At 44.1% G+C, this 71,801-nt stretch overlaps 1 protein-coding gene across 1 annotated transcript; it reads left to right on the forward strand.

Moving 5' to 3' along the window:
• The first annotated feature begins 14,509 nt into the window (after window positions 1-14,509).
• On the forward strand, window positions 14,510-50,091 carry PKDCC (protein kinase domain containing, cytoplasmic). The gene is made up of 7 exons (XM_063390765.1): window positions 14,510-15,450; window positions 29,212-29,334; window positions 32,373-32,644; window positions 36,458-36,537; window positions 37,382-37,489; window positions 47,089-47,262; window positions 48,832-50,091. The coding sequence occupies exons 1-7, from the start codon at window positions 14,797-14,799 to the stop codon at window positions 48,915-48,917; spliced, it is 1,497 nt and encodes a 498-aa protein (XP_063246835.1). The 5' UTR covers window positions 14,510-14,796; the 3' UTR covers window positions 48,918-50,091.
• Window positions 50,092-71,801: the final 21,710 nt, after the last annotated feature.

The following is a 71,801-nucleotide window of genomic DNA, read 5'->3' on the forward strand; positions in this document are numbered from 1 at the left end:
CTGTGTTAAAACAAAAACAGGAAAGTAAATATGACATTAGCTGCTCAACAGCATTTTTAAAAATCTTTTTCATGAGAAAACATCTTACAAAAGGGCTTTTTCCTTCTGGTTCCTAGACACCAGGCTGCCTTTCTCACATATGGTGATTAGATTCAGGTATATGTCCTTTGGTCCATTGTTGCAATATAACATAAAGATGTTTCTGTTCCCTGGCAGCACTGCAGAGCTCATATTCAGGGAGAAAAGAAGGGGAATGTTGGGTTACCTACACAACTAATTACACAACTAATTTTTTTCCCTGACAGGTACCTAATAGAAGAAACTAAAAAATACCTGTACTATTCTACCCACAGATCCCCAGCTGCTGAACTATGTGTAGGGTTAGCAACACCCACCAGGGCTTTTTCCCCTCAAAAGGGAAATGGTTACCATTGGACTGAGTTTGGCAATTAAGAGTCAGAAGGTCTTGCCACAAATGCCATAAAACTTTGTGAGGCTTTCAGTGTCCTTTAAATGGTCTTCCTTTAAAGTAATTGCATACGCTAAAGCTCCTTATGGGGCTTAAGGGCTTTACTTGCCAGGACAATTGCACACCTTGTGAAAAAAGCTGTAATCAAAATCCCAAGCTTGGTTCTGCCAACTTTCCAGATGTTGATAGTTAAACTTGCAAAAGCTGTTGGATGTTGATTACTAAGTATGTAGCCTGCATGTTCGCCTGTCAACATGGTAGACAGAAGATACTCAGGGAGAGCTCGTGTATTCCAGAGATATCTCCAAAGTTGGGAACACAACACACTTTGTGACTTTGGTCCTCTGTTAAAAGCACATGTACTGACTGCAACACTGAGCAAAGATTACTGCACTAGAAAGGGCTGCAACAGCCCCCACACAAAAACATTGCCCTCATCCCTTAGCTGCCCACCACGACCAGCTGTGGAGATAATACTGTGCCGGATTTTGAGTAGGACTTGTGAGAGCACACAGCATTCAGTGGAACCAGCCTTGGCTTCAGAGCTTATGAAGTCTCAGTGAAATCACAGTCCAAGGTTATCTATCCAGTCAACTCCTAGTTCAGAGACCATTTCCCATCTATTATCTGAGAACACCCTAATTCCTCTTCATTCATATTCCAGCCTTTGAGCAATTCAATGCCTTTCAAGCCAACTGATTGAAGAGTGAACCACTGATCAATCTTTGTCCAGGTAACAATATCAGCTTTTGGATCGCTTAAAATCCTTGAAGATCACTTCACAGAATGGCAAAGGGTTTCCTTCCAATACTTGTGGCATAGGGACTCTATCCTTCCTGGAGCCATGCAGCATCTAGCTGAATGGAACTGTAAGTGTGCAGGCACTGCAAGCTACGTGGCTGTTAATTTGTTCTGATTGCAAGTTCTTCATGTCCATTCACATCCAGCTAGCTCTGACTGCTGATTAATTATGTGCTTAAAGTTTTACTCTCATAATACAACAGTCACCCCTGGGAGAACGTTGCTGAACACGCCTGCTGAATGTGCAATCTCTTCTTTAAAAGAAGCCATCTATGAAGTTGCTCAGGTGTTCTTACAGAAGATTTCTGATAGGATTATAAGTGAACATACAGCAATGAAAAAAAATATTCATTAGAAGGGATTACATTTAAACCTTTCAAGATGACTGATGTATTTTCCCTTTTAACTCTGACTTGAGTGAGCTGTTGAATGGAGCTCAGAGATTATTTCTTGTCAGAATCTATCCAAAAACCCTGAGATCACTAAGGCATTTGAGCATGTTGAGCATGAAATTTTCATTGCCCTCTCTGGTGCATTTTAACTATGTCTAAAAACCAGTGTTCAGCGCTAAGGGTACTTAGTCATCTTTTAAGGAGAACTAATTTCATTTAAGCTCATGGTCAGTAACCAGTCTGGAAATGAAACCATTAATTTTAATGCAGTAAGTGCATGTATACATTAAATTTTATTGCTTTGTCTGAATTTAAAAGGGCAAAAGTAGGGCAGTTTCAGGTCAGTGTAAAGTTGCAGGTGCTTGTAATTTACTGCTCACTTCTTAAGAAAGGAGAGCTCAGCGTTTCAAGCTTTTAGTCCTACATATCAGTGAAATAAACCTCCATGCTGTATATTTCAGGAAGATTTGGATCCAGCTCTTGGACTATACCATTTGTGTGTGAGGACCCTCTCACTAAAGACACAACGTGTGTAAAGTACACAACAGACTCGGCCGCGTGCTGCCGTTTCAACCAGGACCAACACAGATTTCATGAGTCCTGAAACTTGCTACCCAAGCTTGATATATGTAAAGTTCTATTGAGCCAACTATAAATACATTAAAGAAAGCATAATAATAAGAGTGCAACCAAAGCCAAGAATATTTCCGTTTTTTCAAAGGCTTCCAAACATTTTATACGCCGCAAGATCATGTGTAGACTCAAAGCATCACATTTCAAGTTAAAGTCAGGCATTCATCTGTAACTTTGAATATATGGGCTGGAATCAAACACAATATTTTCACGTTACTTGAGTTTAGGCTTTCTTTGTGTTTTTATGTTCCTGTTCAAAAGAAAGGAAATCCCTGATACCAAGACAAGTAATCTATGTTCTGAGCCAATAAATCCTCAGGGAATTTGAAACAGGTAGATTGTAAGAGGCCCTTTTTGGAGTCTGAAAAGCAATGGGTGACATTAGACCGACCTTAATGAGAGTTGCAGGTGCTCAGCTTTTAGGGAGAGGTCATTTCCTGTGTGTTGGCACAAAGACAAAGATGGAAGATTGAATGCTTCTTCTGATTCACAACTCAAGTAATACAGATTTCTTAACTGGAAACGGCTGGAAAGATACCCTTGGAATGCTCTTGGTGCCCTAACACATCCTAAACACTTAAGGCACATCTCAACATCATTAAAGTAATAGATGCAAATAAGAACCTGCTAGCTGGTAATCAACAACAGCTCCTCTCCCAGTCCTTATTGTTTGGTTTCATGTTCAGTACAGATATTCTGTGGCTTTGTTGTCATCCTGACTGCAGAAAAAAAAGAAACAAACCCAAAAACCCCCTGACCACCGGCACCAATGTATGTTTTTGTATCTAATTTTTAACGACTGAGCAATTGATCAGGTGGAGACTGGAGAGCCTCAGATATTTCTCTTAGCCTATTGGGAAAGTGGAACTTTGACAAAATGTCCAGCCATGGGCTGGGCCTAAAGCACCATCTAAAATCACCTAAACCTTCCTTTTTGTCTCTTGACCTCTGTTTTCAGTCCCAGCCAAGTGATTCAATACAAATACCCTTGAATAAACATGCAAGTAAAACCACGTATTTACATTTGAAGTGGATCGTCATTAAGGTTTCAAGCTGTCAATAGGACCAGCACAGGAAAATGTTATTATTAGACCCAAAAGTCTTCAAGGGAATGTGTGAGAAGAAAGGCTAATATCAAGGGACCAGTAATCTGTTCCTAGCTGGCTTTTAATTCCACTTAGCAAACATGAATGATTTTGAGTGTTGAATGAAGAAGCAAGCTACAGAACCTGCACCAGGCATTTAAACTACAGCTGGCTGGAACACGATTTGCCTGAAGGCAACATTTTTAAGTTCAAAGGTAAACATTTGGCTTTTTATAGAGAAAATTAGTTGTACAACATTTTTGATTTAGTATGCTGCTACCCAGTCCAACTTTTAATTTAAATGTATTAAAAAAATAACCCTTCTTTCACTGACAGTATGCAGTGTGCTCTCTAGTCTTTCCTAGAGAGCTGCATACTTTCTAGTGAACATTGGTCCTCCGGGCCAGGTGTAGAAGACAGAGGTCAGAACTTCTATAACTTAATATTTTCCAAGGCACCCTAAAGGCTTCCTATTACCTTCCCATGTAAATTGTTTACAGCCAGCTCCAAAGAGGAGTTCTCCTGCAGGACTTTGACCATGCTTGCAAACTGATAAAAAACCTTCCCCAGGAAACTTCCCCTGGTGAACCTCATCATAATATTTTATTGTCTTCTATCTTAAGCACATGCACAGGGATCCTTGCTGGCAAAAACACAGGCAATAAATAATGTGAGCAAGGAGAGGTCTATAACTGAACCTTATTAAGCAGTGGTGGCATTAAGATGGTGGCATTTTGTAGCTCTTCTTGCTGTTGGACTAAATGGAGCTTTCTAAGGCTGCTCCAATGTCAGCACACACTTTGCTGCAAAGCTGTCACACAGCATTTGCATGCAATTTTGGACGTTTTGGTATGACCTGCTTAGGTTTTATTTCTCATAATTGTGGGGCTTTTTTTTGTTTAAGTAAACTTTTTAAAGTGAGGAAAGCCTATGCTGTACAATGAGGTATTGAAAACCATGTGTTCCATGGTACAGAAAGATATGTTATGATTCTTATCTTTGTGAGACTGTGAAAAAATAGTTCTTTGTCCTCAAACTCATTAAAAAGTTATTTAATAAAGAACTTGAAACCATTATCAATATTTACAAAAGAAATGCTTGAGAGCTGAGTTATGTGTTTTGAAATTCACAGAAGGCTCAGTGCATTGAAGCAACAAAATATGTGATAGGAAGTATAGCTGACATTTCCAAATATAAAAACCAGATGATGGAAGGTTTAATTTCTGTGAATTGGAGCAGTAGCTGAGAGCCTAATAATCTCTCAGGAATATTTTCAACCCATTGGGGCGCTTAACAAATATAAAATTCTCAGCATTTCTGTCAAAGCATCTGAGATCAGTGTGGCTTTGCTAAATTTAGAGGTGGCTCCAGAATTCACCTGGATTTGAGGATTGAAACAATTTAATTTTTGGGGGGAGGGAGGGGTGTTGTTTTATTTTTCTCCTGAATAACAGCCTATAACCTGAAGAATCCTCAGAAATCTCTTTAATCCTAGACCCAGGGGTGCCCAACCCTTGTTGGCACTTCAGTCTCCACCAGCCAAGGCTGCAGGGTGCTCCTGTCCCCATGGCCATGTGCTGAGCCATGCAAGTGTGAGCATCCTGACTCTGCACCCAGTTCAGGGCTTGGCTGGCCTGGCAGAAACCCACTGGGCATCTGTGAGTCACTGCATTACCTGTCCTAAAGTTGATACCAGCAAAATGGGCTTTAAATCCACCTTCTGGGTTATTAAACCTGCCCCAGCTTCTGGAAATGTGTGTGCTGTGTGTCTGTTTCTTTAATTCATATTTGAATCAGGGACTGACTGAATGCTTTTATCAGCAGCAGCTGATAAAAAGCATGGCAGTATAGAATAATTTCTGTAGTAGTTTGTAATACTCAGCCCATTATGAATATTCATGGTGCAGGGAAACGCATTATGTAGTCTCCTGGCAGATGAGGGACAACTCTGGGATAACTCTGGTCCCTCTGGGCTTCAGATATGTAGATCTCCTGGATTGCAGGACAATCCTAACCACCAAGATTGGAATCAGAACCAAAAATACTAAGCAGCAAGTTAGGCAGTAATAACTACACCCTCAGGCATCAGGTCTGCACAGGTGATCCCTTTTCCCCATATACTCACTATTACTGAAGGCATACTTGAGTCTGAGAAATTCCCACCCAGGGTCCGATCACACACACAAATATTCAATTAGTAAAAGCAGTTTTGTGGGATATTCATCCACATGATGTATGAAAATCCCAAACTGTGATGTTGTTTGACATGATGCAATTGGTTTTTCTCAATCATGCAGTGTTCATGTGAGTGTACTTCACTGCTCATGCTAACAGGGCTGTACGTTCCCTAAACTATGCCAACAGTTCATTTAAAAATATTCAGGCAAAAGACAAAAAAAAAATCCCATATAATTTATTTCTCATTTTTAAATACACACCAGGGACTTCATACTTTAGCAGGCTTGAAAATGATCTGATTGGAGTGGAGAGATGGCAAAAGGGTCATGAAGTAGATGCAGTGCCCAATGCCGTATCCAAAGGCAGGAGCCTCGCTGCTGAGTGAGGTGAGTTTCCCCAGAAGTTTGCAACTTGGTCAGTGTATCCTCTCAGGCTGAGCTTCAAGCAGTAGTTGGATGAAATCTAAACCATACATCTGGAAACAGCCTGTGTATCACAGCGAATACGTGCAGAGGGGGCTGCTCTTGTATTTGTGTCCCATGTGTTTGCTTTTATTTGATTTTGTATTTGGGTGGGAAAGGGAAAGAGGAAATTCTCTGACATTTTCACATGCCTTTTTTTTTAAGTGACTCTGAGAAACAATGCAAACATCTTGTCTATTCAAAAGAAAAGCTGTAAAGGGATCTGACATCTTTCCTTTTCTCTCATAGAAAGTACTGCATTCCCATCTCTAGAAACCACTGCTGCCATTATCCTGCCTGTCAGCATCTTTGGAGGTAGATACCAAAAGCACAGGAATAAATTACAAATCGAGGTCTTCCTCTTTGCTGTGTCTTTGTGAGCTGGTAAATAGCAAGAAATCATCTCCTGAGTACAAAATACCCTGCTTCTGCTCCTTTCCATTGTTCTGTGCTGCTGGAACAACTAAGATTCAGACAGCCTCCTTCTGTACCTCTCCAGTCTGACCCTTCTATTTCTGTGCTGATTTTAATGCAAAATTGTTTAAGCCCCTTAAAAAACTACTACTGCTGCAAAGACCTGGCAAAATATCTGCATCTGTATCTTCTACAGTCATGCATAAAAGCTCGCAGCTCCTAAATCTCTTCCATGCTATGTAAACAGATGAATTAAAATTAAAACATTGGTGGTGATTAATTATGCCTGGATTAACAAAATGCCAGCCTTTGCTTATTGTTCTGGGATAAGGGGGAGAGGAACCAGCACTGCCCTGCTAGAAGTGGCTCAGTCACTGCACGCAGTCATTGCAGTCTGCAAAGGGGCACAGGAGGAGGAGGAGGAGGCTGAGAAATTGCCATTTTCTCTGTTGGCAGGAGGAAGAATCAAAAGGGATGACTGGAGGGGCTTCATGAAGGAAAAAGGGAGTGTGCTGGGAGAAGCAGGCTCAGAGGTGAAGATGGGAAAGACAAGAAGACCTCAAGCAGAGCCTGAAGAGATGAGTGGTAAAGACACAGTGGAGGCAGCCATACCTCCCCCCATATCAGGTCAGCGAGGCAGGCAGAGGGCAGCTCACTTCCAAGGAATGCTAGGGCTCTGCCTCAGTGGTCTGAAATCACATACTCAGGTTTTAGTCTTTCTTGCTTTAATTCTGCAGCTGCCCAGGGCCACAGGTTGCCCTAGACTGTGGCCCATCCTAATTCCCAGAATAAGCTCCCAAAGCTTATCTTTGCATAGGGAAAAGTGATGGTGAATCACTTTTCATGAATCACTAATCGTGAAATGTGCCAATTTTAAGCCATAAATCCCCAGACATTCAGTGACCTTCATGTTTGCATGACTGCACACGGCTTATGTAGTATCATAAATACTGCAAATATTACCACTATGTTGTCTGAACACTTTGCCTCCCATAACAGATATGTGAGCCATGGCCACAGAGAATTGTGGCTCAGGAGGCTTAGGAGCACAGACAGCACCCATCCCTGGCCTGTAAAATTGCTCCTTTACAGTGTGATCCTCGGCAGAACCCCTGGTTCCACATGCTGAGTGGTTAGACCAGTGCTTCTGAAGGTGTTTCTTCACTTCTGAGCATGTCCTCATTTGATGTCAATTCATAAAGCTCCACAAATGAAGCCCATTCACACTGGAAGCCCACCCCTTGCATTAAAGTATTAGGTTATTGTTTATTAGGCTGACCAGATGTAATGTGCATATGTGTGTGGTTTTCCATTTCAGACTATGAAATGAAAGAAGTAAAGGTAAGAATCCCAAGAGTGCCTACAAGCCATGGAGAGCTTGGATTGAACTACAAACACGGGGATAAGGCAAAGGCAGTGTGATTCACTGAGAGGGAAAAGCCTTGGGCTGTCTCCTGGGTGCTGCAGCATTGGAGACAAGTCACTTCCCATGTACATGTGGATTTCCCACTTCCCACTGGGATGTGACACCTTCCAGTTCCCCTTAGATATAGAGCCCCACCTGCTCCTCTGGGGTTCCAGTGCCGGAGACACAGGGCATTTAGAATGTAATATAAATCATCAAACGAAAGAGGGGATTTAAAAACAATTTCTTTAGTTGGTGGTACTTCAAAATACTTTCTAAGCCATATCAAGAGGATTTAAAAAAAATCTGTCTTTATGAGTTGCTTTGTTTTCCAGAGTAGTATCCTTGGAAATGACCCACTGGGTGAAAACAAAGCAATACCAAATCCCTGTGAAAACCAGCCGTTTGGATTTCCATGGCTGTCATTAACCCCAAAGCCTGCGCTGTGTTTGGGTGGCTCTGTGGGGACACAGCAGTGGGGACAGAGGACTGGCAGCACTGGCATTGCAGCAGGTACCGTGGGTGGTGGCACAGAGCGCTGGTGAGCAGCTGTGTCTGTGCAGCAGGCTCACACACAGACCTGCAGTGTGAGCCAGGCCTGGGCCAGCTCAAGGCGCTCCAGTTCCCATCGGCACGGTTCGCTTAAGACGCAGCCACACCGCAGAAGTGAAATCAGTGGGAAGAAGAATCCAGAGTTAACAACTCCTCTAAACAACTCACCCATTTGCCCAGGTAGCAGCTTGTGCCTTTACCCCATATTTTATGCACTAGATAATGTGACCACTATGTTCACAGAGATATTTGCACCCCAGCTGTGCTGGCAGGTTTTGTTTTTCCAGGTGCCAGGCACCGCTCAGGAGTTTACATCCTCAGGCTGAGAGGACTTGAGGTTTGTTACCATGTCATGCTTGTCAGACCAAACACATAATTTTTAAAATATCTGTGAGAGGTGACCTCCAGAGTTGTTGGCATGTCCTTAGGGAATGATCAGCCATGGAAACTCACTATGGTTTTGTAAACAATTACTGGAGGAGCTCATGGAGGTACTACTCAGAGACTGGTGTAGGGGCCATGTGGGAGCTCATTCTTTCCTCCCAGCATAACTAACTAGAGGAGCTGAACAGCAACTGAGGAGAGTCCGAAAGTACTTGGGATGCTTGGAAATATCTGCCTGTCCTCTGACTACCTACCCCCAGCTTTGTTGAGACGCACCCATGTGCCAGAAGGAGCAAGGGAGCTGGTGTAGTTTTTCAAGGCTCTCCCCAAGCTGCCCTCATACTTCTACATATGGTCCTGTCATTTTATTAAATTCTTCTGGAGTTGCTCCTGACCTAAGCTAAGTACTTTTCTATTGGCATCAATTTTTGCCACTTCAGTATTCACCCCCAGGTTATTAATAAAGCATTAAACAATATTGGTCCGAGTCTCACTCTCTAGGGCACCTCATTATTAATCTCTTTCCCTACTAGAACTGGCCATTTATTCCACACCCATTTATAACCAGATTTGAATCCATGACAGGACTTTACCTCTCACTTTGTGGTTACCAAGTTTCCTTAACAGTTTCTTGTATGGGTGTTTATCAAAAGGCTTTTGAATGTCCAAATAAATTATTTTCTCTGGTTGTTCTTTACTCACTATTTTATTAACTCTTAAAAGTGTAAAAGGTCTGACTGGCAAGATTTATTCTTATAGCAGCTATGTTTCTTTTCCTCTTTTGCCTGAGACTTGATATTTCCCTGCAGATCGTAAAATATTTAAAAGAGTGACCCTCTGAATCTAGTGGCTTGAAGCAGCACCAGATGTGTTGTCAATGTTTAATTAAAAAAAAAGTGAAGGTTATATACTGCTGACTTTCTCAACTACTTCCTTGTAATGAAGTTAAGCTAATAATGTAAAATTTCCATAAGCTCGTCTGTCTGTGTAAATATTTACAGGGTCTTTATCGCTGCAGTACCAGATTTCCACATACATTAACGGAGTTATCCTTATAACACCTCTCTGATACAGGGAAGCTTTAATCCCAGCTGCCTGAAGAATCAGGACAAACTGACATCTGGCACATAAAACCCAAACTGCTGTGCTTTGAGAATAACAGGTTAGGAGATAAAACACTTTCTCCCACTTACAGATGGTGTATTCTTGAAAAATGCAAGAATCATCACAATTCACAAATGTAATGAAAAAGGATCAGTGCCCCAGTGTCTCTTCCCAAGCTCTCTAAACTCCAAAGTTCATTTTTCCCTTTGGAAAAATGCAGAGCACTGCAGGAAAAATCCAAGCTTTTCTTTTTTTTGCAGGCTGTCTGAGTTCATAGGTTTTTGCTGGCTTTGCTACTGACCATTTATTTTGAACTCATAGCACACATCCAGTGTTTCATTATGCATTTTTGCTCCAGCCAGAGCTAATACAATTGGCTGCATCTCAGCTTGCTTCAAATATACAGGCGTGTGGGTTTCCCCAGAGAAAAGAAAGGACATCAGAAAAAGAGATCCTGTTCAAAGAAAGTAAAAAAAAACTATAGAGGTTGTAAGAAAACTTTAAAAAGGCTACAAAATGTACATGTGCAAGGGTCCACTGCTGGCCCCACGTCCCTGAGGAAAGAGAGGCTTTCCACCCTGTCCCAAAAGTTGACAAGTTCTTGGCAAAGCAGGGAATGACAGAGAGGCTGGCCATGGAAGACCCCTCAGTGAAAAGGCACGCAGTCCGTAGACTCTGTTCTCAGGAGACTTCTGGCCTCACGTCTGAGGATGGACTTTCCAAGAAAGCCCTTCCTCCACATAAGCAGCCAGAACAGGTGGCCAGGAATGCAAAAGGTTATGATGTAATCTAAGATTTAAAATAAAATTAAATAAAATTAGTTCCTTAAGTGTCAAAAGGGAATCATGTGAGCAGAGGACAGTTCTGGAAGAATGAACTTCCTCAGCAGAAACTCTGAATTACTCCAGCTGCAAGCTTCCATTTATGGTTTTTTAAAGTGAGGTTTTGAAGCTACCTATGCTTGAAAATGTGGGACTTCTTTTTTTGGGGCCCGGAGGCAAAATCCCTTGAGACCAACAGTGGAACTTGCTTGAAGATGCCTGCTGGTGAGAGTAAAACAGGGATAACGGAGCTCAGCACAGCAAATTTCAACAACTCCATGGAGAAGCAATGCCCAGGTAGTTGGGCTGGGAGCAGAAGGGCACACAGGCATTTGAGGTGGCCTCTGGTTAGGCTTGGAGGCCAACTCCCAACTCCTTCCCATCACCCATCCCTGAAACACAAGCTTTGACTCCAGGATGGCCATGGCTCCTGCAGCAACAAAATTATTTCCCCAAGGAGCAGCCAACGTATTGCCACGATCTTAATCTTATTTAGCGTGGTAGCATGGTTTTAATTTTTCCGTGTTTGATCTCTCAGCTTTAGGAATATTGATAGAAATAGGGGCTGTGAGGATTAAATAAAGAGCAGCTTGTTGCATATGAAAAAATACCCCTCAGCCCTCACTTTCTCGGCGGTGATTTAGCTTTTCCAACAGCGCTGCCGAGATAAAAGGCTCGCATGTGAGCAGAAGTGTTAGCAAGGGCTGTAATGCTTTCAGCGCAGCCTCTCGCAGAAGGGCCTTGGCTGCGGGAACAGATCCCGCCTGCTCCCAAACCTCCTCCCGCGGCCGGGAGGCGCTGGGGATGCAGCAAAGGCTGCTGTGCCCTTCTCACGCCAGCACGGGCTGATGGCCTCGGCTCGCTGCTGGCTTTAGGGGAGCTCTGATGCCCTCGTGTCGCTGTCCCCGGCCGGCGGATCGGCCCTCCCGCGCAGCCGGGCCGTGCCGGGCCGTGCCGGGCCGCCCGCCTCGGCAGCACCCGGCACCGCCGCCCTAATCAGTGGCAGGCCCCGGGCGCGGGGTAATTAGAAACATCGGAGGGGCTTTCTATCTTTTGAAATCTGCCTCTCAACATCAAAGTCCTCCGCACAAGTCGTCCTCCAGAGGCCGGCTCCCATATCTAAATGAGTGATGTATTTCATGGTATCTGTAGGGATGGATATAATGAAGAAAACCGGCTTGGAGATGATGCATGATGTGAAAAACAGGTGGCCCGCTGTTGCGGAGCATCTGTTTTGCAGTCCGGGTAAACTGCGCACACACGGTGGGTGCGCAGCCTCCGGGGATGCTCACGGGAGAAGCCCCGTGTCGCCGCGGCCCCTGTGCCCCCTCCCCAGGGGCTGCGGGTACCGAGCCAGGTAGATGGCACAGCAAGAGCTCTCCTCCCTCCGCGCTGGCCCTGCCGAGGCCTTCAGGCTCCCCCACGGGGCTGCAGCATTCCCAGGGCCCCACTCCGCTCTGGTAGCGGTCACGGCCCCTCGGAGAAGCCGGCTCCCCGCTCCGTGAGCCCGCTGGCCTCGGGTCACCCCCGGTCTGGCCTGTAACAATATTCCATATTCCGCTGGTCCGGCCCCTCTGCGGGCTTGCTCAGCCGCTCCGACTGAGCGCAGCTATATTCTGACTCTTATCTGTGCAATAATAAAAAGTGTTGGCTCGTATCAACCAAGCCGTAAATCCAGCCGAGCGTGCACGTTTCAAAGGCACGGACAAATCGCCGTGATTTCCCCGGAGGACGCGCAGGACGGCGGGCGGCGGGAAGAGCGCATGCCGGCCCCTCCGCGCTGGCTGGGCCTGCAGCGCCGGGTCTGGGATGACCGGCTGGGCAATGATGCTCCGTGTCCCTCTCTCCAAGAGCCCTCTGCCCGCCAGGGGCCGGCGGAGGCAGGGCTCGGCAGCGGGGGAGGTCCGGGGCGTTCAGCTCTCCCGCACCTACCGCGGGAAGGCAACCCGAGCATCCCGCCGCCTGGGGGGGCTGAGGGGATCCCGCTCTAAACGGGGAAGGCTGCAGGTGTCACAACATCTTTGGAAATGCATTTCCTACCGTTATGAACACCTTCACTTCGCGGAAAAAAGTAATAATAAAAAAGTAAAACCTGCCCGTCCTCTACACCCGTGAAAATCTCACTTATCGCGGCGGGAACGGGCTGCCTCTGGAGGGTAAAACGCTGTTCCCGATAGGTAAAAACAGAAACGATGAAGGAAAGGAAAAAGGCCCAACCCCCAAAAAGAAACAAAAGAAGACCCGACCCCCAACCAAAAAACCCCCACCGCATCCACAAGGGCTTCCCCTCGAGCCGTGGTCCCCGCACCTTCGGGGAGGGCAGGTGGCACCGCCCCGGCGGGCGGAGCGAGTACCGCGGAGCGACGCTCAGCGGAGGCTGGGCTGCGCGCCCGGGAGCCTGCTGTCCCCTCGGGGGCAGACAGCCCCCCCCCGTTCCTACAGCTGTTCTTTTTATTTTAATTGGTGATTACGCTCCCTCCCGTCACTTTTCTGCGGTGGTCGGTGCCAGGCTCGGGAGTCCCGCGGGGATGGGGCGCCTGGTCCTGCAGCAGTCCGAGCCTCTGCCTGCCCCATGTGCGGGGCCGCGGGTGGGCCCTGCTCCCGGTGCCTGTGGAGGGCTCTCGGGAAGCGGCGACAGAAAGGCTCCGAGGCTGCTGCGAGAGACGGTCGGTCTCCACATCCCCTGCCGAGGCTGCCTCCTCCCGCCTCCTCCCGGTCTCGCCGCTGCCTCCGGTCCCCGGGCGCTTCCCCGCGGGTCTGGGCTCCGGCAGCGGACGGGCGGGGGTCTGAGGGCTGAGTTTCCCCGAGCTCCGTTTTTTGTCAGTGCTGTAGGAAACGCTGACGATAACTGATCGCGAGTTCCCGGGAACCGCGGCTGATTTTTTTTTTTTTTTTTTTTTTTTTTTTTTTTTTTTTTGGGTGTTGTTTTTTTCCCCTACGGTCTGTCCGATGTGTATTACCGAAATGTCTCGTCTCTTTCCCTTATTGGAAATGATTTCCCACTTCTATTGTGGTGAACTTTGCCTCGCCTGACTCTTTACGGCTTTTCTCTTGTTGATGGTCTCTCCTTTGTGGAAGTTTCGCGGGCCGATTGTATTTGTTAATTAGTTGCTAACAGCATCGTAATGTGGGCTTGATGGATAACCATGTCATTAGCGCTCACCCCTGCAATTCACATTTCCAACAGGGCAGGGGCTACCCCCTGCCGAGCCCGTGATTTGTAGCTGTTCTTTCCCGTGGGTGACGCGCAGCCCCATCCCCTCTGCGCTCCCCTCCGCGCCCGCGCTGTGCCGCGGCTGGAGGGGGCGCGACCGCTGCAGTTTTCACTCCGAATGACGAACCCACAGCTCCGGGCTGCAGCCGCCTCCTTTCGCTTTATTTTGGTGTGGAAAAGACATCGAACCCCCCGGCTTTGTGTGGCTCTGTGGTGGTACGTGGGTGCTCGTACAACACGTCCCCCCTTGGCTGCCGGGGAGGGGAATAAGGGCAGCCCGCCCAGACCGCTGCCGGCGCGACTTTCCCCGGGCTGCGCGGCCACGCGTGGGAAGAACCACAGGCACACGGCTCCTCCCGCCCGCGGCGGCCCCGGCCCGCCCTGCCCGGTAGCGCCCGTCGGGGGGGCCGCCCGCCCGTCCCGCCCCTCTCCGCGCCTTCCCCGCCGGGGGGCTCGGCCGAGCCTGGGAGATGTAGTCCCGTCTCCCGGGCTCGCCGGCGGCCGGCGGGGCTGTGCGGGGGACTACGTTTCCCAGGCCCCCCTGCTGCTCGGCCGGGCCGCGGGCAGGGCCGGGCTGTCAATCAGCGCGCGTCGGCGGGGGCAGCGGGACGGGGATCCCCCCGCCCGCCCGCGTCCCGCTAATAATAAGTGCTTCAGAGCCTCCAAGCAGGGAGGCAAGTGTCATGCGGGCGCGTCGTAAGGGGCTGAGCTCCGGCTGAGCGCCCGGGGCCGCTTTGCCGCCGGCATAGCCGGGAGGGGAAAAAGAAACCGGGGCAGCAAAAAAAAAAAAAAGGAGATTTAAAAAAAGCCTCGGAGCTGGTTCCCGGGGAAGGGGCGAAAGGAGAGAAGCCGAAAGGCTGGACAAGCCGTCAGCGAAGTGGCGATGAGGCGCAGGAAGACGGCGGTGGCGGCCGGCTGCTGCCTCGCCTTCCTCCTGGGCACCCTGATTAACCTCCTCTTCATCCCCGGCTCCGAGCACCCGCCGCCGCCCCGGGAGGAGCTGCCCCCGTCCCCGCCCGGCGCCCCCCTCTACCCGCCGGAGGAGGAGATCGGCGGCGGCCAGGCCGCCCTGGCGCGGCAGATCCGAGAGCGCTACGAGGAGGTGCTGCGCTATCGGCAGCACCGGGCGGCGGCGGCGGGGCGGCGGCCGCTGCGGCCGCGGGAGCGGCGCCTGATGGACCTGGCGCCGCCGCGCACCTCGGCCGAGCAGCCGGGGCCGCGGGGCCGAGCGGCGGCGGGGCCGTGGGCCGGCGCCTCGGCAGAACTCTCGCTGGAGCCGCCGCTGCTGGGCTGCCGCGACATCCGCGATGTCAGCGGCGTGCAGTACCTGGGCTCGGGCTACACCAAGGCGGTCTACAAGGCGGTCCTCAACCGCACGCTGGCCGTGGCCCTGAAGGCGGTGGACTTCGGCGGGCACGACATCGCCCACTGCGTGCGGCAGTTCTCCGCCCTGGGGGATTGCTACCGCCTGGCCGCCTACAAGATCGTCAAGGAGATGATCCTGCTGCAGCGGCTGCGCCACGCCAACGTCCTGCAGGTACGCGGGTCCGGCCGAGCCCCGGTGGGTCGCGCTGCCTCGTCCTCGGCTTTGTCAGTCCCGCCGCGGGCAACCTGTCGGAGCCACCGCCGCCAGTCCCGGCGTGCGCGGGGAGCGGGGCCCCCGAGAGTTCGCACAGACACCCGCGTCCCCTGTTCCGTGGCAGCCGCACCCCTCTCGGCAGGCCCGGTGGGGGTCGCGGCCGCCGGGGCGGATGTCCCTGTCCCTGGCACGGCTGTTCGGACCTCCCGTCCCCATCGCGCGTCCGCGGGAAGGCGCGTCCAGGGCGCTTTCCGCTGGCGGAGGGGTGCGCATCCCCCGGCGACAAGTGACTCGCCCCGGCGGGGCGCGCCGAGCCCGGGGCAAGGCCGGGAGTCGTGCGGGATGCGGCGCGTTCCCCCCTTGCCCGGCATCCCCCCGCGGCGGCCGGCCCTGCGGCTTGCGCTATGATGCCGCTTTCTCGTAAGCAAAACGAATGCTGAGGTGAGGAAGGGGGCGAGGGGGAGGCTGAGGAAGGACTCGTAAATCCAAAACCACTCCCCGAATGCGGGAAATAAGGTCCGGCTTGAATGCGAGTGCCGTTGGCTCCGGTACCCCCGGAGGGAAGGCAGCGGTGGGGTCACTCCGGGCAGGCTCTGCTGGGACTCCCGGCGGGCGCAGCTGGATCCGCGCAGCCCCGGCACACGGGTCAGCCCAGGGGACTCACCCGGGACAGGCCGGGTGCGAGTCCTGCTGGCCGGTGCGCCGGCAGCGCGGCACTTGCCAGAAGGGGCTGCATTGTAGGGCTGTTACACATCAGCATGAATCTCAGCGGGTCCATTTGGATGTAAATGCTGGTATGGAAATTCCTATTGCGTTTCGCATAGCATGAGCGTTGCAGTAGAATAAAAAATGAACGTTAGACCAGACGGTCTCACAGTAGGTGCTTTTTGAACTGAACCGGGTAAAGGAGTTTTGTGTTTCTTCTTCAGCAGCTGCAGGAGGAGTACCAGCTCCCCCACGAGAACTTCAGATCCCAGCGATCAAAGCTCTCGAGTTTCATATACTGTTCAAAGAAAAGCTAGTCATGATTTATCCACAACAAGAAAATAGATATTAACCTTCCTTCCCTCTTTCCCTTTTCCATACTCTTTCCTATGCGGGGCCAGGTCTAACTGTAATGCATAGGGAGAGCAACGTCTTGCAAACCACAGAAACCTGCTCCTGGGAAGGATATTAGTTGCTCCTCTTATGCTGTGATGAATTCCGCTTGGAAAAGCCATGCTTGGGTGCAGCCATCGTTACTGGTTGCTCTGAGAGGAGTTTGTTTCTCTCCCAAGATTGGTTTTGTTTTGGTTTGGTTTTTTGTTCTCAGTATGAGTTGGCCAGTGTGTGTTTTTAAAGTTGAGTCATTTTGGTAGGCACTAGCAATTCTTTCCCATGTTACTCGCGTGTAGTTTTCTTCTCTGGGAGGATTAATTTGGCATTCATTCGGAGCCGTCCCTCTCACAAACAGGAAGGGGCTGTGCTGTCTGTCCCCGCAGGTGCGGGCGGGGGATCCTCTGGCAGCGCGGCCGAAGTTGCCCGGCGTCCCGCGTCCCCGCTCAGCAAACTTGGAGGAGCCGCAGGAATTCACTCCTCCGGCTCGGGATGATGTGGAGGAACCGCAGTAACTCACATCTCCGGTCCGGGGTGTCAGGCGGACTCTGAAGGGGGAAGGCAGGCGAGATGCGGGGTGTCGCACGGGGAGGGGGCCGGGGCAGGAGCAGCCGCAGGATGAGCAGGCACTTCCACCAGCGCCAGGAGAAACACGCCCAGCCTCCGTGCTGGGATAGCGCTCTCATGGGCAAAAGTCCCGCCTGTTAGTTAGGGCTTCGTGTATACAGGCCACCCCGTTTAAAAATAGATTACACTTAAATCAGAAACATGTTTTCAGACTCGTTCCGATGTTGTCGTTGTGTTTCCTTTTGCCTGCCCTCTGCTGCAGCAGACCCGCGGAGCTGCCCGGCCGGGGGAGAGCCCCGCGCCCCGGGCGTGCCCCGCGTTGGGGTTTGATGCCCCGCACGGGGCCAGGCGCTGCGGCCTGAGCTGTGATAAGGCATTGCCTTGAAAGGAGACGGTATCGACCTGACAGGCGCTCTCTGGACACTGTCGGGACAGTGCTGCGGCCAGGAGCAAGTCTCCGGTGTCATGCAGGAGTCGTGGAACCGATGTGGAAAATGGGCACCAGGGAACAACACGAAGTACATTGGTTATGTCTCTGTTAAATTCTCATACAGGACAGGATCGACTTCATGATTTTTTACTTGTCTCCAGCAAAAGGCGGCCCCGGGGTTAGAGTTCACTGTCCAGGGTTTGCTGCTGAGGCAGAGGAATCAAGAAGGGTCTCCTTCCTCTGGCTTTTGACTGGCGCTTCAGCTCCCATTAGAGCAGGAGGGCCGTAGCGGCTGCAGACCCCAAAGGCACGATGCCACATCTGCTGAGCCAGCGCGGGCCGGGAGCTTTCCTGCCTTTGCTTCTTACCTCGGTTTTGCTCCTTTCCCCCCCTCCCCGGCGGCTCCCGGCATATCCAAATACGAGCTGGCTGCTATAAATAGCAGGAAGGACGTGCCACCCTCCTGTCACCCTGCCGTGGCGGGGAGAGGAGGGCAGGGTTGGCGGGCAGCCCCGGCTGGTCCAGGCGGGACACCGGGAGGGGTTGGCAGGGCGGCGGCGCTCCCCGGGTCGCTGCTCGGCGGGCACCCGGGGCTGGAGGCGAAGCGGAGCTGCTGGAGGCGAGCGGGAGGGAGCTCTTCCTCCGCCTGCCCACGCCGCGGGCCGGGGAGGGAGCGAGCCCCGGGGACCCGTCCCTGCAGGCGGCCGGCAGCTCCGGGCCTCGGCTGGAGCCCTCCCGGGCATCCCCGGCCCCGCGCAGGGATGGTGGCGGTGAGCGCGTTCGCGAGCTTCTTCTGCTGAGAATAAAGTTTCGTGTCGGTTCAGTCCTTGGAAAGGGGGTTTTCCTGTAAATCTCTGGCAGCTGACAGCCTGAAGTGTAGTTTGTAAGATAACAGGCTTGTTCTTTACTGTCTCAGCAGTTCTCATTCTGGCCTGTCTCTTGTCAAAATCAGCTTTTTTTTTTTTTTTTTTTTTTTTTTTTTTTTTTTTTTTTAGCCATCCTTTTGAAAAGACTTTATTGTTGTACAATATATGATCGAGCGGAAAAGAGCTCTTTGCAGAAAGTACCAGTGCCTTCAGACAACATGCTGACATATCCACCGTGCCCTCCGCCCGGGGAGGGAGCCAGATGTGTCAGCTCTGGCAGATGTGGTGAATCAAGTCTAGCAAAAGAAACACGGAAAACCAGCAAGAGGGAGAGTGGTTTCACATTAGGCAGTGCTGAGGCGAAGGCAGCTTGCCTTCCTGTTTTTATTTCCATGCTCTGCCCGTCACTTGCACGAAGGGCCGGCGCTGGGCCGTCGCCCCCCCGGCCCCGCCGTCTGGGGCTGCCCGGGCTCCCTGGGGCGGGAGCCGCTGGAAGGGCAGGTGCAGGCTGCCGTGGAAATACACTGGCTTTGGAGCGGCGAGGAGAGGGCTAGTTCATTAAAGCTGGTTTTATAATGAAGGGCACCGGGGAAGAAGGGGGAACTGGGTCACTGATTTATTGTAACAGAGGATTTAGCCGCCCGCTAATTGCTTTGCAGTCGCTCTGTGTCGAACGCGGTGCCCGATCTCTTCCTTTCACTCCGTGCTGCGATTTCTTTTCTTGCAGAGTTCAAATGCTGCTGTCTGAATCCTGGCTTTCTGTGCATTTTAAGATGATTTAGTGTGCTTTAATTCCTCCCTGCCCCTATTTGAGGAAGAAAAGAAAATCAAACCATTTGCAGTTAATTTCAAACAATGAGCACAATTGTAGTGACACAAAGGCAATGTTTGATTTACTGTAATAATGTAATTATAGCCCTGGAGTATCAGAATTAAGGTTGGTGTCATTCTTTCTTCGTTTGCATTGCTGAAGAGAAGGGAGGGAAGTTCTGAAACTGCAGATGTTTGTAGAAGTGCGAGCTTATTTCTGTGACAGCTATTTATCAGCACTTTCAGTGTGAGTTCACAATGATTCATTTGAGAAGGAGCTACCACTCTCTTTTTAAAAACACACACAAAAGCTCTGAGAAAAGGCTTGGCTTTGTCTGATGCTGATGGAAGACACTCGCTGCTAACAGCACCAGTGGCTTGCTGGCTGCCCAGACAAGGCCGGTTCATTTGGCTTGTTTAGCTTGAGTGTAAAGTTAAAATGCGTAGAAATCCTGAGAGGGCATCCGAACTAGAAAAGTCACCATCCAAATACCAAAGCAGCTTCTGTATAAATTGGATCAGTTAGCTCTATTGTATTTGTAACTGTTTTTTTTAAAGATTGTCATGATTACAGGGAGAATATTTGTCTCTTGCAAAATTAATTGATTAAAATAGACTGCAAATAATACATCACTTACTGCTGACAAGTAGACTTGAGTTGTGCTAGTTGGTCACAATATTTTTAAATACCCGTTTTTAAACAGGATTTTATTTTCTTTACATGTGGTAATGAAGAGATTTTTTTACCCTGATGGTTTCTCTATTCACATGCATAGCCAACAGGATACAACAGTTTTTATTTTAATGTGAGAATTAAAATAATAAAGCTTTGTATACGTTTTTGCTTATTCCAGGTGGAAGTAGACGATCTTTCCAAGTCTGAACGAAGTCAATATACAATTAATTTCCAGTGCAAACTTATTTGCATAGGGATTGTGAGAACTCTTGAAGGTCTGGTCCTTCACCATCTTTTTTACAGTAATCCACTGTTTTCACAGAAGGCAGGGGGGAAGGGGAGATTGTGCTGTAGTGGAAACAGCTACTCAGGGACCTCTTCCCTGTTGCCAGCAGGTGGGCATTGAATGCCTTTTGTGGTAGCAGTGGTGGAGGATTCCCAGCAACAAGTCTTACCCGTGTCTGGCTGGAGTTTGGCCATCAGAACTCAGGGAACTACTGACCTGAGAAAGGTGCTGCAATTGCTGATAGCAGCTGCTGGAAGTCTATATGGAGAATTTGTCATTCCTAATTTTTGGATGGGGCAGCAGAGGTTCCCAGCTCTTGGAGATGGAACCTTTCAAAGCCAAGTGCCTAAGGAGAATTAACCTTTGAGGCTGGGGCTGGATGGACTCTCACTATGCACCTCACATACAGGATTACTGCCTTTAGGAAGGTCGTGTTAGACTGGGAATGTTTTCTAAAGTTTTTCTAAATTATATCAGTTGAGCTGCTCTTGGGACAGGTTTGCTAAAGATGAATGAGGCCGCCACGTGGTGCAAGACCAGGCTGATAGTGGCTGTTTAACTGGTGTTGGGATCAGGGGAACCCCAGCTCCCAGACAGACGAGTCTGCCCTATCTTGGCAGTGGCAGGGGAGGTTGGCACCTCTTGCTGGCTGCCTCCTTTCGCTGGAAATTTCTGCCACCACCACTGCCTGGTGAGCCGGGATGGAGCTGCTTCTTTGTCCCAGGCAATCCATTGCTTGACATTACCCTAGGTGCACCTTGAAGGAGGTGAGGCTTTTGCATCTCTTGGGCACCCTTGGAGATGGTTAGCGGTGGTCGACGGAAGGTGCTGGGGATGGACATTCGTGGGGTGAGAGAAAAGAGCAGGCAGTGCCACCTACTGATGGCTCGGCAGAGACAGCCCGCTGCTGCTAACAGATGTCCCCACAGCCCCAAGGAGCTCGGGCTGGAGTGGAGAAGGGCAGGGAGAGCAGACAGATGCGGTTTGGCGAGGAAAGAAGAATTACACAAAGTGCTTCTTCATTGTGAGACTGCTTCCCAAAAGGCCCAGATGTTATCCTGCACTTTTAAGGGTGAAGAAAGGATCTGTTAACAAGAACTTCAGAGCTGCTGGAAGCATAGAGCTGATACAATTGCAAACCCACTCTTAACTGTTCCTGTCCCTGGAAGGCAAGCTGCACATCTTGATGCTGAAGGCATCAAATAGGATTTTTTCCCATTGAATTCCATGGGATGGCAGAGGGTGTCCAACTTGCAAAGCTGCTGGCAGGAATGACTTTCCATAAGGCACATGTCATCACATAACTTAGAAGGGCTACATTGTCCCTCCTTTTAAAAGTAGCATTTGTAAAACTAATCCCAGTCATTTGTTGAATGATTTCTATGGTTGTTTCTCAGTTTTATGTGCCACGTAAATCATTCCAGAAGACTGGTTTGAATTTCTGCCTCCTTTATTGGAGTTGATGACTTGCAACCTCATCCAGTTTCTTTGAGGAGAGCCCAGCACTGCTTCTTCTTCTCAGTGGCTTGGAGAGATCAGTGGTCACCACAGGATGCTGTGGGTATGATCGAGTTCTCCCTTGCTGCTTGCCGTTTTTCATGGGAGCAACAATGAATGAGCAAGGCCATTCCGGGCCATCAATGTCCTGGCCTGGAATTAGTTATGACCAGGACAGAATTGCAGGGGGAAGCACATGGTTTTTATAACTTATCCTTTCATTACCCCTGCCCTCCAGTGCAGGATAGCTGGGTAAATCTCTTCTCCCTGGTGCCCAGTGATAAGGCACGTGGGAATTGTTCAAAGCTGCACTGGGGAAGGTTGAGACCTGACATTAAGAAGGGTGATCAAACGCTGCAACAGGCTCCCTCAAGACTTGGTCAATGCCGCAAACCCATCAGTGTTAAGGAAGCATTTGAACAGTGCCTCACTAACTTCTTTGGCTTTTGGTCAGCCCTGAAATGGTCTGGAAGTTGGACTACGTGATCAATTCCTGTCCCTTCCAACTGACCAATATCCTATCCAGTCCTATCCTGAAATGGGTGATTGTGGGCCTTTTGCACGAGCTCTGCCTTCTAGTTCGGCTGTGTTTGGGAAGGGCAGGCAAGGATGTGGTGGTTGGCCAGGAGGGAGGAGAGGACCCCTGGAGGGGGACACCAGGGCTGGCATAGTTCTGATCCTCTGTGTTTCTGCTCTGTGCATGGGCAGAGTGTTGGATTCAGGCATCAGCTCAGGCCATGCTTGGAAGTGTTGCAGGCCTGGTTTGTCAAGTGTCTGTGTCAAATATGCAAGCTGGGCTTTTTAAAAGGTGTTTTTTGTGGATTTTTGTGTCAGCACAGTCATCGGATGGTTCAGGTAGATGCCCCATGACATCTAACTTCTGTTGTCATTTTTCATTTGAGTGATGGCCGTGAAAAACTTGCCAAGAACTAGTTCTCACAGGCACTGTGCTAATACTAATATTGACTCTAGACTAATTTTAAAGGACTTGTTATTTTTCATCACACTCAGCTGAATTGCTCAGTTTAGGTAACAGACACCAAACATGGGTATCTTATATTGTTTCAGGCCAAATTTGGAACAACTTTAGTTTGGATAGACTTGCCTTTTTCTTGGATTATGTAGCTGCAGATAGACTCCAAGCTTATTTTAAAGCTTGCCATGATAGAGTTCAAAATTATATGACTCATACCTAAGAAAGGAGAATATACAGATGGATTTATTATAATGAATGCAAGATGAACATTTCTGAACATGTGATGCATAGAGGTTATTGGACAGTTTTGTAATGCAAAATCATGTCATGACAAAGGGTTAAACTTGTGCTGCAATGTAACTGAATGCCCTGGCTGTGGATGGAGGTCAGGGGAGCTTCTGATCTGGCTATTTACAAGATAATGAACTGTGCCTCCAGTGATATCAGCCTGTTTCCATTGAAATCATGGTTGTATGAGTGATCCATTTGTCTTCACTGGAAGGCTTTACAAGAGTAGGCTGCTTGAGTGACTAAATATTTGCAGGGTTGGGCCTTGAGCTTGTGCAGTGCAACGCAAATTCAAAGTGCTGTAAATGTTTTTAGTAGAAGAATTTTCCACTTCAGAGTGTAAGGAAAGCAAGGAGAGTAAAAGGGAGATAACGTTACTAAATCACATGATTATGGCCAACATAATATGTATCAGAGCAGCAAGTATGTATGGATATATATACACACATATACCTCTAAAATATATGGAGATTCCCGTGGACCTTTATGGATATAGCAAAAGATATGGGTAAATACACACAGTGTCTGTTTCTGAGTACTACATTCCAATTTTTCTATTAATGAAAATGTTTAGTGACAGTGCCAGGAGTGAAATTCTTGTACCTTTTAGTTCTCCTGGAGTTTAGTGCTAATCATAATAATACATTTATAAATAAAGGAAAGCAGGACTGTGAATTTAGAGTTTAATATTTGAATTGCCCATTACTTGTTCTCGGTTCCAAAATCCAGCAGCAGACAAAATCCCACCTCACAGCTGTCAGTACACAGTTTGGATCCCACTCTCAAAAGGTTCTGCATGGTGCTGGGGATGTTCTGTGTGAGTTTTTTTCCAGTGAAACTCAGCACTTTGCAGGGCTTGATTGCTAGATTTCAATGGGAGAAAATCAATTTGCTTCTTGTGCACTATCTTGATATATTCTACATCAGGAAAATCAGCACTTGATCAATCTTTAGTAAATTTAGGCATTGAGTTCCCTGCATTTTCCAGGTTCCACTGCATGTTACAGGTTTGCATGTGCTTTTGGACTGACTGGAAAAATATAAAAATATTTTAATGTGCACTTTAAAAATATATAAAACATTTTAAGATACACATGCAAATATTGTGTGTATACGTTAGATATCAGAACAAGCATATACATTTATGTCATATATGCAAAAAATATATGAGAATATATGTGCTTGTGTGCATTTGTATGTATATTTATATATGTACGTACCATCAGCAATGAAGGGAAATTCTTAAAGCATGAGTGATTAATAAATCTTAAAGTGACAGAAATGTCTCAAACCATGTACTGGTAAAGTGTAGCTGTTACCAGGCTGTGCTGGGGATTTCTGCTCTTGCAGGGATGGACTGTCTGAGTGCTTCAAGGATAAAATGTGAATTCAAGGACTGGACCTTAAAAATATTACATTAACTTAGCAATAAAGTAGCAAGAGCTTCTAAAACACGCTGTTCTGGTTTTGAAACACAGCAGCTCAAGCAAATGGCTCATCAAAAGGCCAGTAGGAGCTTTTTGTTTCCCCCGGGCTCCGAAACGCTAGAAAATACAATCTCAACACAACCAGTTTTGATTAAGCAACTCTGTGTCCATGTATTTCTGAAAAGAAAGGCTGTGTCAAGTGTCGAGTACTGTCACTCTTCGTACATGTGAGATTGTATTTCATTGCACTTTTCTATTGTATCTGTAGAAGCTGGGTCCTACTGTAGTCAAAATTAAAAGAGAATAGCAGTCCAAATTGAAAGAGAGGCGAGTTAGGTTTCTGGGATTTACTTCTGGTGTAGTGCAGTTGAGCCTGTCACTTATATTACAGCTGGTAACAGTGTGCTTGACGTTCATGTTCTGGGACTCAACAGAAATCTCATGTTCATTAAAGAAATAAGGGGTAAATTCCAGTTTTTGTGGTTGTAGAGAAAGAAGAATATTCACAATGTGTTGTAATTTTTAGGGAAATGGTATGATCTGTGCAGGGGCATTTTGCCTCGGCAGCAGAGCCCCAGCTGGGGAAAGTGGCTGGAGACCTGTTTGGAAAAGGTGGGATCCTACTGTGTGTGACTGAGCAACCTCCATAAAGGAAATGTAACACTTTGGCAATGGTTCTGGTTTGACATTTGTTTTTCTGTGAGTCCAGCCGGGGTGTCTGCACCAATGCAGGAGGGCTCATCGTTCGCACAGACTGACCCTGCTGATGACAGCTTAATAAGCTTCTTTATTTCGTGTTTTTATTCAGTAAGCTTGTTGGCTTTTGTGTAGAGGCTGACCTCTGCTTTTGCCCTTCCCTGCTGCCCTGGCTCCTCTGAAAGGGGCACCTCTGTCCCCATAATTTGTAGTAAAAGGGAATTATAAAGGGAGGTGAACTGGCTGGCTGTAGGGACACAGGCTCCTACAATGCAGTATAGCTTTCACAGGGGCTGACCCTGTATGCCCAGCGTGCCTAAGAACTGTTGGGAGTCGGTGGGAATTTTGGGTGCAGAAAGACTAAAGCAGGACTGAGCCTTTACGATGGAGAAAATCCAAATGGCAAGGGAATCATTTGGTAAACGGAGCTGCTGGAAAGAAATGAATTACGACACATGATGTGAGAACAGGTCAACATCTCATATCTGGCATACATTTTTCTAAACAGACAGAGAGGCATCCCAGTATCATGACTGTTTGCTATTAGATTCTACACAAAAATATATTGGGGTGGCATTTAAATGCAGTGACTTGAGATAGCAAAAAGATGTGGGATTGTATTTCTTTCCATTCGTTTAATTGGAACCATACTGAAAAAGCGTATGAAAACCATCACTCTTCAATATGTCTGAAGTGTAGCTTTGTGATGTTGAGAATGATGTCCAAGCTAATAGAATTTCAGATAGAGGAGATGTTTTGGCTCATCTTTTGCTTCCAGCTATATTCAGTTTCCCCGTGTGGTTATTTTTCTTGTTATTGTATGCACCAGCTATCTATTTCTTACTTCACTGTCTGGGAATACAAACCATTCTGTCTCATTTCTGACCTTAAAATGGATTGGACAGAAACAAAAGGAAGTTTAAAAAAAAGTTTTGGGGTAGCACCCTTGTACTTGTTTCTCGTGTTGTGTAAGTCAGCTTTTTAAACCAAAGGCCTCAGTACTACTGCCTGGGAATATTTTTTGCATCTATATATATTCTGTATTTTGTAACATCTGTGTGCTGGGTGGTGGTTCATCAAGAGGGGATGAATGTAACCATTTCAGATGCTTAACTGGCTGTTGGGACTTGCCCAGTTTGTAATCATGGTAATTGCACATACGAATATGGCCATGTAATTACATGTGCATTTTTGCATTTAGTTTCAGGAGCTCATTTAGAAAAGTATAAATATGGCCCAATAAATCCTTTATATCTCAGACTTCTGTGCTTTTATAACTCTATATAATTATGTAGTAACACTGTATCTGGAGAGGTTTTACTTAAGTAAAATCAATAAAGAACTCAGGTTAGTTTATAGATATAGTCAGATACTGGGGCAGTAAAGACTTTTGCTAAGGTATAAACTGGACAATAAATGAAAGAATTATGGGCAAAATTCCAGCTGAGAGCCAACCTAACTTGTTATTATTACTATTGACATGCATAGATTCAGATACAATAGACATAAATAGGTACTCCAATTAATTTCTACTCCTGTGATCATATGCACATAAATAGATAGTGAGACTAATTTTTTCTGTGTTTCTATCCCCAGAGTTTTTTTACAAATGTTGACAATGTCTGATGGAGGCTGATACCTTTTTTGTATTCAGTGTTACTGTGAACCAAGGGTTACTGCAATACTGTCATTTCCCAGTCTGGATTGCTTGCTAATTTCCCTTATGGCTTTTTTCCCAGTGGATAGTATTACTGTGCTAAAGACAAGAGCTGAATTCTGCGGATGATACAGAAACAGATGCTAGATTTTGACCCTCAGAAGTGAGGGTTTTCAAACCTGCCAAGCTTCATCCCATCTCCTTAGTGTGCCCACGCACACAAGGGGTGGGAAGTAGCTGGGAAGGACTGCAGAATCCAACCTTCCCAGAGCAAATAATCTATATTGTGGTAAATATTTTCATTTAATTCAACTTTTGATTAGCACAGATAGCTTAAACAGTTGTGCTGATGTGATCTTCTAGGATTTAACTCCTGCCATTAAAATGCACAAAGTGGTGTCACAGATGATAAGGAACAAACCCAAGTCTGGTCTGGATGGCTCTAGATAGAGAAATTACTGCTGTTAGTGTCTTTGTCATGGTTGTGGCAGTAAAGACAAACGTCCATTTTCCTACTTCAAGTGTTCGTATCGGCATCTATCACAAATCCTCTTTTTGGCATGTTTTAAAATAAAATCTTCTAGCTCTTTTTTTTTGTTTAGGTTAATGTCCATGTTTAAGCAGCTGTTTTGAAATACAGTGCCATTTTTACACCAAAAAGAAAAATTGTTTACTTCTTTTACATTTTTTGGCACCCTTTTTCCCTTTAAATGTAGACAGCTACAGTCAAAACTAGCAGCATGGCTCATAACAAATCCCCTATTTGCTGACTTCAGGCTGGTCTTTGCTTTTCTGCCTGGGGAGGTCCCAGGCTGTAAGAATGTGCTGGCTGCTGGGATCTGCTCGCCGGGGCTGTGTGCAGCCTCAGCCGCTCCCTGCGGCCGTGGCTCTCTGCTTTCCTCTTGATTTGGGATCGCTCCCTGCTCTGCCTGCCTGAGCCTGGCCTCCTCTGCAGGGCCGTACCCGAGTGCCCTCAGCACCCAGGAACCTCCTCTGTCGTCTTCCCTGAGCTTTTTAAAACTAAAAGAGGTTTGAAAAATCAAATTGCTCGGGGTGAGGCAGTAGAGGAGTAGCAACAGGGCATTCTTTTTAATGCTGCATTTTCACACCAACCCTTTTACTGTATGTTTTATTTGACTGGGGGCAGAGATTACATTTTATTTTATTTCATGAGCATGCTGTTCTGGCTGGAAAGCTCTGATCAGATCCTTATCTGGCTCATTTAACATCATCTCTGCCAGGGCTTGGCAGGGAGTTCATAGAAGCCTGTCGTCCAGCCTGTCAGACATTGTCCCACTCCATATAAAGCAAGACAGTTTCTCCTCCAGTCTTTAAATATTCTTCTAGTGCAATTATTTGTGCAAGTGGAAATCATTCAAATGTCCTTGGAAAGCAAATAAAAGAAGAAGCTGGAGTACGGCTGAAATTGCCATTTAAATGGTTTTAAATTGTAGAAGCTACTGGCAAATAGTATTTTGGAGTATTTGCCCTGCTTTAATGATACCGTACACACAGAAATTCATCAGATATAGTGAGAGGCAATTTCTGGCTGGGAAAAGATAAATGTTGACTTTTCAATTGCTTTTCAAGGTGCTGTGTCATTGAAATACACATTGCCACTCAAGGCACAAACTGTAATCCTATGGAAAATGTCATTAAAACTATTATAAAATATTTTTAAAGCATAAAATCAGTATTATTTAGTCAGGTATTGCATCAGGTAAATAATCTTTCTTCAGATAGTTTTCTGTTTCTGCATTCTTAGATATGTTAAATTATTATTATTGTTATTTTTTGTCTTGTATATTTGTCATGGTTTGGCCCTATCTGGATGCAAGGTACCCAGGAAAGCTACTCCCCTCCTCAGATGGAGAAGGGAGAGAAAATTAAAAATTAAAAAAGACTTGTGGATTGAGTTAAGAAGAGGGGTAAATCACTCAGCAATTCCTGTCATGGGCAAAATACTCGACTTGGGGAAAAATGAATTTAATTTATCAAATCATAGGAGGGTAATGAAAGATAAACCCAAATCTTAAAAACACCTTTGACCCACTCCTCCCTTCTTCCTGGGCTTTACTCCCCGATTTTCCTGCCTCTCTTCCTGAGCAGTGCAGGGGAGTGGGAATGAGGGTTGTGATCAGTTAATCATGTGTTGTTTCTGTGGCTCTTTGCTCCTCAGGAGAGGACTCCAGATAATCTTTCCCTGCTCCAGTGTGGGGTCCCTCCCATGGGAAACAATCCTCCAAGAGCACCTCTAGTGCTGAGTCCTTCCCATGGGTTACAGTTCTTCATAAACTGGTCCAGAGTGGATTGCTTCCACTGCATGTGGTCCTTCAGCATGGGTTCCCTGCAGGGTCACAACTACTGCCAGAGCACTGCTCACAGCCTCCTTTGGGAATCCACGTGCCGAGGTGCACTGCCCTGATGTTGCTGGTCGTGTTGTTTCAGCTCTACGGCTACTGCTACCAAGACAGCAATGACATCCCAGACACACTGACGACCATCACTGAGCTGGGCTCGCCTTTAGAGATGATCCAGCTGTTACAGACTTCCTGGGAAGACAGATTTCGGGTGAGTAACAACTGTCTTATAAGGACTTCTAGGAGAGCGAGAAATAAATAATATTATGAAGCAGGGGTTGTGTACTCTTCAGCGCAATTCACATTTATTAAATGTTTGTTTTGCATATGATTACATCTTGGTTTAGAAGCAGTATTTAGCACTCCGCTTCTGTAGTGTTTAAGATGCTGTGTTGTCTGTCAGTGTTATCTAATTGTAACTAGTTATATGGTTTTTACAGGATATCTTGAAACATTTCTTGTTAAAGCTTGAGGCCCAGGAGTTTTGGCATTGTGCTCTGCAACTGGGATTTAAACAATAGAAGGATGTTACATTTCTCTCCTGATCCTTATCATAGGTTTGGTTTATAATTGTTTTCTACTGCTTCTTGCTCTGTTCATTTTTTCCTGGTGAAAGAGTGGAATAAACGTACACAAATCTCAAACCCAGTTTGTCCACCGCACTGGCAATTTACCAGGAGCACCGAGGTCACACTTAATTTGTCCAAAATGAAGCCAGACTGCAGCAATGCTTTGATCAAGACAGCGCTGTCTGGCTTGGTGTATATGGGGATGTGTCCTTGTCTGAGGTTGACTCCCTAGGACATTGAAAGGCAGCAGCAGTCTCCATCTGAAACACTTTGGATTGCTCGGCTACGTCTGTGCCAGAAAATGAAAAGTGCGCCCGAGTGAGCTGCGGGTGGAAAGAACAAGGTGCAGCCCACGGCTGTGCTGATGCATTCCTGCACTCCCTGAAGGCTCAGAGCAGGACTGGAACCTGCTGGAAACGGCCCCACACTGCCTTTGGACCCTGCCTGAGGACAGTGCAGGAGAACAGCCTCGGTGCTGGTCAGACCCGGCCAGAAACCATGCTAGCCAGTGTGCATGTGGGATTAAGCTTCTGTGCCCAGGAATGTTCCCTGCCAGAGTTTATTTTACTCATACAGGTGTAGCAAGTGTGTTCTCTGCACTCAGCTTCAACTCCCTTTTCCTGAAAGGAGCACGGTCTTGATGAGCAGCAGAGGTACTCAGCAGGGTTCCCAAAACACAGGACCACCTGTCTTTAGCTCATCTTGTCCAGGGAATGCAAATAATGGACTGTGGCAGCAGTTATGTACAAAATAAATGACCAAGAGATATGTGAGATTTTGGGTAATAAACAGAGAAGTTTCTTTCCAGTGTGGATATTTCTGAGTGAGCAGTTGCAAAAGAAGATAAAGGAGAAATAGATGAAGACCTTCACAGAGGTGGAATTATGGGTGAAACTTTCCTGTGACCACTGTAATGAAGTCCTAAATAATGTCATGCTCATTCGTTTGTCTAGGATGCAAGTAACATAGAAAGGAAGGAAATAAAATTGTCTTCTTGGTATGTGAGACTTATTTGTGGTCCAGCCTGAAAATGACTGCATAAATCCATGAGGTTATTCCTACAGTTGATAATTTCCTTGTGTGGTCAGACTCAGCAGTAAGCTGAGTAAACCAGAGGTGTGTGACACAGAGCAAAGCCTTCAGGTGTGTGCTTAAAGCTTTTTGTAAGGGGGCATTTGCAGTCCCAGCCTGCAGCAAGTCTGCGCAGCAGAGCCTGTTGGGGTTGGGCACAGAGGCTGCTGGTGCAGGAGCAGGGGGCTTTTTGGCATTTGAGAAAGGGAAATAATTCTGGATGGCAACCCGTGGGTTTGTTCAAGCTAAATTCTGGGTTTGTTGGCATTTGAAGATACCTACATAGTAGGTTAGCTTGGGCTGGATGGGCTTTTTCTCTACAGTCTGTTGCAGGATAACACAGACATGAGAGCTGTGTCCTTCCACAATGAGGTAGGGGTGGTCAAGTTTAGCATCCCATAACCAGGCTTGGTATACACCTACAAACATCTCCATATGAACTATGGTATGCTGTAAATAGGAGAAAAATGTTCTTGTCTGGTCAACCAGGAGAAGAGGGATTATGTAGAAGCATGAGATGGTTCTAATGTCCCACAGGTGAAGGGTCTGTGAGGGATGACTTCAGCTCTGCTCAGCTTTCTTGTCAAGGATGCATTGAGGTGCACCCTTAAATGTATTGTTTAAACCCCTAGACTGAATTTGGTCTACTTCAATGCCCATGCCCTGAACATTGTATTTTAATAGAAAACAAAGATTACATATAAACAGTAAAAAGCCTGCTGAATAAGACCTGTGATTTATTTAATACATAAAATAAAAATTCCAGTATTTAACTGTGTTCGTATTACTGCTACATTTGGATTAATAGATTACATAGTGGACTCTAAAGGAATGCATGAATTGAAAACAGGACTTTGGTAAGGGGGCTGAATTCAATGTTCATCAGGGCTGCTGTCTAACAAGAGTTACTCAGTTTCTTCGGTGGAAAAGTGAAACATCAGCACAGAGTGAAACATCAGCACAGAGCTCCCACCTCAGGCTCAAAGTGGTGCATGAGGGTCCTCTGAGGCAGACCCATCAAGGCAGACAGATGTATGCACTTACCCTGAGGCATGGAGAAGAGTTACATTGAACCTATGGAGCTCCTCTTCCTGGGAGGAGGAAAGGAAAAGGAAAAAATCAGAGGAAACAGTGGAAAAAAATTATATAAACTGTCAAGAGGTGGGATCAGTACAGAGGCAATGAGACACTGTCTACAGTTGGAGCTCTAGGCGTGGGTGCAGGGTGATCCAGCCAAAATTTCCAGACCTGGAGTTTGTAAAAGAGCAGGATCAGACTGTGTGGTCAACGCCTGTGCATAATGTGTTATTAAAAGTTAATGCTTTTATTTCTGTTAAAAGCTAAGAATAGCAACAATGAGCCCTGCTTCAAGAATAGTGTGGGAAAGCACTTGTAAAGAAGCTTATTTTTGTTTCAAGTCTCTCAGGGTTTTACAGTCAGCTATGCTAATCCTGTGAAAAATACCTTGGTTGCAGCATTTAGCTTTGAGGGTGAGTTATAATGCTTCTATTAAGTCATAAACTTATGAACATATTGTCAGCTAAAATGGTTTTGTTGTATACTTTGCACTGAGAAAATAATGCGAGGTCCCCACATTTTCGTGTTTCAGATATGTCTCAGCTTAGTTCGGCTTCTGCATTACTTGGCTCACTCTCCCCTTGGCTCGGTGACATTACTGGATTTTCGCCCTCGGCAGTTTGTGATCGTGGACGGGGAGCTGAAGGTGACAGATCTGGATGATGCCAGCGTTGAGGAGAGCTCTTGCACCAGTAACAGTGACTGCTTCATGGAATTCCCTGCAAGAAACTTCACCCTGCCCTGCTCGGTTGAGGGGCGGTGTCAGAGCATGAACGAAAAGAGGAATCTCTACAATGCCTACAGGTCTGTGGTAGATAAAATTGTGTAGAGTTAAGAGTGGGCCTAGAGCCTCCAGCATCCTTTATAGTTATTCACATCAATGAACACAAACTGTCTCAGAACTGATGTCCATGAGTAAGTGAAGCCATGAATAATTGTTTCATTATTGAAAATACATGGCATTGTTAACGTTTGAAATATTTTGCATGCTCTGAGTGTGATTCACCACTCAATCTAATTCTGTGTTGGTTGAAGCCCACTGAATTCTTCACTCAAGCAGAGATTTTCATAGGAGTGAAGCATAGGCACTTTTGGAGCTGGGGGCCCACAAGCTCTGCGGTGAGACCATTCCAGCAGCTCTTTGGTGTGAGTTAAGAGGGGTCTTCACATGTTTTGCACCAGCAGCTGAGCAAAGGGCTGGCTTCAGAGGGAGACTTCACAGAGCTCAGTTCACATCCTGCCCTTTGGCTCAGTGCTCCCTGCCTTGCTGGAGCCTGCTGTGGGAGGATGATCCCAGCCCTGGTGTGTCCCTGGAGCTGCTGGGACCACCCTCAGTTGCTGACAATCTGGGGTCTAAGCACAAACCTTCTAAAGCAAGGGTGATCTCTTCTCCCTTCCCTCCCAGTCCCGGGTCTGTGTGAGCAGGTGCTGGGGGCCTCAATCCCAGTGCTGTGCCCACAGTGGGGGATGGGCTGTGCTGGACCAGTTGGCTACACTGAAGGAGGCGTTCAGCTATTGCAGCCATCCTCCAAATTTGATTTTAAAGGTGTGTCCAGATTTACAGCTGGGTCCTTTTGGGCGATGACTTTGTGTTTGTGGTCTTGGCTCTCCCCCATCAGCCATCACACGCCTGGAGGGCTGTGTGGGATGCTGGGAGAGCCATGTCACTGCTTTCCAAGGGGCCAGTAGTGGATGCTCATCCTGCTGTTGCTGCTCCGTCTGACGGGCGCTGCTGGGACAGGCACCCGCCTTGGCTCATCCAGATAGCAGGATGGAGGTCTCAGAGCAGTGCCATGGTGGTGCACTCATTTCTTAGACTTCCCTTTCAAGTACCATGCTATTCACTCCCTTCCAGACCACAGCGAGGAGAGACTGCTCAAAGAGAGCCTTCTGCTCTGGTTGCAGGGCGCTCACCAGCACGTGTGTCGCATTAGCTGACCACACTGAAATGGGCTGCACCACATGACAGCCATCTGCAGTTGTGCAGTGCAGTATTTAGTGTGCTCTGCAAGATTTTCCGTTTCCATTTGCTCGGCTTAAAGATCTTGCTTAGCTTGCTAGCTTTTGGTTAAGACTGTTTTACTGTTTCTGGGTAAGAAGCCTTTAATAGGCACCCATCCATCTCGGTCCTAAGTGGGGACATGGCTGTGGTGTGGTGGGCTTGTGGCAGGTTGCTGGTCACGCTGAAGGAAGTGGTCTTTTTCTAATACAGTTCTAAGTATTGCCTTTGAACTGCTCTCTAGTGTGTATTTCATGCACAGTGCCCCAGTGTTCTCTGCCCCTGCTTTGCCTTAATTCCACAGAGACAGTGGAGTTTTGTTGAATGGCGGGTTCACGGTGTGGGAGGCTGCGACCACCCATGCTAAGGGAGTACAACAAACCCTCTGCGCTTGTCTCAGAAGGTGAAATCCTCACTTCATTAGGGATAGGCTGCTAAATTTGTTATTTTCATAGGTGCACTCTGCTGCTGTAGGCTTAGAGGTTGCCCTCTGATGCTGTTAGATAGAAGTCAAAAGCAGCAATATGTCAAACAATGCATAAACCCCTTGTAATTTTAAAATATAGCACACCCTAACCTTGAAAGCATACTTAAGTCTATCTCGCTGGTTTCTTTATGAGGTAAATAATTAAAGGAGAGAAAACATTTGGGAGAAACCTGTACAAGAACTGGCCCATCTTTACTCTCAGATGGTCACCTCCTGTCAGAAATGTGTCTTACTGTGTTTTCCTCCAGATGTTTGGGGGAACAGTTTTCAAGGTACTAGACAGTTTTGAAAGTAAACATAATTAATATTTTGAACTATTAACCAATGGCTGAGATGAATTCTCCATCATTGAGAATTCTTAAATTAGGATCAGATAGTTCTCAAAAAGAAGCAATTTGTAGGAACGAATGTGAAGAGATCTGACAGTCTGTGTTATGCAGATCACACGGGATACCACTGGCCCTGGAATCGATGAATAACAAATGTTCCTGCAATTAAATTGTGCAGACTCCAGTGTCTGTGCATGTCAGGATTTCACATGTGGGTGTTTGCAGAAGAACAGTCGCATGTTTCTGTAGCCCTGTAGCTACAGAAAAACAATAACCTCCATGACTTGCTTCCAGCCAGCATTGAGCAGACTTAGTGACAGCTACTGAATTTTTCCAAAGAACTACTCACAATCAGTTGGACTCTGCTTTAGGGATAATCTCTAAGCAAAAATAATACGCTAAAATTTACCAGACAAATTACTTGTTACGGATGTTGCGCTGTTCTTAAGATTTCTATATGTATTTGCATTGGCTATTTCATACACATCGTCAGGAAAACCTACCAGTGGATTATCCCACTTGGGAAAACCATAAACATTATTTTTGTTTGGGATGAAAAAATGAGTTACATTTTCAAAGAAATATTCATTGTGTAAATAGAATGTCAGCTCAGTAATACCTGCCTCTGTGATCAATTTTTGGTATCAGTAACTGAATTTTCTAATTTGTGCTTATGTGAAGCATCTGCTGGTCTCCCTCCTGAGCAGGAGTCCCTGGGCATTTCCATTTGGCAATGTGGTCTCTGTGTATGAAAAATTGTTTACTTTGCTTTGCAAGTTAGATGTGAAGCAGGGCAATTTCCCAATTGTGTTCCTGTTCTTTTCATTAGCTAATATTTATGTCCAGTAGTTCTGTTTATGTTGTCAGATCCCTACCTTTCCATCTCCATCTTAGTTTTCTGTGACACTGAGTTAGTTGCAAGAGGTAGAGTAGGTATTGGCAATACCAGTAGGTATTGGCAGAGTAGTAGAACTCTAAAGAAGGAGGATGAAAATCAAATGTACTTCAAGGGATGGTAATGGCACACTGTTTTTTCTTTTGTAATAAAAAACACTAAAATGGAGTTGTGGAATCTCCTTCTCTGTAGATATTTAAAAGCCACGAGGACACAATCCTAAGTAACTTGTTCTAGGGAGCCCTGCTTGAGCAGCAAGGCTGGACTTATCTGACCTCCAGTGGTGCTTTCCAACCTCCCCCATTCTGTGATTCTGTGATTCTCTGTGATTCTACCTTCATCAGTGAATACCTACGTGAATGCATCTTGGTTATAGATAAATAATAGGAACAGAGAGGACATTCTCTATTTCAGCAGTGTTAAAACAGTAGAAAGCAGCTCTCTCCTGGCAATTAATTTGAAAACCTAAGAAAACTGTAGTAAAGAAAATAGTAATTGCATTATTAGAAATGAATGGAAATCTAATTTATGCACTTTCAAGGTTTGAATAAAAAACAACCCCAAGATTTACTGGGTTGATGGCATCCTTTTAGTTTGTTAAAGTACAGACAGCTTTGCAAGTAGTCACAATCCGTGGGGCTTCACAGCAAATCACTGTATTACTGGAACTTTTACATGTAGGTACAAGGCAGCCTTGTATGTAGCAGTGTGGTCTAGGTATGCCAGACAGCTGTGTGTGAATAGTCTCAGCTACGTATTTATTTGAGTATAGAATACCGTTATATTTCCTGAATAGGTCAGTGGCACATAAGCAATAGGAATTTATTCCTTATGATATTCAGGAGTTATCAGATGTTTGTGAACTCTTGTAAAAAAAAAGTCAATATTGGTTACTTTTCTGTTGCAGGTTTTTTTTTACCTATCTCCTTCCACACAGTGCTCCATCGTCACTGAGACCATTACTGGATAAGATAGTCAATGCAACAGGTAATCACAATAAACGTGGTAATGCCAAGTAGTTGCTTTTTTAGTGTAACTATTATGTTTGGGAGGGGAGGGCGCTGTTTTTGTGCTTACTGCAATAGAACTAGATTGGTTTTCTATCCAGGATAAAATTGCTCCCACACCAAGAAGGCAAGAGTGGGCCCATACACCAGAGAAATCCCATTTTTAGATTTTATTTAGGCTTCACAGAGATATTTGTTTCATCCTGACACCTCAGCACTGGGGTGAACTGCATCAGGATGCAATTCCTTGTGGGGTCTGGAAGAACTTCTGTCCTTGGAAAGGGAAATTTTAATGATAAAACCCAGGATACTTTCTCATTGTCAGTGATACCAGTGGTGTGTTTTATACCTCAGAAGCCAGATGCACAAATGACATTTCCATAGCTTGGTACTGATTATGAAGGTAGTGGCTTTGAGACAAGAGTAGTTGCCTGTAAGACTGATTTGAGGGTTTTTCAGTGCCTTGCTCCAGTGTGCATCTGAAGGGAAAATAAATGATGATGGGCTATAGCTAATGAGCAAGCCAAGCTTTGGAGTTCCCTGTATTGGCTGATGTTGATCTCTTGTGGGGAGTTCTCCTCAATGTTTTGTGTCTGCAGGCCTGGGGCTACCAGCTGGACAAACCAGCCTCTGAAATGCCTGAGTCATGTCAGATGTGAAACCTGACTTGTAGGAGCCCAGAGATTTCCTGCCCATGTCACAGCCCTGCCATGGAGCAGGGCACCACGGGGCTCCCATGCTTAGGGCGTCATTCAAATGAAACCTTGTTTTGTCCTGTGTAGGATGCTCCTCATCTAAGTCATTCTTTTCCTCTGCTTTTGAAGGAGAACTTCACTGGGGAATAGATGAGACAGCTGCCCAGCTGGAGAGAGTTTTGAATCTGTATAAGAGTGGGGAGTACCTGCAGAACACAACCCGGGTGCCGAAATCTGGTAAAGTCATCTTTCTTGATACTTAAAATCTAAGACTTTGTCATTGTTGTGAGGTTTGCAAGGGCTAATGTGTGGAAAACAAAGCTCAGTCGTCCTTGAAGTCATGCATGTGATAGCATTTTATCTGCTTTTTGCTTCCTGGGAGCCTCCTGTAACTCTTCTCACTGTGTGATGTAGCTGGAAATCCATAAGTGTGAGCAGGCTGTAATGGGAATAAGAAAATTGAAAGGGAGTTTTCCATGACAGATTTATGGAAAATGTGTTTCATCACATCCACACACTGCTGTTGTAGTATCAGAACCTGCGTGAGCAGATACTGGGCAGGATCCAATCATGAGTCTCTAACCCCCCCATGGGTTTCCTGGGACTTACAAGGAATGTCTTGTAACATAAACATTTGTAGATTGGAAGAATAAAATTTTTACTTCCTTTGCAAGGGAAAGATGGTGTGTCCCTCAGCTTCTATTAGCAATAGAATAAAAAAATAGAAAAAAAGAAGAGGATGAAAACAAGGCTGAATAACAGTATCTTTTTCATAACATGTCTGTATGCTGTTCAAGCTGTGGTAGGAAGTGGTGCATGTTCTTCCTAGAAGGATAGCTGTGGAATCGTACATGTCAAAGAATATTATGTGTGCTGGAAATGACTGTTAAGCCCAACAATTGTAAAAGCTGTTTTGCAAATCATTTTTGTGTACGTACAATGTTCATGTCAAATTGTCAACATAATTGACTGCAAGTTGATAGGAAAATTATGGCTTTGCTGCAAAAGCTCAGTAGAGAGGGAAGGATGGGTTATAAATGAAGATGAATGTTGGCACAGGGGGTTTGAAAAGTTCAGTGATGCATTTGCTTAGTGAAAGAGGCACAGGAGCCAAATTCATTCTGGTTGTAGCTCTGTTAACCTCAAAGGACCATGATACCAGGGATGAATTTGACCCACTTATCAGAATAATTCAATATTTATTTTGTTGTAAAATTGGCAGGAAAATCATTGCAGGTGTTCATTTAACTTTCTAATTCTCAGCTTTTCATCACAATCTGTGCTGAGTGATACCTGTCAACACAGCAAAATTATTTTCAGCAGTACAATCAATAGTACAAACATGTCCATTGTTGAAGAAGTGCCAGGAGAGCTGAAGTTGGTGTATGATGCTGGCTGATTCCAGATTTCATTGCTGTATCAGGATGAGGTGAAGTTTTTGAATTCTAGAGGCCTGCCATGTTTATAAAGACTCCCAAGGAGAGAAGCTTTGGGCAGCAGTAGTCAATGTATCAGTGCAGGTTTCCTCTGATACGAAGCAGAGCTCCGTGTATATTTAGCTACTGTAATAATTACACGTTTTTGTGTGAGTTTAATTCTGCAGAGTCCTGGATTATGTAACACAGGACCCACTACACCCACGTTCGTGGTTTGTAATGCCCTGCTCTGCAAAGAGCCTGTTTTATTTGCAGGACACTGCTAATGGACTTAGGCACTTCACAGTGTGACCAAAGATGCTGAAAATCTGTAGATGCTTTGTGTAATGTATTGGATAATGTACATTAAACACCATGAGACTAATATTGAATTCCTTGATAGGAAGATGTTCTCAGTCTCAGGGACGAGCCTGAGGAATTAGGTATCTTACTAGAAATTACACTTAGATTAGATGTGTTCTCAGACTTAGCTGCCATGCCTTTAAGATGTGCAGGCCTGTCTGTAGTTTGTTCTAAAGCCACTTAAACCAAACAGAAAAGGCGCAATTTATTTTTATTTTAAGACTCCCTTTCCTTGCTAGGCAAATGAGAAGAAGACATATCATGAGGGTTAAAATGTGCCTACATACTCACTTTTATCATTTTAATTCCAACTATAATCTTTCCTCAACTGATATTTGACTGATATTTGATACTAATACCAGATTGGAATTAATTTTTAAAATTATGGAATTAGAAATTGTTAAGTAGAATTTATTTGGAAATAACGGAATGAGGAATTCTCCTGTGGTACAGTGGAGTTGCAGGAGAGGGTGACAGATGTCCTGGAAGAGAGTGATGCCCACAGAATCAACCTCTTCTACTAGCAGGATGTTCCCTGCTGATATTGCATCCTCACCACTGAAATCAAGGCTGAACAGCTGAGCAGATGGAATATTTTGTATAGATCTTGGTAAAGGGGTACACAGGGATGAAAAGGAACAACTGGGATATTTTCTCAAGCTGTAGGTTGAGGTCTTGCTTTGGCCCTGTTTTGACAAAAAAATATTTTAAAGATTGCATGATTTTATGAAATGTTTTCTATGTTGTTCTGCAGCACAGAGAAAGTTCAAGAAGGGTGTTTTTCAGCCCAGTGCTAAGTTAAGATAAAATTAAAGATGATCATTTGATTCTCAGGCCAGATCAGAGTTAATCAGCTTTGCATTCATACCCCAATGGGGGTGCCAAGATGGGGGAGGGACAAGTTTGCATCCATTTTGCTCCAGATAATTGAAATCTCACAAGGTGATTCACTCCCGGGACTTCTGCTCTCACAAATAGTAGAAATGACAAGAATTTGTGACGCCATTCCCCTGGCATGTAAAAGTTTGTGACGGAATAAGGCCTTTCTGGTGATGATGATCTATTTTGAAATCCTGAAAGAATGGGAGGAGAATTCAGATCCAAGAATTGTAAGGTTTTGGTTTGGTTAGATTTTGAAGGTTCAGGTAATGGTGCTTCAGAATTTGTCTTAGGTCTTAAATGCTTGGAATTAGGCATTATCTTGGATAGAGCATTGTAAATTCATACTAGGAAAGACAAGGTCATGATCTTGGGCAAGTCATGTAAGGCTGTAACTAAAACATTAATGTTGAGGGAACAGTCTGTTACCTATGTGAACTTATGTTTTTGGAAGGAAGACCTCCTATGAACACCACAAAGTGAGAAAGGTGATATTGATAAGCAGTAGGGAAGCGACATGAAGAAAGTTCTTGTCAGCCCTAGTGTTCCCATAAATAAAGTTTAACAAGATGACATAGTCATATTACAGAAGGTCTTGGATATTAAGCTTTCACTGTGCTTCAGTTGTAAAGATTTTATAGTGCTGTAAATTATATTATGCTCTGGACTTTGGTTTAGTATCTTAGAGTAGAGGCGTGGGAGACATTTGATAGCTGTGTATGTGTTCTGCAATCATAAATCACCCTGCTGTTCATGTTGATATGGGAACATTGCAGCGTTTAAAACAACACCAGGAACAAATGCTTTTATATTCTATTGGCTCTTGGCCTCTCTTGCTGGAATCCAGAAGAATGTGAATTAAAACAGGAACCATGTATTTCTTCTGACATATGTTATCTAAAAATGATTAAGTCATTCCATTAATTATCCAGATTAAGGAGACTATAAAAAACTTTACTGATGTTCATCAGTAAAGTCATGCCCCAGTATCAACGTTTTTATTACTTCAATCAAGTGACTGTGATTTGTACCAACTGAGTATCTAGCCCTTGAGCTAAGCCCCAGCCCTTCAGCTAACTCAGAATTTACTCAGAAATGCGTGAAATCAGCTAACACTCGTAAATCTGATAGCTTTGTTATTCATTAAAGCTAATAAATGACCCATTATTAGGTCTGGGGGTGTGCAAGCCCACAGAAAGCTGTAATTAGCTGCTGTTGTTAGCTGAAAGCACATTCTCAAAGCTAAAGAAGCTGGAAGGCTGGACATAAAGCAAAGACACATTGTGTTTTCCTTTGTCTCAAGTCAGTTTGGCAGGATTATGCTGTATGTAAATATTTACAGTACAACACTGTTTTGAAAAAAATATTCTTTGGGGTCACTATAGCAACCTGCTTAGGAAATTGTAAATCCACCCAAGAATTATTGAAATCGGGAACAAACTGCAGCCCAGATTCCTGCTCTATCGTAATATATTATAATAAATCTCATCAGTATAAATTGTTTTTATACATGTGCCTTTGGTGTCCCTTTCCCAGAGCCCTCAGGGCTAAGGGGGCAGAAAGTCTCCCTTTCCTTGCCTTGCTTGGAGGGCTCTCACATCAGGAGCCAGGCAATGCCAGCACACAGGAATAGAGGAGAAGGTTCCTTTGCACCCCTGTGGGTCTGTGCAGCTGCGCAGTGACCACAACCAGTTGCTTGTTGCTCGCTTGTACCTCCACCACTGTGCAAACCATCTACCCTCTTCCCTGAGCAATGTGTTCTGCTGTTGCTAAACTTCTCCCTGTCCAACTTTGCACTGCACAGCAAATATTTTCTTCTGTGGTCCTCAGTTCCCTTCTAGAATGCTAAAGAAGTCACCAAGTGTCTTTTATAAATCCTCTCTTCAAGCTTAAATGCCCCAACATGTGGCCCTAGGCAACTTCTGGCTTGTCCATCATCAGTATCATTGTTTTTACGATCGAGTGGACCGCAGGCGATGTTTAAGCATCTGTATGACATTTTGGGCTCGTCGCCTTTGGTGAATTGGTGTGTACCACAGAGGTGGCTCTGGGTACGGAACAGCTCCCTGGGATGTGGGGCACGAGGCAGGAAAAATGCTCCAGCTGTGTCATTTTAACAGGAATAAATTGTGAGGGAACATGTCGTTCCCCTGGTTATTTATTCGCGTTTCGGTGACAGCCTGCACACCCATTTGAGTGTGGCTCTGCTGCCAGCACAATGGAAGCGCCTAGAAAGCGCCAGGGCTCGCCTCGCTCCCAGCCCGCGCCCAGGAAACTCTGGAGGACGGAAATGCTCCCCAGAGGAGCAGGGCTGTCTCCTGGTCTGACGGCAAAGCCGTGCCCTGCCAGGCCAGCCTGTCTTTCCAAGCAGTTGGGATGCGTCAGGACTGATTGAAAGCAGAGGCAGGGATGGGCCTGCCCTCCTGTTCCCTCAGACATTCCAAAAAGCCGCTCGCTCTCTGCAGCAAACTGTGCAGGGCGCTTTGCGGGGCCTGTTGTCAGAAGCGTGTTTAGATGTGAGGGATTGGAGCAAGAGGAAAGTGCAGTAAAATGGAGCTAAAATGTTAAAAACATCAGTGTATCATTGTCTATTTTGGATCCAATACTGCTCTCCAAAAGCTCCCTGGGAATCAGAGGGGGCTGTTTGTAGAGCAAAACACTGCTCAATACCACTTTTTGCTGATATTGGCAGGATCAGGCTCTTTCTGCTTACTTGTGAGCAAAGCAATTAAAAGCAATTCCAGAGTCGACTGCCAGTGTTGCTCTTGAGACTGGAGGAGAAAAGGAGGGAGAAAAAGGAGCAACGTGATTTTTCTCTCAAGGATGAACGTAGTTGTGTCTCTGTCATTGACCCACAGTGTATTGGCAGGTGATAACACAACTGGGCAAATCTCCAACAAGTAGCTGTAGTTGGTAGTAAAAATGCAGTCTGGCTGCTGTGGCTGAAATAAACGGTCATTAGGACTGATTAAAGTCAGATTTAGGGTGATTCAGACAGGCTAAAAGGGGGAAACCACAGGCGGTTTCACATAGTTTATTATATACTCCTGGAGCTCTTTATATGATTCAGTCTAGTACAGTGAAAATGAGTATGTTTATAGATAGTAGCCGGCTTTGGAACAATGCAGGTGGTTTTTGATGGGGAAAAAAGTAGAATAAGAATTTAAAGCATTGGCTTTTTTTATATAGCTGTTGCACTGGTCAGCGATGCTGCAGATTACTTTTTAAAATGCCTCTCTTACTTGTCTCAACAAGTGAGTGATCTTGGTTTGAGGATCACTGTGGCCATCATGCGGATGTGGCTAACACGCTAAGAAACTTTTCAGATTTTGGCCTGATCAAAGCAGCATGTTTTGATTGATCAGAACAACCTTGTAAAAAATATTTAAAACTATAAAAGCTATCACAAACGAAAACGTTTGAGGATTGCCTGGATTCAGCATAGCAAGGTATCCTGAAGTTCCAAAATGTTTACAAGAAAAAATGCCTTGGAGTAGAATCTATCTGTGTAATTGTGAGCTCTTGTATTATCCCCCCTGTTTTAAACTCTGGAGTAAATACATTCTAAGTGACATCAAGATTAGGCTTACTGCATTGCATTTATTTGCTTCAGTCCTCACAAAATTAGTAGATTGAGGAAAGGGTTCTTTTTCTGCTGATACCAGTAGGAATGCCTTGCATTTCTCCAATCTATTCTTTGCCATTATGTTGATAGACTTTATGTACTCTCTGTCAAGCTATGTGTATATACGCAAAAGTGTAAATTTATGGCTGCATTTATAGTATTAGGCAAGCATTTATTGGTTTTAAACACCATTAGTCTGGAAATTGACCAGAACTTTGACCTTTTTATGATGTGATTTACTGCTGTGAGCCTTCAAATTCCAAGGACTCCGTTTAAGCAAGTTTCAGGTCTTGGCAGGACAAAAACTTGAGCTGGAGTTGTCTTTAAGCCATTATTGCTTAATTGAGTAGCTGCTCTGTGGTGTCCAATTTAGAGGTATAGGGGAAGCCCAGCTCTGCTGAGGGCTGGACCTGATGTCACTGCTGGGACACATCTCAGTGCGGGACCATCCTTCAGGAGGGTCCTTCTAGTTCATGTGAGAGGAATGCATTTCCTCACAACTCATACAAATAAGAGCTGAAGGGTAAGCTCCCTAAATTGACACTATGCAAGTAAGAGATTCCAGGGATACTTGCCTTTACCATGCAAATGGGCAAGGCAGCTGCCTTGCTCTGCTGGAGATGGAGTGAGTTTTGAAGAGAAGCTCAGTTTGCTTAGATCACCACTTGGTTGGTGTTGCAGTGAGTTTCTGATCATTCTGACTGTAATAGTCTAAGATGAGGTCCTGTGTTGGCTTCCCAGGGCAAGCAGGAGTGCCTGGCTGGTGTGGGATCAGGAACCAGGTTGCAGGGCCATCACTATGTGCTCCTTGTGGCTGCCTTCCCATTGGGATGCTCCTAAGGGAAGGCACTCCCAGGCAGCCGTCAGTGCTGCTTGCCGTGCGTGGGGGGAGAGGAGCTGCCTTCTTGCCTTTTCTGCTCACTGCAGCCTTCCCTCCCTGTGGACAGCCTAGGCTCAGGCCCCAGACTGCATGTGTCCAGTGGCCCATGCCAGCTGGAGGCCCTGCTAGAGGCTGCCCTTGTGGAGCCCCTGGATGCTTTCCCTTTGATTCCAGTGGCTGTGTTTCCACCTGTGTGGTGCTTGGTGATCTTACAGCTAAAGGAAGGTGCTCTTTGCATCTCTGCCACACTGTCATGTTATCTGATCCCATGAGCCACTGGCAATGTTTGTGGCTTTCCCTTGTGTAGGAACTGGCAGGGAGCAGCGAGGAGAGAAGGGGCAGCCACAGGACTCTGCTGCATGGTGAGACCCCCCTGGTCTCATGGTTGTTCCCATCCTCGCTTGCACACTCAAACCAGGACCTTGCCATCACAGTTACTGCTGGGCCAACTCCATTGATTAATGTGTCTGAGCTGCCCAGATGATTTACCAGGCTTGGGCACCTTGAAAAAGGCCATGGGAAGGGAGAGCTTTATCTGCTGCCTCTGACAGATCCTCAGCCTCATGTAAATCACTGCTGCTCTTTTGAAGTCTGTGTATGTCAGCTGAGAGCCTAAGCCCTGAGAGCTGTACTGGGAGCAGTGCTGAGGAGAAGGGAAGTGCTGCAGGCCTATTATGAAGCATATCTGTGCTCAGAGGAGTTTAAATACTTTAAATATTAAATAAGGATCCTCAAGGTGGGCTTCTCCCTTGCACAAAGAAAAATGCATGATGTGATGTAGGGCTGCTCTCTTAGTGTTGTGCTGGGGGATGCTGCAGCTTCCTCCCAGCCCCAGCGTGGAGCCTGTCAGACTCCCAGAGGGCCCTGGAGAAGGGCTGGGACACGCTCTCATGGAGAGTCAGGCAGATGCTTCATCTCCTGCTGCCACAGCAGGGACCATTCACCCTTCTGTGAATGCCCTCTGTGGCCTGGGCTTGGCACAGTGCAGTGTGAGTGGCCATTCTGTGGTGTGCAAAGAGGACCTGTGGATAATCACATTTTATATCCAGACAACATAGCATGTATGCTAATATAAATGGTTACATACAGTGCAAACTACAGGGAATTTAATTTTTTTTTTTTTTTTGCATTTAATTTGTGCATGTCATTTTACTGTCCTCGACTGTGAGGTACAAATCAATACTCAGCAGTTTCCATGTGGAGATAAGAGAACATTCTGTTACATTTAATTATTTTTACACTGCAGTTGATACAGAAACTGTGAAAAAAATGGACTTTTACCTAGCCAACAGTTTGATTTGTGCTCTGACTTCTCTTCAGAAGAAATGCATAAATATTTTTGATGGAGAAATGACCAGTCATCATGTGGAACTAATTTTTTTTGTCCTCTTGTGCGTGAACCTGCATTTTCTCAATTAAGAAAACTTTTTTGCTTTTGGTTTAACTGGGACATGATCAGCTCTGATTTTGCTTCTTATTTGGGAATGTTTCTTATGATACTTTTAATGAGCTAAGGCTTAAAATAGGATGCAGTTACTACATTTGTTTCCCAGTATTTCAGACTGTGTGGGGAGAATGAGCACTTGTGAATGTGCACTTCTTTTCCAAGTTGAAATACTGACAGTTTGGAGTAGCAGACACACTCGCCTTTGACTCTGTGGTGTTTGTACAATGTGCTGTATGAAATATTAGCAGGCTGAATCAGCAGAGCCAGGCAGAAAATGCCTGAACCAAAGTGACTTAAGAATAGGCTGTGAGTCAGGGCAGGCAGCTCTGGTTTCCATAATAGATACAGTTAGAAGAAATATAGAATGTATTTAGTTTTTTGAATAGGACGTGGGGAGGAGAGACAGGAGGGAACCATTAATTTGTGCGTCTGGAGGCTAAATAGAAATGTTTATAAACGATCAGCTGAATTTGCTGATGCATTCATTAGAGAAAGCCCCGTTAGTGGCTGGGAAAGTGAGAGGAGCTGTGAACAGAGAACAAGAGGCAGCTCATAAAGGCAAGTGAGACTGAACGGCAGCCAAGGGAGAGGAGCAGTTGGTGGGGCAGCGCGGAGGCGCTGGGCGAGGACCACGCTGACATGCTCCCGCTACTTTTCCACCCCCCCTTCCCTCCAGAGGCCCATCAAGCGACTCCTCTTTTGTCCTAATCTGAGCAAGCAAAAAAAGTTTGCTTAATTAAAAGCCTGTCTTTTCTTCCTTCTCTAAAGGAGCCAGAGAAAAATAGCATGCTCTTCTGAGGGAGAGGGAGGGCTGGGAACGCCTGGTCAGGTCTCACCCCGACAATCCTGCTCACTGTTGAGAAGTAGGACAGTGAGTCAGTTCATTCAAGTGGATGCTGTTTATTCAATGGGACATTCTTCCTGTAAAACTCCTAAAAAAACCAAAGCCTCGCCTCCACAGTGGGGAAGGGGAAGGGGTTTTGTGCACACACTGTTTATTTACAGACGATTTCTGGAGAAAAAGGTGAGAAGAAGAAAGGAGGAAAGGAAAAGGAAAGTAAGGTGTAGAGCTATAAACACGTTTGGGAGTAAACCAGGGCTGGTACAGTCTGAACCGTCAGCTTTTCCATCATATATCCTGCTCCTAAGCTCTTCCAATAAACCCTGCCTGTTAAAAACAACCAGTTTACTGGAGCTTTCAAAGGACTGCTTTGCTCTGATTTGCAGAGTACAGACGGGTGCCTGAAGCCTATATTCCTGATGAGAACTACAGGTGCTGGCCATCCTACCACCACAAGGGCTGCCTCCTCTCGGTGTTTGATGTCAACGAAGCCATTGAGATCTGTGACAGCTACTCCCAGTGCAAAGCTTTTGTCCTAACTAACCAGACGACTTGGACAGGTAGGTCCTGGATGCTGTGGAGCAGAAGCAGCAACTGAGTCACCTATTCTGGCTGCTCTAAGTGTTTTAGTACGGCTTGGGGAGTATGTTGTGCTGGGCTGTGGGAGCCACCAGCAGCATCTAGAAGTGAGGTAGTTTCTGAAGGTTCAGCTGAGGCAGCTTCTTTTTTGGTGAGGCTTCTCTTTGCCAGCTGTCAGGGGAGCAGAAACTACAGACAGGCTCACAGGAGCTGGCACTAGAGGGCCAACCACGTGGACCCCAGGTTACAAAACCACAGGATCTGGAATGTTATTTTTTTACATTTTTGTGCTTCTGGGAGGTGTTAACAGGCATTTCCATGGAACCAAGAAAAAACTAATTTCTGTTAACCTTGCCTATGGTTAACCAGTGGCTACTAGGTCATCATGTTAGACTATCTGTAGCTGGAATATTGAAAACAATTAATACACTAAAAAAGTATTTATTATGGCTCATGGGAATTCGTAGGAAGTTTGTAGCAGCTCAGGTTACAGTGTTAAAAGCTAATGGGACTTAATAGTAATATTTGTAGTCTTATTTGTCATTCCCTTTGCCATCTCATTCCTAATGGATGAGCACTTGAGTCCCTGAAACCTGCAGCTCAGAAATTTGCTCAGTGGTTGAGGCATCCCATTTACCATGTGATATTTTTAAAGAAAAAAGTGTTATGGGAGCCCCCTAGAGAGGCAGGCTGGGAGCAGATAGCATTTGATTTCCTCAAGTTTAGAGAAGGAAGGCAGAAGTACAGCAGATATGGAGTGTATCTTTGTGGTCTTAGCTTCAGGGAAAGGCAGTGATTGTGCAGGTCTGTGGGGCAGCAGCAGCTCGCTGGGAAGCAGGAATGTGAATAAGGTGCCAGGTCAGTGAGTGTGGGGAGATAGAAGAGCTGTGCTGTGGCTCCCACAGATACCAAACGAACAAACCTTGCCAAATTCAGCCCCCACCGGCCTTGGATATACATGTAGCAGGTGCCTTATGCTACCCAGGCTGTTGTCACTTGCTGCTGCTTTTTGTCTGAGGACTGGAAACCTTGTTCCAGCTTGTTTAAAGCCCAGAGCTACAAAGTGATTAGCAAGGGCTGTTTCAGAGAATGTCACATTTAATACACGTTGTACTGATCAGTTTTGTAAAAGATCAAGTGTGCAAATATGATTCTGCTTCTGAACAAGCAAACGGATTCCTTCATTTAAGCCCTGAACTAAAGCCTGTTTTTATCAGTGGGAGTCTCAACATACCCTTTTAAAGACCACATGGAATTTGTATTAAAAACTTCAGACCTTTCCTTCATTTACTGTGTGAGCTGTGCAAAGCTGTATCTTGACCATAATTAGGTAAGAGTAAAGATACTGAAACCAGGGGAACTTTGGTGCCATTTTAGACAAAAACCGTTCAGGTTTATACCAGCTGAAGTTAAGAGAGGGTTCAGTCTTGCATGGCCTGAAGAATGCATAGGTTGAAGTAGAATTTGAATGTCAGTATTTTAAGGGTAGCAAACTTTTGCTCATCACTTCTAAGCATTTTCCCCGTCCCCCCCTTTCTTATTCAATACAGGTCGGCAGCTTGTCTTCTTCAAGATGGCCTCAAATCATATTGTGCCTGATCCTGACAAGATAACCTATGTGAAGGTGACAGACTGACACCTAAAATGGCTCAGTCTGACATGTGAGTGATAAGAGCTGTTTGTGTATAAATATAGGCAGCTGTTAGGTAGAAGGCGGCTGTGGCGGGAGAAATAATTGCACTATTACTCATTCTAATCTATAGAGTGCTAAAGGAAACTTTAAAGAAATAACCTGCATGACCAGGATGAATGTGCAATAAAACAAGATTTTGAAAATGTGATTTAAAAACAAAACTAAACAACCCAAAGCAAAGTACACGAGATGATACACTGTTAAGAGTAGAATTTTGGTTATAAATCAGCTGGCAGCTCTGGCTTTTCTAACCAAGGTTAGCATAACATTTCTGACCTATACATGTGTGTCCAGGGATGAAAGCTGATCATTTCTCTGGGAAGCCTGTATCTCCACACTGATATTTATTTGGGCACGTACAATCACAACAGAGGAACTGAAGCATATCAGTTTGTCTGCTGAATAGCAAACCTTACTGAGGACAATCAGCATTTGTGTTGAGGCTATGGAACAGGCAATGCCGGCACATTTGTCAGACGGAAGGAATTGCTTATGTTTAGAATTGCAAGACTGCAACTAATTTTCGTTTTTGCTTCCACTGTTGTCATAAAGTTTCATTTTTAATTTGAAAGAGCCATTTTGTAGATCTAGCAAATCACATAAGCATATGAATAGTCCCACTGAAAGGGCAGGGTCTTACCCGAGTGCCGAGTGCTTTGCTGGATAGGCCTAAGCATATGCTTACAATTAAGCCTGTGCTTAAGACTTTTGTTGGATCAGTTTGAATTGCTCAGGAAGCCACATCTTTGACAGACTGGCAAAGCAGTCCAGCTGGCTGAACAGTACTAATTTAACGACTATCTTGCAGTTATTCATACCTTTTATCATCAGGTCCTTGGTTTTCTAAGGCATCGCTTGCTGATTCTTAGAGTGAATGAAGTAAATGACCTTAATGATGTCAAATGAATGCTAGCCTTAATTCTATATAAAATGCATCTTAAAGGCAGGGTGTGTGTAGAGAATTTGCTTTCAGTGAAAGCAATGAAGTAAATGCTAAAGTGACCAATGTCATACCTTTTTGTAGTTTGTACAGTCAGGAAAAAATGTGCTTTTGTTTCTCAAATTGTTTATTTTTGTAAAAAAATAATAAAAGATAAATAAAAATTCTTTTATTCTTGTTTTTTGTGTGTTTTTGTTTCAAATAAATGCCTAAATCCAGTGTATTGTATGTAAACTTAAACTGGGGATATTTCTTCCAGAAAGGACTGAGGTTGTTCCAGTGTTTCCCAGGGAAGGGTCTGTTGGTGCCTGGAGTACTTGGTGGCTTTGTCTCCGTGGTTGCCTGTCACAAAGTGGGTCATGGTTAGCAGGCAGTGGGTGAGCAGCCTTTGCTGCTCTGTACTTTACCTTGTGCTGGTATCAGCCTTTCAGCACTTGGGAGGGCAATGGGGAGGGCAGCACTTGGTGAAGTTGCTCGTTGGGCCAAGAGGGAGGCTGGGCAGCAGCCCCTGCCTGGGAGGGGCAGGGAAGAGGGCAGGGGAGTCAGGGAGGCTGGGCAGCAGCGTGGGCGTGCAGGAGAGGAGCTCTGACAGTGGCACCGTGGGCAGCGTGTCTCACCTCGCCGCGGCTCCTCCGAGCTCACCGATGCCCTCATGGCCCTGGCAGTGGGCTGAAGGGACGTCCTGTAATGGCTGTAACTCACAAATTATCAAACTCCCAGCCGTAATAGCTCAGCTGATTGTGTCACCGTGCACTTAGGAACCCATCAATCATACTGTGGTAATAAACAAACACTGCGGATTCTTTTAAAATTGCTGCATAAATCATGCCAACACACACTGCACAGTTCATTGAAGTGATATGGGTTGCTGGCACTGAGGTGCTGGTATGTATTTTGAAAGTCTTTAACCTCCTGTGATTTCCTTCCCATTAAGCACTGCACAGTTCCAAAAATACTCAGAATTTAAAACCATTCTTTACATTTAAATTCTTTAGTTGCATTCCTATGTAAAAAATGCCAACATTTAAAAAAAAAAAAAAAAAGGCATCCAGGGTAATACTTTAAAGTTGTAGTAGGTAACTTCAATAATTTCATTCCTTCACTTTCTGCACACTGAAAAAAATGCCTCTTAAGTCAGGAATTGTTTATGCCTAGAATTAAACAAGGTTGCCAAACCAATTTATATCAGATTTTGCAAACAGAGATCATGTAAGCAAGAAAGAAACATAGCTGTGAGCCAAAAAGCTGGATTTTAAATTTCAGTGGTAATCAACTTTATGCAGGCAGGTTTTATAACTCTGAGAGTAAGGCTTTCCAGTGGAAATGCTGATTAAAATCTTTGTAAGAGAGGTGTGATACTACAATAAGAGAACTTAACAGCTATAATAAGCACTGGTAAAATTCTGAATTTATGTGGAGAAGGTGATTTTTGCAACAGTGGGTCTGATTCAGCAGTGCCTGACTGGCACATGTGGTATGGAAACCCTTGAGAAGCCACAGAGGAGGAGGAAGAGGAAGAAGCAACACGCAAAGCGAGGTCTGGGCCAGTCAGCCTGGGACCTGCTTCATGTTTTCCGTGGAAAAGGCATTTCTATCTGTTTTTTCCCCTAACTTTTTGACTGCTTTTTACATTTCCTGGCTTCCTCAAGCCACAAGGTAGAAATATGAAAGAAGACACCCACAGGGCTTTAAACGACTGCTGTCTGTGTGTGCACATGCACGTGTGTGTATGTGTATACGTATTTATGTACGTGTCATGCTGAACAGAGAGAGCTTATTTCCTCAGCGAAAAACCAATTGCCTGTGCACAAAATGAAGTGCTAAACAGGATGTTGAGTTCATCTGGAGAAGTGAGAGTTGTGTGAGGCAGTGGGTGCTGCAGCTCTGCGAGGGGCTGTGCTGAGTGTTTGGCCCAGTCCAGCACCACGTTGCCCTGGCTGGTCTGAGGCTCAGAGCACCTCCAAGAGCTGCCTGCTCTCTCCTGATGGTTTGGTGAGGAGGTGATTCCAGCCCCACCACTGGGAACAAGCTCCAGGCAATGAAACAAGCACTGACCAGCATCACCTTTGGCCTGATGTCCTGAGGGTTGCAGGGTAGACGTGCCAAAAACTTTCATCTTTGCTTAGACCAAAATAAAAATGTGTTCTATTTTTCTCTGTCTTGTCTGAGCCTACTGCTTTATCTCAGCTCATTTTCAGAGCTTTCTCTCCAACTTCAGTGTGTCTTTTTAAGTAGAAAGCTGAGGTCTCCTGTAATCAGCTTCAAAGAGCTGATCACAACTCATCACATCTGGGAGAAATCTATGGTGGCATTAGTAATACTGCCATGAGCATTCATTGCCATGAGACAAAGCCTGAAAACAAGTGAGCCCTGTTTCCAGCTGAGAAGTTCAGCTAAGTTTGTATAAGGAGTGAAGGAGGTTGGATGGGCAGAGAGATGCTGCCAAAGAGTGTCAGAGAGGTACTCTTTCAACATGAGGTAATGGAGTTCAGTGTAGTACAACTATTTGTTACTTGCTCTGCCTCTCACTGCTTCACTGAGGCACTTTGCTTAGTCCTTCTGCTAGCCATGATCAAGGTTTCCCATCAGATTTGTGGGAATGGTGGAGTGGTGTGCACGGAAGAGAGCAACTTGGCATGAAGGCAGCTCCTCCTGTTGCAGTTACTGTCTGTGGTGTGGCAACTGCAGGGGACAATCACCTGGAGCAGGACCTGACTGTGGTAGGTGCATAGTGCAGACCTTGTCCCTGTCTCTGAAATTCACCTTATCAACTTGTACCAAGAGGATTTGTAATTCAAAGCATATGGAAGGTGGTACTGAATATCCAGAGATCATATTATGTTGCCTGTCAGGAAGTAATAATATGAACAGTGATGATGTGAACAGTGATGTTCAGATTTAGTAGAGAGAGCCTTATTTTGTGTTCTTTAGCACTAAATTCTGTGAAGGTTTAACTACAACATACTATCGGGAGGGAAAAAGAAGATAAAATGGAGTGGCAAGACTGTTCACAAGTTTTTTCAAGGAAAATGTATCCCTAACCTTTTGGTCAAAATGTGAAATGGAGTTGAAAGAAGTCAAACATATTTGAGTTGAAAAGACTCATCTGAAGTTTTCATCAATCTACTAAAAAAAAAAAAAAAAAAAAAAAAAAAAAAAAAAAAAAAAAAAAAAAAGAAGGGGAACATTGGTGGAAAGCAGTCATACTCTGCTTAATGTTTTAATGTTTTTTGAGATGTGATCATTGAATCTTTGTGGTGGTGTTTGTTTTTGTTTTTGTTTTCCCGGAAAAATCTATTTTTTCCTCTCTCTGAGTTTTAAGCAGGAGTGAAACATGTTGCTCTCCTCTAGAGGTCCCAGGGCATGCAGAGTCCCTGCCCTTCCTTCAGCACAGACATGGGCTTCCTCATTTGAACTCTAACAAGTAAGTTTGTTGCAAGTACAAGTGATTTTTGCCTAATTGCAATGGATGCTTTTAAGAGGTGCATCTAAAAATGTGAAGGAAAGAAGATGTTTTGTCACTTCCCTCTGAGGTTGTGTACAGTCAACAATTGCCTTTGTATAATAGGTGCCCCACTTCTCTGCAAACTGATGGGAAATATAATTCAGTAGGAGCCACCCTCATTATGAAACTGTCTTTGATGTCAAGCCAGAGGGCAAACAACACATTTATTGAAAATTGTGGCTTTTAAACAAAAAATCCCTGCTAACCACAGTTTTTCAGCAAATGACTGGGAGGCTGAGAAGGAAGACTAAACTATCCAGTGGCTACTTGAAATGATAAAGTCAGAATCTGATCTTATTTAGCTTGATTTTGCCAGTGTAGTTAATCTTTGATTTATGTTCACGTAAAACAGTATCAGACTGTTATATTTTTAAGTATCTACGGAGAAGGAGCTCAGTAAAACCTACCTCTCGAACCTAAATGTTTGAACCATATAAGTGAGGAAAAATACATTGATTTTCTCATATGTACATGACCATGTGAGCACGTGTAGGTTGCTGTGAAATTTAAACCATGACAATGTGAAGACTTATCTTTCTTTTAGATGGAAGCTTTAAGAAGACACAGAAAATTAAAGACATATTATTTAGTAAATAATGCCAGGAAGGGAATACGAATTCTACACATTTACACTCAGTGCATATTAGGTATAATGCCATTCCTATTTATCATCCTTCTGCCAACTTCAAGTATGCCCTAAGAACAAGTTCCAGTTTTCAATACTGCAAGTACCTGGCATGTATGAAGATAATGGTACAAATTGGTGTTTATGAATTACAGATTTCCATAAATAGAGTAGAAGGAATGCAGAGCAGCCAGTCAGACAAACAAGTGACCAGGGGCACAGTGGTACTTTTAGAAGTGGGTATATTCAATGTTTTGTAGAAGACCTTGGGTTTGTGCAAGTTCATGACCTATGAAAAACCTTGTATGATTTAATGGTAGGTATTGCCTCATTCTTGGGAGAAGCTGTTGATCAGCATGCGTGCTACTATTTCTACATTTGACCATCCTGTCTTTTAACCCCCATGAGATACAAACCTAAAGCCTGTTTAGAGAATGGAAATGCTTCAATTAAATGTCAGGTTTTGATTTGGACATGGCTCTGATTTGTGGTTCATTATTGAACTTTGGTCAATGACAGCTGTTAAGCAGAAAGAATATTTCAGAGGCAAAAAATAATGCACATTCATGCAGTGAATTTGTGAACAGATGCTGTTTACCTGGAGAATTGAAAAGTTTAATGACGTGGATTTTGGGTCAAAGTGGCAGATGTGAAAAGAAATCACCATTTTGCTGCCTTACATTGCAACATATGTTCCATGACCTATAGTTATTCTGATATACAGTCCATTTCTTAGAGACTGAGCTCCTGGAATTGTGTATTCATTGGTGAACAAACTCCTCTTTGCCTCTTTTTACCAGCTACTAAAGAGTAGGAGTGAAAGACAGATCTATGAGTATAATAATACTCTTGCAATTCAGAAACCAGGGTAGCTGTGGTGCAGTTGATTCTGCATGGCTCCTGTGCAGTAGCAGCCAATGGACAAGAATCGGTGGCTAAAGTTAGCAGTAATTCCAAAGTGGATGTTGAAGCTAACCCCAAATATCACTGGATGGCAAACATGTCTCATTCTAAAGGTAATAGGAAAGGGACATGAGAACTACATAGTAAAAAGGGCATAAGAAAGACAGAAGTGTCATTTTGATAATAATTGTATAATTTGCTGTGGGGGAAAAACAAATACGCAATCCAAAAGTTCCACCCAACGCCTCAGGGGAAGATTAACTCTTGCCTCTCTGAAGTCACTAGCACAGGTAATGCCAGTTCACAGTTTCCTTAGTACCCTTTGCAATTTATTTCTCTCCAGATTTCAGTCCTCCCCTTCTTGCTCAGAGGTGGTGGACTCCTTGTGTGTGACAGAGGGAAACTGCAGCAATGCTGTGACTGCTCAGCCAGCCTTGGTTCTTGCCTCATGTTACAATTCCCTCACCATAGAACATGCCTTCAGCTTGCCTGGGATAAATTCAGTGTGTAAACTTAGTGTTTCTAATAAAAATTACTATAGACTGTTTTCTTATGGTGAGGTAAAGCACCCTCCAATGCCATCTAGTGATACTGATAGAATCTTATTTAAAACCCCAAATCTTGTGCATTCCAAGTAAATGTTATGTGTGTGTATACTATGAAGTATAGTTATGCTTTCAGAGCAAACCCAGAACAGGTTTTTCTTCAATTAATTTCAGCAGTTTTTACTAATTTACTTAGGTAATTTCCTATACATTTGTATATGGCCTTTTTTTTCCTTCTAAATTGCTTGGTGATGTAAGAGGCAGCTGAATCTGCTCCAGCTGTCACCTGGGACCTTGGTGCCATATGCCATATTGATTGCCCATTATTCAAACTCTACCAACAGGGCAATGTGAAGCTGCCTGTTCAGTACCTTCCAAGGGGCACAAAGCTCATTTAAAACAGAGCTCCAAATGCAGAATCCTGCAGAAAAATGCTAATAATTAAAAAAATGCACGTTGTTTATTGCAGCAAACCATGCACGAATGGCATCAAATTTCTGTTGCCATGTCCTCTCCAAGATGTTGAGGCTGATAAGATTTCATACAGCCAACAGAAAATCTGAGGAAGGGAACACAGAGGGGATGGAGAAGGGAATGGCAAATTTGCTGTGTTTAATGTATTGGACACCATCTGTATTTTATTCAAATAGGGTTATATATTTTGTGAAAATAAAAACCAGCCTCATGAGTCAGTGTGTGCAAGGCAGTCACTTGAATATATATAATGGGAAACATGTTTTAGGCTGGAAGTTGCAAAGGGAAATCAAATGTTTGAAGTGTCAAAGTTGGAAAAATATAAAATACGCCTGACACCGTAGCTATTGAAGCCAAAATGAATAAATCATCATCTCAGGAAAGAAAACCCCACCAAGTTCTTGGCTATAACCTTCATTTTCCTACACTCAAATAAAATTACATACAACCTGATAATTTAACCAGACTTGTCAATAAGAACTGATGGCTTCAGCAGACACTATCACTTCATGCTTCAGTGTAGACTTCAGAAGCATCCAGTAATTTACCCAAGAAATAAATTTAATGTCAAACTTGTCTCTTCAATTTGATAGATAGAAGAACCTTATGCAGTGGAGATGCCATAGTGCAGAGCACTAGAGCAAAATTAAATTAATGCCAGCTCAGTAGTTTATTCCCCATGTACAGCTTTTCCTGAGCAGTTATATAAGAAGTATTTTAGTATCTTTCTAAGTAGTGCAAGCATGACTTCCAAGAAGAAATTTGAGAGAAACTTTGAGGTTACAATATTAGGAGCCTAAGTTTACACTCCAATTTCTGTTGCAGTCTCAGTATTGATTCTGGTCAAGTTTTAAGCCATTTTCTTTTCACAATAGGCGCAGTGTCAGAAATCTGATTTACAAATGTAATAAGACGTATCTGTGCCTGTCTGAGGAGAATTACTGGGATATGGTGTTTTCTGGCTTTGTGTACATCAAGGTTTTATTTATAACAAACAAGCAGCCTGATGGAGAGATGAGAGATACTTTAGCTGCAATTTGTCAGGCAATTACTTGGGCAAACTGAGGCCAATAATTTACTGTTTTAGATGGATTCATACCTGTTTGTTTATTTATTTATTTGTCAGGAGGAATAGTCCCTGAAAATTGCCAATCAAAGTAATGATTCATTTTTATTTGCTGAAAATAACCTAGCTGGCCATTTACTTGCTAAAAATATGTAAGTTGGGCTAAAGCTTCTGCTGTGTAAAGCCTGAACTGAATGCATCAGCGAGGGAGTGATCAGCACTGGATACAGCATCCCAAATCTCCCTTTCCCTCTAGCCCTACACAAAAGGCTTTTCTTACCTGTTGAGGCTCCATGTAGGTCACAGAGGACCATGGTCCCCCAGGGAGCTGTCACAGTGCTCCACCTACTCAGTTCTCTCTAATTTCTGTCCCTCTCCCAGCTGTGACCCACAGTGAGCTGTGCAGCTTCTTGGCCTTGGCTTCACCCCGTGAGAACAGCCCAGCTTTGCTCATGGATTACGTGTAGGTGTGTGTTGGGCTTGTCCTGAGTGGTGCCAGGTAACAAACTGGGCAGATGACACAAACTCCAGTTCCGGTTCCTTCCTTACCCTGCACTAAACAGCAACTGGATTTTGAAAGGTCACGTGGAGTTTGAGATACAGAGCTGTGGTGACACTGAGAGTCTGTCTGTCATGCAGGCAGCTTTCATCTGCTCCAAAATGGCCTTGCTGGGGCTGACTGATCAGCCAGTAACCCTGGCTGCAGTGTCTGACAGTGTCCAGCAATTGACCTCGAGGGGAAGAGTAAGTACAGACCTGACCTTTCCTCTCACGGTCTCCTCCTCTCTGTCAAGCAGCCGATCAGGATTTCCACGAGCTTAAATTATTAAACCATCTCCAGACATTGTCTGCAAGAGTGTTATATCAGCAGCTGTGGCAGGACCAGCATCTCCTACTTTGAAAATAAGATCTTCAGCTTAGTCTTGGTGAACACACTCAGCAGAAAATTGTTCTGTGACTAAGTGGTTTTCTACTGGCATGATATCTTAATTAAATCTACAAATGAAGCACGTCTTTGGTGTTTTCAGCCATTTTTTTCCTCTGTGAATTACTTTCAAAATTTGTTTGTTTGTCAGCCAGGAAAGCTGTCCAAGGAAAATTGGAAACCATGCTCAGCTTAGAATCTTGATACTAGCAGGTACAGTCCACAGAAGGCTATTTAAAACATTTGTTTATCAAAACCTCATACCCCCCTCAAAGAAAGCAGGGTTTTCACCATCCTGGAAGATTAATTCTGATGCCTAGCAGTGGATATTTCTACATGCAGATTGGAATTGCTCATTGCTCCTCCCAACAGTTAGTTCGGAATGTTTCTGAAAGTACTTCTGCTAATGGAACTAAAAAAGGGTGCAACACTGAAATCTTTTTGCACTATTGCAATATATTACTATTATAGACTATATAATACAGACCTGGACTAAGGAGTGAGTTTCTGATTTTTCTGGGCGAAGTTTGTAAAAACAACTGAGACAGATTCAGTGTGATCTGACACTGCGGGATATCCAGTCTCAGTTTTTGAGTTCTTGTCCACAATTGCCTTGTTGAATGTGTGGCTTGTAGCTTGAACTAATTCAGGAGTTATGGTGAGGTAACTGAACTCTGAATTTGGACTATTAACTTCAGATGACTGTGTGGAAATGAGATGTCTACTGTGTATATATTTTTTACAATAATGCTGTTAAATTCCCTGTTTGGAAGGCCAAGTTTTAAAGCATGTCCAAAAATTTCTCTTTGGAGGTCACCTGTTATTTAAATGTACTTACTAGGAGACATTTATATGCATGAAATTGTTTTCCAATCTCTAGTTGCACTTAATGTGATAAACTTGATAAGCTCAACAATCAAAGGTATTAGTTACCCTGCTTCATTTGCTGAGTAGCTTTGCTCTAAATGAACATAGGAGATTTGATCCGCTTTTCAATCTGGGTGAAGATTTTCCAAACAATTCTTTATCTCTAAATGTCTAAGTTTCACAGATATAGTTATCCAGCTTTCTGGTAAATGTAGAAGACTACTAAGAACTAAACACAAAGGAATTGGACAAGATGAGATACTGTTACTTTTGAAAGCAACCATTGAGAACAACTTGCATCCTATCTCCAAACCAGAAAAATACTTGTGAAAAACTGCAGAAACGAGATGAGGAGGAGAGAGCAAAGCCTGCCTGCTTTCCCTAAACTGTTGTGTTCTCTTGTGGAACTCCACTCAAAAATCTTACCTCTGTCATGTGAGGTGCATGAGAGGCAAAGGAGGCTTAACACATTTACATTCCAGCTTCTTTAACTTGCCTTTCTTCCTCCTTTTGGTTTCTTACTCTCTATCAGATTAACATTATCATTTTTATACAGCAGTTGTATGTGAATTGATGACATAAATTGGAGTTGCATGTGAATTGATGACTTAAATTTGTTTTGTTGTAGAAAGGTCAAATTCCTCCTGCAGCCCATCCTTTCTGAACAGGAGTGCAAAATGCGGGCTCCTTTGCTCTCAGGCGAGTCCCAGCCCAGTACAAACAAAGCTTTTGACTTCAGCGTGCCTGCTCTTATGAATAAGCCCTGTAAGATACAGCCTGTACATTCCAAATTGCTTCTTTTTTTGTGCCATTCACACCAGGGATTAATATCTCTGGGAGGCTTTTGTGAAGCCGTCACCCTCTTGCCCTTCCACAGCCCAGCAGTAGCTATGATTTCAAGGATGCAGATAGATTTTTCTTCTCTGTACTGCCCTTTGTAAAATAGCCCTTTAGTTCAGCTTGGGGAAACCGAAAATTTGCTTCCAGCCTGTAATTTAAAGTCCTGAACTGCCTTTATTGGAATTCTGATGGAAGGTCTGAGAACCAGTGCTTTTCAGTTCTCACTGCCTGTTGATACTTCTCTGCCCTCTGTCAAAATTTCAAAATTAGAGAATGGCAGCGGCCGCAGAATACAAGCTGTCCATTAGCTCACCTAAGAAATGATGCATTGAATATTCATTGTTCCCTCTTGCAAAATGTCATTTTTCCATGAGTACAGCTTAAAGCAGTTCAGAGAATACATTTGCATAAACCATTTGTCAGAAACAGAAGACTCTTTGTGAAGAACTATTAAGAAACCACATAATCTACTTTTCTGTTCTTATGCAATTCCAGGGAGAAGACAGAGCTCCTTTGTAAACAGAATCTAAAGACAAGTGCTGGGTATGTTTTTTCTGCAATCAAAATTCCATAAATAATAAAATTGGAGTTCAAAACCAGAAGTACCCGAAATTGTTAAATGTAATGTTAATGATTTCCTGGCAGTATATGAGTATATGAGAAAGTTTAACACTATTAACACCCATGCTATTTTGACTGAGTCGAACTTCCCCCTCCGTAGTTCTGCTAAATAAAGCTGTAATTAATCTGGAATACAAATTTGGATATCTCCAGTTCCTGAGGTAAAGCATTTTTATAATACATCAGGGGAAGCCGATTCTGTAAATTCAGTTGTGGGTTTTAATAGCCTTCATAATTCATTGCTGTCTCAATGGTTTTCTGCATTTATTGCCTGTCGGAGCCCTTTTGTCCAGATAGGTGGCCTTGAAGGTTGCTTTTGTAGCAGTACCACCTTTCCTCCTTAACGTTTCATTGCCCTTCTCCAGTAGCTGATCTCGTGCACACTTGAAGAGGCCCTCCAGCACCTCCACGATCACACGGATTGGGGTAAGTAAGCCAGATAAGTAAAGGCAAACAAAGCCCAAGTGTGGCACACTGAGCAGCCAAAGAGATTACTGCTCATGCGATTAACATCTTTTCATGCCCCTTCTCCCACCACAAGATGGTCTTGTTTCCTTTTCACTGGACAACACAGTTCAAGTATTTACTTGTTGCATTTCCCCACAGTGAATTACTCAGGCGTTTCTACCATTCCCTGGGAGCCCCTCCTGTGCCTGGCTGTGCTGCAGAGGGAGGCACAGGGGCAGTGCTGCTCAGCAGGGAGGCACTGCCTAAAAAGCTCTGCATGTGCTCTGCTAGGCAGTCTTGGCAGAGAGCACGTTTGTGTAATCGCCTCCTGTTTTTATTAATGGATAACTCCTTGCTTGAAATGGAATATGAAATTTTGCAGATAACACGTGCCCTCAGCACATGGTGACAGTCATTTGGACCAGCAGAATGCAGCCAGTTACCTCCAATTATTATCAACAGAGGTCATATGGACTAATTATATGTCACCTTTACTCCCAGAGTACGGGTCTGCTGCCAGCATTCATTTACACTGGCCAGCCGTGCAGGTGCTGAGTGCCTCCTGATACCAGGCAAAGTCATGGTGCCCTGGCGTTTCCTGGGGCAGTGCTGGACCTGGCTGGAAGCCCCACAACATTGTTTCCTCTGTGCCTGGTTTTCCAGCTGATTACATTCCAGAAGCCAAAGAGAAAATAAATAAATTGCTAAAGTTAAATAGAAGAAAAAAGAAAGCAAAAAAACCTGGAAGCACCCAACTGAGGAGGCCTAGTTTAAACCCCCCACATTTAAGTGATTGTATGATATTTTGTAGTTGTGTAACAGTTCCAGATCCAGCACAGCACCCATACAGAAAATGCTCCATGTGACTGCACTGCACTGTAGGCTAAGCCCAAGCTTAAGTAGATAGAAATGTTCCTTACTATTCACCCTTTCCAGTATATCCCAGATTTGGGCCTCAAATCCTTGATCCATCAACTTCTTGGTTAATTGCACAAAATAATACACATTCAGCAAGAGGAACTGAGATTCTTTTTCCTTGGGAGCTAAGGATAATGGTTCCTATTGAATTCTGCAGATGTCTTCCCTGGATTTGAAACTGATTTATTTGGCTCGCAGCTGTTTGGTGTTTGCTTTCCATAATGTTTGTATGATCAGACTTGACCATCTGAAATATCTGCAGAAAGTGGATTGCTGGAAAATTTGAGGAAACAGATTTCAACTTGCACTTTAAATGGTACCTTCTGGATGTGTGGGTTCACAGATTCAGCCCCGAAGCAGAGCCAAATCAACCCTAGGCCTTTTCACCAGTCTCTGTGCAGCACAACCCAAATGCCCTTGTCAGTGACCCCAGGCACAAATTAGAAGTGTATCTGAGAGAGTGGAATGAGTTGTGATTGAAATGCACACATTGAGAAAAGAAGCAAATTTTATCCAAGTCTTATGGTCTTGCTGCAATCCTGACTGGGGCTGCAAGTAATTTTTCCTGTGGGATTTTGCCCTCCAAGATGTGGTGTGCATCCCATGCCTTCTTCTGTCTCTGACCCCCACTTCCTGTGCTCCCTCATGTTGCTACTGCCCCTGGTGGGATGTGCCAGTGTGTGGAGAGAACAGATTTAAAACTGACCAGATACCTCTTTTACCAAGCCAAGCAAGGAACAAGCCATGCAAATCAGAATAGCCTTTGATGGAAATAGGGATTCTTCACTTTTAGCTTATATTGTTTAACGTCCTTGTTGGAAACATGGGCAGTGGGATTGAGTGTACCCTCAGCAAGTTTCCCAGCACCACCAAGCTGTGTGCTGTGGTCAGCATGCTGGAGGAAAGGGATGCTGTGGAGAAAGACCTGGACAGGCTTGAGAGGTGTGCCCATGAGAACTCCATGAAGTTCAGCAAGGCCCAGCGCAAGGCCCTGCCCCTGGGTGGGCAACAATCCCAAGCACAGATAGAGGCTGGGCAGGGAATGGATTAAGAACAAGCCCTGAGGAGAAGGTTGTTGATTGTGTTGGATGATAAAGAAGCTCAACACAACCCAGCAGCGTGCACGTGCAGCTCAGACAGTCAACAGTGTTTGGGGCCACACTAAATGCAGCGTGGGCAGCAGCATGAGGGAGGGAGGGAATTCACCTCGTGCTCTGAGGTTTTTCAACAGCAGATGAGTTTTAAACACACATTTTCTTTTATCAGCATACCTCTCTTTTAGGCTCTTGTATTTTGAGCTTGTTTCTTGTATTTCAGCTCTATTTTGGGCTTATGTATTGGTACATAACAGCTCATTCAGTACAGTCAACAAAGTTGGTTTGATAATTGATGGTGCAGGCAGAAAACTGAACAATTAACTCTCAGGTTAACCATAAAGTGTATCCCACATACCTATTCTGTCTATAAATCTGAGTGCTTGAAAACAGCTGTGGGCTTTAAGCAGATTATTTACTTTTGATTAGAAACCACGTTTAGCTCTGCATCCATGGATTCAACAGTTAGCATCCTTGCTGGAATGCAGAACTGTGCCTGATAATCTTTTTTTGTACAGTGTTAACGCTCGTGGCTGGGGTGGATCAGGTGGTTTCAAACTGGGTTGCTCTGTGGTAGTGTGAGAGCTTTATGTTTGAAAAGTTTATGAAATAAACTGGCTGGGCATCAGAGTACTCACTTTCATCAACAGCAATGTTTTGTTCTGTTTTTAAATGTTCCTTAGCTGTGGTTTTCTGGCTGCCTCTGCAAAGTCCCAGCAAGAATACAATTTTTCTGCTAGATTCTTGAACTGATAGTTATCACATGGGATTTTCAGGCTGTAATTTTTTGAAGATATTATTGCAGCCAGACAATAACTGTCACCTATATTTAGCAAAAGTCAATCCTTAAACTCTTCTGAAAATCTCAGCCTTTCCAATGAAGTTGAAATTTGGGTTTCTGAACCATCCAGCTGAAACCATTTTACAGAGTAGCTGTGCATGACAATGTATAAAGGGTAAATCTACGTACATTTGTTGCATTATTGCTTTTCTGGCTGCAGAAGCATGGCATTGGTGCAGAGAATTTGGGCAGCCAGCTGGAAAATTTAATCCTGTATATTTTTCTAAAAATAAATGTTTGCTCTTTAGAGACATACAATGAAACAATATGAAAACGTTATGTTGAAAGTATGTCCCTCTATGCCCCCTTTCAGGGATTTTCTTCTGATTTTTACGTTCTTTATATTCCGTATTTATACTGATTTTAAATTGTACTTGTGTGTTCCTCGTCTCATAAATATGTTAATTGGACATAAGTTTGTACTGAGTTACCAAAGAAAAAACACTCCAAATGAAAGGTCTGTTTTGTGTCCTGCTGCACAGAGGGGTGATTAATATGGCCCCCAAATGCAAGAGGTTCTGGCAAATAGGATTACAAAATCCAAACTGGGTGCATTGAAGTTTTGATGCAAAATTAAGGCCTGCCCAGAACCACAGGTTTTTGGAAGCTCTTGCACCCATTCTCTCCTTCCAGTCTGACTTGTGTCCAAAATAAGGTGCCAGCAGTCAGCAAGTTCTGCATATCTTGCAGAAGCACTAACTTGTTGGCTGAGTGATGACTCCAGACTCAGCATTCCCTCAGCTCTCACTTGTGACAGGGATTGCCAAAGCTAGTGGGGAGCCAGATAAGGGCGGAGGAACAAGCACCAAGTACTCCTTTGGATTCCTTTTGAATTTTTGAACAGTGACACATCATACGGCCTTGTGTTCCTTAGATAGCCTAAGGCTGTGCCTCTACTGAAGGAGAATGCAGAGTCATTATTTCTCACTCTGCTTGCAAGCATGAAATTAAAAACTCCCAAGTAGTGCCACCATTTAAGAGTTTGTTACTGCAGCAGGAATCATGATTACCAAGATCTCCTTTTTTTCAGGACCTGATGGAATACTAGGTGAGCAGATTAGCTATAGCCTGGGGATCTTCTGGATTTTAAAGGAAAAGGCAGGATGAAAGAGGCAGGATTGTGGTTCTGTTTTTTAGAGAAGGTTAAGACATTGCTCTGGCACAAAGGGAGGGAGCATGATCTCCTGGAGACATCTCTGCCCAAGCACTTAGGGGGGTAATCCTTTAGGTGTTACCTGAGCCTCCCCAGTTCTGCTGGCTCTGCTGTGTTTATGCTGGTGCCACAGGGAAGTGTGTAGAGCTGCATCCAAACAAGCCTGGTCAGCTGGGGTTGCGGAGGAAGGCTTCAAACCCACTTCAAACAAATTCCTTCATGACAGACACAGGGTGGGTGGAAGCATCTCAGGAAAGTGGTGTATAAGTTTATTTGGCAAGAATTCATTCTAATAGTTCCAAGACACGCATGATACTTAAAATCCAAACAGAAGAGCAACTGTCACATGTAATACCATCACCTCAATTTTAGGAAATCCCTCCAACCTGCTAAATTTACTGCTTTTCTGGTCATTGATCTATCTGGGAATCCTTTTCAAATTCGTGTGAGTTTTATTAAATGTGGGGTAATATGTGACCCCATCAAGTGAATGCAGTGTCCACTTGGGAGACTTTTGTTCTATTCAAACCTTTGTTGACAATGCAGCGAGCCCTGCTCCGGGCTGCCAGGGGGGCGGGCAGCCGGGGCCGAGTGCGCTTTGATTGATTTGCACAATAGGAACGAAAATATTCCCCAAACTCTTGAGATCACTCAGCCCTTCCTGCCAGACTTCCATGAAATATAACATGCAATCAATTTAGCTTACAGCCAAATTCTCCCCTTTCAGCCCCCTCTTTCCTTTGGTGTGTCAGCGAAGATAAATGAAAGAAGCAATAAGGAGTACAAACAGCAGTAGCCACGAAAGCAGCAATTGCTTGTGTAGAGGGGGACTCATGGTGCCAGGCCAGAGCAGAACCCACAACAACTTGACCAAACACAGGGATGAATGAAAGGTCCTTTTGAAAGGGCAAAAGAAAGACCGCGTTGACCTCTTTGCAGAAAGAGGAAACTTCAAAGGCTTTGCAAGAGTTAAAAGACCCAGTTACACACAGCAAAAATGACTTGCACTGGATGCTAACACAGCGAAACTAAACAACCTCACAGTAAGAGATAGAGCAGAAGTGGGGTGGAGGGGGCATATTTCCCCTAGTCACTGGAAAAATGTGGAAAAGGCTGATTCTGTCTGTTTGGTGTTAGGTGTAAGGTTCATTTGAAAGCCATACATGAGAGGAAAACAGAAATTTAGACAGAGCTCCTAACAGGCTTTGGAAAAGTCAGGCACACATTTTCTTTTCATTTTTTCTCATTAAGAAGTGTTTTCACCATGTGCTTCTTTTGGAAACATTTGGCAGTTCCTTAGGTATGACAGAAAATGTGTCTGAGGAAGTTAGAACTAATGAAACTGGGTATTTAAAAGAGCTTCAGAATGATCCAAGCATTGCATATGATTTATGACAACTGCATTGAAAGGGGCAAAAGAGTGCTGGTAGCCTGAGATAGTTGCATTCTGCTGTTTTTCTTCATGCAAGGTTTTTTATTTGCTCAACACAGCTTGGAAGGTTTTTGGTCACATGTGTAGTTTTAAGCAAGAGGGAGGGCTGCTGGCTGCAGGGACATTATTTGTGCTGGGGTTAAGCAAGTGCATAGAACCTTTAGCCAGGCAGCAAGGTCTGTCTCCGAATTCCAAGGATTTGAGAGCAAGTAAGTCACAGCACTTCAATGAACAAAGACTTGCCTCTTTAATCTGCTCTAGTTGGGAAAGATAAGACCTCAAATGGAATCTACTTCAAGACTAGATTACACATTAAGATAAGCATAATATGATAAGGACCAACTGACACAGCTTCTGTAAGGGCAAATTGTGCTGCCCTATCTATGCAAAAAGTGCATGAAGTGAGAGATGAAATGTATCTTTTGAACATAATTCATGTGGAATTTCAAGAGACTTCTGACAGGACCCTTTGTGAGAGGTTTTGAGAGAAAATAAATTTTTATTTGGCAAGCCATGTTGCCAACCTATAGCATGGTTGGAATTCATAGCAAGTAGTCAAATTTAAATTAAAAGAGTAATGAGAAAACATATTGGATTTCTGTTTATTATTTGAAGTAATTTGAAAACAGGGTTTTAATGCAATTTGTTAACAAATTATTCTGGATCAGTAACAACTGAAAAAGGACTACTGGACACTCCTAAAAATACTTGTGTTTGCCCAAAAACATTCATTTTCCCATCCATCTATCAGCATTCTGGCAACTGTAAAGTACTACGTATTAGAAAATAGAATAAAATTCTCATTATTGTAATGGACTTTGATCTAACATGGTTCCCTGAGGAACCAGATATGAATCACTGAGAGTATTACAGCTTAATGAATATGCCTTTCCAAAATAAACTAACAAAGAGATGGATTATTACAAGAGTAATACCTCACTGCAATAATGATTTAATAGAAAACTACAAATGATACTTTCTCTGTTGCACCACGGTTCAGTTTTGGATGCCTCAATTTAAAAGAAGATGCTATGCAGAGAAAGCCTCTGGAGAAGAATGACAAACTCAGTCAAAGTTATGTGAAGATTGGCTTGAATGATTACTCCAGCTATGGGCATTTGACATATAAAGATGAGGTTAGCAAAATAGCAGGCAAAATACACTTTCATAAATTAGGCTTTGGAGTGCCTACATTCAGAATTGTAAGTTACCAGATGCAGGGTCAGTCTTTTTCAGCATGAGAGATGGGAGCCCATTTTCTTGAGAGCCACAAACAAAAGATACTGTCTTTTTCAGCTACCTTCTGAAGAGTAGTCCACCTATCCCTTTATCCACAGCCCATGAGCTGAAAACAACTGACTTAATGAGACTAAAATGTGATTTCAAACACAAAATCATGAATGAATGAATGTCAATGAGAAGAGTAACCATCCATTTCTTACTTCTTTGCCCCACTGTATAAACATTTTGAGGCATCTGATTAAACACAGATTCAATAAATTCAGGACATCTCAGTTAAAATTTTATTTAATTTTAATAGTAGCCAATTTGTAATTCATTGACACATGTCTTCTGTGGCTCTTGTGTAGAAGAAGGTTTTAACTGAGATTTTCAAATCTACATAGGAAATTTTCAGTTTTAGGACAATTTCTCAGTTTAGTAGGTATTCAACTTTTTTTTTTTTTTTTTTTTTTTTTTTTTTTTTTTTTTTTTTTTTTTTAAGTGCCAAATAAAAAGAAATCTTCTCTAAATCTATAAATATGCAAAAATCATGGCCTTAAATATTTTTCTGGGGATAGTAATTCCATAATATTATTTAGCAGAACTTTGTCCTTTGGTCTGCAATATAAATGCTCTGAGGAATTTATACTTCTGTCTTTACTGATATATAGGATGATATGTTTGGAATAAACTATCTGTTTACAAATCACCATTTTTCTAGAATGCCACTGATATCAAAGTCCAAAATGACTGAGACATTAATGCAGTATTGTCTGTTGGGGTGGTTTCATTTTTCTCTGAAGATATCAAACAATTAAAATGAGATGAATATCTGAGGCAGAGCTTTGTGAAAGCCTTGTATTAAACTACTGTATTTGTATTAAATGTGGCATGAAAATAAGAAGCGACTGCCTTGGTGAACCTTTATTTTGATACTTCCAAGTGGTTAGGAATAAATGAAGCTACATGCTTCAGGCTGCTGACTCTGAGTCACTGACTATTCTTACATGGATAACTGCAGTAGCATGAAGATTGATTGCCCTGGTGCGTAGGCAGCAGCTGCCATTTACAAATGCCAGCCAGTGCTCCTTGTGGGGATTTGTGACAGAATACAGAAATAAGCCAGAATTAGTTCCATTAGCTGAATACATGCCCCTTTCTCTTATTTTGCAGTAGCGCTGTGTGTCCCCACAATAATCTTTTTTAAAACATTAGCCAATTTTAAGTAAATTTGACAGAGGCATCTGATACTTAAAAGGCAATTAAGTTCTTACAAATAGGGACAAAATCAGTGATCAAGCAGAAGAGCGAGAAAGAGGTTTTTCAAGTGTCCTGTCTAAAGGAGAGGCTGTAGCATATATTTGTTATACATCGAGGGATGTATGCAACCAAGAAATCTAAATGCTCAAAAACATCAGGAGTTTGTAATTGTCAGATGCAAGAAATGCTTTCTGTAGCCAGCCTGGCATATGTGTGTCAACTCCTGTCATGCATCATCTTGTGATCACAGAGTTGTGCTATTTCTGTGGCAGCTTGGCACTGAAGAGGCAAGCCATAAACAAATTTCTGTCTTTTCATACAGTTGGAGTTCACTTGATTTAAAATTAACAGCGAAATAATAACTTGGTGTTTTATTTAACAAGGTGAGGTCATGCTGGAACCATCACCCAAGTAGTTCTGTTTAGTTTGGAACCTGCTGTAGGGTTTTTAACAGTGTGGATATCTGTGTGCCTATTGATATATGTGTGTGTATATATGTGCATACATTTTATATGGTGTATATCCTTTAACCAAGACTCTCAGGTTGGGAACTTTCTTCAGCATGTTTTGTTTTAAACAGCACATATTTCTGCCAGTTTTACTCACAGTGAATACTATCTATTGGTGAATTACTCCATTGGTTTTATATCAGATTGCTCATAGATTAAAGAGCTAATCAGCAGGAGGCAAAAGTGCTGCCGAGTTTTTCAATTTTATCACAAAGTCTTGAAATATTTGGGTTTTTTTCTATGCCCTAGCTGCTGGGATAGTGGAAGTTTGTGAGAACCTAAGTTTCCATTAAAACTAGGGACTCTTAATGGCAGCTTAGACTTGCAAGCCTTTTGGGCTGTGGATCTAAGTTGAAAATATGAAGCAAATAACCTCAGAGGGTCAAGATATAAGAAGTCAAATATAAACATTTTTCTTTCTTGAGACATTCTCATAATGTCTCATAATTTTCCAGTGTCAGTGATAAATTAATAGGAACATCAGAATTTCTTCCTCAATCTTAAAATGCTATGGGATGACTTCAGCAAAGATGAAATATAGACATTTGGTTTTCTTCATGAAGAGATGGATCAGCATAAACAATATGTGGGGCTGGAAAAAACAACAAAAAGTGCTGAGCAGAAATATGGCCCTTCATCTATGACACTTGTGAGAACTATTAATCTCCTGCCTGGAATCAGATTCCTGAGACTGCATCAGTCTCCTTAGCAAATACAAGCACATGTCTCTGCTCATTCAAGACAAGTTTTGGTGTATGGTTTTCCTGATGGTGGTTTTACAAAACTTCTTGTTTCAGTGAAAGAGAGAAAAAGGTTGAAAAGTCAGAAGGATCTATAAAGCAGTGACATACCTTGTGTGCAGCCTGGAGAACAATAACATGGCAAGGCTCTGATGGAAAAAGGGATTCATAACTTTGAAAGGAGTTCTTTCTTTTCCTTGGGTTCAGGGAAGGTCCAATCAAATTGTACGGCAAATAGAGTTGCATCAGGCAAGCTTTACTCTATCAAGTGTACAGAAAGCTGAGTAAAAATTAATAATGTCAAATTTGTTATTTAAATGGTTAACATACCCTCATAATCCTGTGTGAAGTGGTAGTGGCTTGCTAAACAATTCACTGTTTTCTTTTTCTGTTCTTGTTTGTATGTCCTCCCATTCTTCAGGAAATTAAGAGGACATACTAAACTTTAAGACACAGTGTAATAAATTGCAGTAATCTAAGAACCTTCAGGACTGTGCCATCAGAAGTAATGGCCTAAGAGAAACAATATGCATTTTAAGAAACACAATTAATCAAAATCACAGACAGAAAACCAAGTTTAATGTACTCAAGTTTAACTTTCAAGGAGTAAGAGTTTTCCTCTGGTGTGAAGGGTATTCTGGATGAAGCCACCTAAAAAGATGTTGGAGCCAAATCGTTAAACAGAAGGTAATCAGCTAGTGAAAAATTCCCCAGAAACTCTTCGTCATTTCCCTCTCACTGGTTATTCTGCCTTTGGCTCGTCCCCAAAATAAGCCATGTTTCCTGAGATATAGCTCTCCATGGCTCCTGATGCTGTCTCTCTCTCTCTCCCCCATGGATACTCTCCCCAGCGAGAGTATCGCATGGATATCCTCTTTTGGATTTTTTATAGAGTTTGCATCTCTAGCTGTAAAAGATTAAATTAAAAGACTATTTGACCTGCCTTTTGTGGTCAGTGCCACTCTGGCAAGCCATACATCACTGGAGGAATGTCAACTTCATGACCCATTACTCAAATGAGGCGCCAACTAGGAAGAGTGAGCTGAGAGATCCAAGAGTTTTAAATTTATTGTCATGATACAGCTAGAAATAAAAATGCACCCCTCTTATAGTATGTGGAGTGGGAGGCAGAGGCAAGAAAGAGTAGGAAGTCTCCCAGGTCAATCAAAAGCTTTAAATAATGTGACTCTGGCAAGCAGGGCTTCTTTGCACATGAGATAGTTACTACTGCTATTTTGATTTTCCTCCTGAAAAAGACAAAATGTTTTACAGCCTTTCTTAGTGCAGCCTTTAGATTTCTTGGCAGATTTGCAGCATCAGATTGGATTTGGATGGATGAGGATATATCATTCACTGTGCTTCTGTGTGATAAATTGTTAGGAAAAGGTTCTTCACCCTGAGGGTGGTTGGGCACTGGCACAGATTACCCAAGAATGTGGGCAAAGCACCAGCCTGACAGAGCTCAAGAAGTTTTTGGTCAATGCTATCAGGCACATGGTGTGACTTTTGGGGTGTCCTGTGCAGGGCCAGGCGTTGGACTAGATGATCCTTGTGGGTTGCTCCCAGCTCAGAATGTTCTGTGATTCTGTGGTTATCCTGAAACAAGGAGGACCAGGTTGTGACTCAGCTGCTAATCTGCTGCAGTTTCTCAAGACAGATTGTTTAAGTTGACTCTCATTTCAGGGCAAAGAGTTGGGGCAGCATTAGTTTAATTTGACTGTCCTGTACCTAGCACTGTGTGGCCGTTCCTCCTGCTTCCATACTTTTTTCAGCCTCAAGTCCTCCTCTGGTCTTTCCTGCAGCCTGACTCTCCCTTGTAGTCTTTGTTCCCCTTTCATTCTTATTTCCATTTGGCTTTTCCATAAAGATTTCCCTTTTCCCCCTTTTTAAAAATTGCATGT

The sequence above is a fragment of the Prinia subflava genome, chromosome 2 (assembly GCF_021018805.1).
Source record: "Prinia subflava isolate CZ2003 ecotype Zambia chromosome 2, Cam_Psub_1.2, whole genome shotgun sequence".
NCBI classification, from domain to species: Eukaryota; Metazoa; Chordata; class Aves; order Passeriformes; family Cisticolidae; genus Prinia; species Prinia subflava.

Bases quoted from the DNA above. Each gene is read 5' to 3' on its own strand.
- PKDCC (XM_063390765.1), top strand. From the start codon at position 14,797: ATGAGGCGCAGGAAGACGGCGGTGGCGGCCGGCTGCTGCCTCGCCTTC. The intron at 29,335-32,372 runs GTGAGTAACAAC...TTCGTGTTTCAG, and splicing joins CCTGGGAAGACAGATTTCGG to ATATGTCTCAGCTTAGTTCG. The intron at 32,645-36,457 runs GTCTGTGGTAGA...TTTCTGTTGCAG, and splicing joins AATCTCTACAATGCCTACAG to GTTTTTTTTTACCTATCTCC.